The sequence below is a fragment of the Diadema setosum genome, chromosome 2 (assembly GCF_964275005.1).
Source record: "Diadema setosum chromosome 2, eeDiaSeto1, whole genome shotgun sequence".
NCBI classification, from domain to species: domain Eukaryota; kingdom Metazoa; phylum Echinodermata; class Echinoidea; order Diadematoida; family Diadematidae; genus Diadema; species Diadema setosum.
Window position 1 is genome coordinate 16,275,393 of NC_092686.1, and position 72,089 is coordinate 16,347,481.

Consider the following 72,089-nt stretch of genomic DNA (forward strand, 5'->3'; position numbering starts at 1 on the left):
ACTTTCACTTGATCTTTCACCTTTCGACCTTTGAGGCAAAAAAAGAAGAAAAAAAAAACTTTCAAGATAATTTCTATTAGGTTAATCATGTATGCATACACCAAGTGTAAAAAAAAAATAACCCTGCTGGCATTGCATGATAGGAGGGAAATTGTAAAATTTTGAAGTGTTGCACTTGACCTTTGACCCCTGACCTTTGACCCCCATGAACCCTACATTCTCTAGATAATCACTTCCAGTCAGTATATGTATATACTATGTTCCATGAAGATACCTTGAGCAATTTTCCAAGGTATGGAGAAAAAAAAAAGTTTTAATATTTTTACTTGACCTTTTGACCTTTGACCTTTGACTTCATGACCCAAACTTTCACCAGAGAATCTTAATTGGGTAATACATGTATACACTAAGTTTCAAGAAAATATCTTCAGGCATTCAATAGATATGGTGGAAATAGTGAAATTTTATGTATTTGACCCTGACCTTTTGACCTTTGACCTTTGACCTCATGACCCATACTTTCACCAGAGAGTCTTAATTGGGTAATACATGTATACACTAAGTTTCAAGAAAATATCTTCAGGCATTCAATAGATATGGTGGAAATAGTGAAATTTTATGTATTTGACCTTGACCTTTTGACCTTTGACCTTGAGCATGTGCACCCAAAAGTTGATAGGCACAACTTCACCCCCTAATACACATACATGCCAAGTTTCATTAGGATACCTCAACAGGTTTTGATAGTTACCTTGTCCACAAAATTCATTACGGACGGACGGAAGGACGGACGGACAGACGGACGGACGGACGGACGGACAACCCGAAAACATAATGCCTCCGGCACCACTTCGTGGCGGAGGCATAAAAACCTCTTTTTCCCCCAAATATCAGTCAATCATTTAACTTGCTAACTGAGCTAATGATGATAGCATTTGTTAATTTTTTTCTTTCATAAGCATTTGCCAAAGGTGCACTGGAAATTACTTGCTTTGTCATTATTACATATTCTCCTGGAATATAACTCAACATTTTTTCCTGAAGAATTTAAAATTTAATTGCATGTGGTCAATTTGAGTGCATGAATGTCAATGATGTCATGATCATGTCACTCAGATAACTATTACCATGTTCAGATGGAAATTGCTGTTAAACCCACCACTGGCATTCAAATATTTGCAACTTTCACAACTTGATTCTGGGTGCTGGCATAATACTGAGGACACACAGTGTGAGACCTTAACCTCCAGTCAGCAGCTGATGGGTGTATATGCTCCATTTCACAAAACTGGCATCGTATTATTCTACTGATAAATATCATTGTGAATGTATGGCTGATATTACATTTGACAAGTCTGTAAATATACTGCAACAAATCCTAGGGCAGCATATCTAGAGATTTAAATCTCTAACAGTACATCCATTATTTTATCTCTAAGTTGCAATGTATCTCAACTTCCCTGAGAGCTGGGAATAAATCCTAAACAAAACTTATTGTTTATCTATGTATTCATAACCTGCAGTAATTTGTGACTCTAAATGCAGGCACCTGAAAATTTAGGCATTTGTTTTCTTAATGGTGCATTTACATAATGTTAACTGATACAAATGTCTATAAAAGGGATTGCAGTTTTAACAGAAAACAATGTCTATATAATCTTCTAACTTACCTCCACATGAGTCTGCTCTGTTGTTATATGCATTGTGTGCCTGTAGAGAAAGATATTGATAAATTGTGATAATATTATGAAAACATAAGCACATAGCATGCAATGAGTTGTGCTTGATAAATATAAAAATAGATGCGAAAACACTTGACAAATGTGTGCACACCAATCAGAGACTAGTGAGGTGATGACATCATCGCAGGAGATGATTGCCATATATTTTTTCTATTTGATTTCAGTTGGTTTTTTTTTTTTTCAATTTCTACCATTTTGGTCATTTGATTAAACTTCTTGATGAACATGCAGTAGAATTGCACTTGAATAACCACTTTAATATGGCAGATAAAATCACTTTGAGCACAATGACATGATGCAATAACACTATGTATAAAATACAACACCCATTTTCACATCATCTATTATACTGCCTATATGCCAAATATTCTGTTGGTTTTTTTTTCTCCAAAATTTTGCTAGTCGGGTGCTATTCGCGAACTAAGAAATACGCAAACATATCAACTCTGATCCCAACATGAATGTGACACATACATGCATACATTTCTCCGTTCAGCACTACTCCACAATTGCAAATTTAACCACTTGCAAAATTGTCGGGAAGTCCCAATTCGAAAAAAAGAAAAGAAAAAAAGACTTACTATTATAGTGCATACAGTAGTCAGTACTTTGTATCACCAAAGTGATTACATTGAGTGTTATGAAGAATAGCATGAGACATACAGGTTGATTCCATATGCATGTTAGAAGGCCATCTACTCACAGCAGGCATCTGAACCAGGTTGAATGGCTCATCAATCTGGATCAAGGGAAGACAATCAAAGAATAAAACATGCTTTATGGGTAATGATTTCAGAGGCTGGCTCAAGTTTCTGTACATCAGTGATGTCCTAAATGCATGCTGCATAAGAGGTTACCACTAAGTATGCATATTGACAAAACACATTTAAGTACATGTATAGTATTTCAGCAGAGAAAGCATTAATTGCTCCTACACCCCTAAGCTTTGGAACTGAGACATATTTAACTTCCTTTATTCAGTTACAACTACCCTCCAACAAATCAATGGGTTCAGACTCTGAGCAAAAGTCCCAATTGTATTTGTAACTAACTCTTCATGACAGTGATGAAAAATAAGAGGAAGGATCATCTGACAATTACATGCTAAATAGCAATGTAAAAAGGTTTGAAAGTCATAAATGTCATTTACGTGAAAAAAAAAACACATATGAAATCTCATCTTTTCTTTCTATTCCATTCATTATTTGTTCTTTATGCCTCTGTGAATGAATTAAAATTTCTTTCATTATCAATTACAATGAAATCATTTAAAACATTTACACATAAATAGCATCCACACATTAATGCACATATAAAGGCAATGCTGACTGGAGTGTATACACTAGCTTCTTAAACATATTTGGCACAAATGCATACTTGCCAACTCTACCGCATTTGGCGGTAGACTACCGCTTTTGAAGATTTCATTAGCATTCAAGCTAACGCTGCTCGCATAGGCATCCTGGATTCTACCGCTTTTTCAAATGAAAATGTTGGCAAGTATGCAAATGATAAAAAAAAAATACAGTTGACTGTAGAATACACTGTACGTAGCTTAATCTGAATTCAGGCTTCTTTACCATTGATTCCTATGCCTCATAACTATGAGTACATTTCAGATGTATTTTCTGGAAGTAAAAAGATGGCAGTGTCTTAGCATTGCTAGATATCCATTGTGGGTCTTAAGGCCCGGTCCCACTGGCCGACGGACACAAAGCGTATGCAGAAAGGACACAGCGGACGAGCAAAATTTCGGGGATGGCTTCATCCGCTTTCATCCGCTCCAGAAATTGACAAAATTGGCGAAAATTGGCGGTAACAGAACGGAAATAGAACGGACGTGGGTAGTATGTAGCGGGGATGCTAGACGGATGTTCATCGGAAGCCTAGCGGATGAAAGCGGATGGAAGGGGATGACAGCTCCGAAGGGGTTACCGGAGATAATTGCGAAACGGAAAAAAAGCGGATGCAGAGTGGATGCAGAGCGGATGCAGAGCGGATGTAGAGGGGATGCTTTCGAAATGCTTTATATACGAGATGCATACGCTTACATCCTTTCTATTAACGTGCTATTAACGATGTAAAGACGTTCCACGTACCATATCTTTCCTCCCTCTTTCCGTTTTTAGCTGCAGCGGATGTGAGTTGCGAGGATGCCCAGAGGATGCAGAGAGGATGCAGCGGACGTTTAAGGGATGCCGCACGGACATACAACGTTTGTTGCTCGTATGTCGCGGATTTACATCGTACACAGCGGAAAGTTCATCCGTTCTAAAAGTTTTAAGCAGCTTAAAACTTTTTGCGCGGATGAAATCACAGTGGACGGATGCACGATGGATAGAGCGGATGAAACACGTATGCGATGGGTACACAGCGGATTCGTAGCGTTTTCCAACGGATGGCAAGATTTTTTGTACGCTTTACATCCTCTTTGCATCCGTAAGTGCAGTGGGACCGGGCCTTAAAGAATAGCAAGGCGCAATCATCATAGTTTACATCTAAAAAGCACCCATACATACACACATAAACACTATTATGTAAACTCAAGCACAAAAATACACACTTTCATATCCACACACACACACACACACACACACGCAACACAATGCAAATGCACACACTCACATGCCATCACATGCACACACAAGACACACTGGCCTAGAAATCTGCTTTTCTCACTTTACCTGCAGTACTTGTTGAGTCTCTAGTGCATAACTCAGCCATGGATCTACTGGTACATGACCTTTGACACATCGCCCATATGCCGAACACTTTATGTATGAAAAAACAAAAACAAGAAAAAAAAATGATTAATTTACACTGTCAAATTGAGAAAACCTCAAAAATACGCTGCTTGAACTTCCAAGTTCATTGACCGTACCTGTCAAAATATCAAAAATCCTTCATAAAATCCACAAAAATTGCTGGATCACTACCAAAATGTAATCATCTCTTCCTTGTGTCATTCTCAACCTTTCCTGCAAGTTTCATCCAAATCTGTTCACAACTTCTTGAGTTATTTTGCACATGGACAAACAAACCAACGGTTATGAAAACATAACCTCCCTTGGCGGAGGTAACTAAAAAAGCACTAAGAGAGCACAGACCTTCACCAAGCAGCTCATTTCCACAGGTCCATGTATGCTGAAAATTACCCAGTCTTTTGTTTTTGTCAATGGCTTCCAGCTGCGCATCACCTGCCCAAGCAAAGCATGCGCTTTTTAATTTAGTGCATGCATGCAAACCTCAAATATGCACTGCTTGAACTCTCTAATGTTCACTGACCTGTTCTGCCAAAAGATTAAAAAAAAAAAAAAAAAATCCTTCAAAAATTCATAAAAATTCCTGGATCACTACCAACAGTCCCAAATCATCCATTCATGTGTCCTCATCAACTTTTCCTGGAAGTTTCATCCCAATCCGTTTACAAATTGTTGAGTTATTTTGCACACAGATAAACCAATGCCTATGAAAATATAACTTTCTTCCTTGGCGGAGGTAACAACAAAAAATGGAAAAAAAGTGAATTGATAAGTTGTACATCATCCTATTTTGAACACCCTCCCAAGTCAAGGTAACTTCACCAACATCTATTAAATAACTGTCGAAAGTGAAAAAATTGACACAAGGGTTTACCTTTTGTGCGAGCACAGAACTCATTCACAGGTTTAAAAAACACCAAAGACATTATATCACCTCCAAAGTGTGCAGAGAATGATGCTAAATAGGCATTTACTCAACAGAAGCAGCACAAAGTGCACAGTCACTCTGCTGGTACACAGATCTCATCTTTCCCTCAGTTCTTGAGTGCACTTTTCAATACAATGATCATACAATTGTAGCTGATCAAAGCATGGGGTAGCTATCCTCAAGTTTGTTTATGAAGGTAAATACTCCGATATCTGATATTTTATTTCCAAACAGACTTGTTCAAGTCACTGATTGTATTCTTTCTATATTCCTTATGTAATGGTTTGAAGAAGAAGGACATAGGTTCACAAGCACCACTCCAGTCAGGTATCACGTATTATAAAATGGATTCAAGAATGTAGCCAATTGGAAGTGCTGAAATGAGTCACGTGTGCTTGTATTAATTTCTCACTAACATGCACGGCCGACGTCACAATGTTTGCACTAGCAGTGCGCACTCAATCAGTTGTTACAAGTGCGTCGCGCGCTACTATACGTGCTGTCAATCCTGTAAACAACTTCTAGTTCGGGCTGCCGGCCGGCCTTTCTTGTGTGCATAACATGTGTGGCGTACGTATACTCTTATACGTACAGTACCAAGCGCGCCGGAACACTTCTGGTTTTGGGGGGGCAAAATCTCAACGGGGGCACATTATGTGACGATGTGAGATCCTCGGCGCGGGAGCGAAGCGAGCGGGGGGGGGGGGGGGGGGGGGGGGGGTGGAAAGGGGGATACCTCCCCCCCCCCCCCCTTGTAGGGAGGTTTTGTAAAACAGGGTATAAAAGTCGCGTTTATAGACCATTTAAAAGCAAATTTCTAAGGAATTAAACATAGTGAAAAATAATCAGTGCGAAGGGCTATGATTATTACGTACGGGAGTACATAATAATGTGATGGTGTGAGATCCTCGGCGAGGGAGCGAAGCGACCGAGCGCGGGGAGTGTGTGGGAGGGGGGATACCCCCTCCCACGGTAGGGACTTTTTGTAAAAACAGAGCATAAAAGTCGCGTTTACAGAGAATTTAAAGCAAATTTCTAGGGAATTGACATATTGAAAAAATCAGTTGGAAGGACTACGATCATAACATACGGGAGTACATTAATACTGTGATGGTGCGAGATCCTCGTCGAGGGAGCGAAGCGACCGAGCGGCCCGGGGGGAGGGTGTGGGAGGGGGGACACCCCCTCCCACGGTAGGGACTTTTTGTAAAAACAGAGTATAAAAGTCGCGTTTATAGAACATTTAAAAGCAAATTTCTAGGGAATTAACATATTGAAAAAAAAAAACAGTTGGAAGGACTATGATCTTAAAATACGGGGGTATATTATGTGATGGTGTGAGATCCTCGTCGAGGGAGCGAAGCGACCGAGCGGGGGAGGGTGTGGGAGGGGGATACCCCCTCCCACGGTAGGGACTTTTTGTAAAAACAGAGTATAAAAGTCGCTTTTATACAGCATTTTAAATTAAATTTCTGAGGCATTAAACCCAGTAAAAGAAATCACTGCGAAGGACTATGATAATAACTTATGAAGACTTTTCATTTTACTATAAGTACGGGCAGAACGAGCGAGCTACTTTCACTTTGCAATTTATCTGAAATGTACTCATTAAAAGCTTAAACATGATCGCATCGTTCGAACAATAAAAAAATATTCTTATACTGCTAGAAAGCAAAGAAGAAAATTAAAAATGTACTAAAGGTATGTTTCAGCGGGCACACTCGAGGACACGAGGCTATACACTAAATTTACTTATAAGTTACTATTAGTGTATAGATACAATAATGTTTGTTGTTAGTGTATTATAATTTTCGCCCCGTTAGGGGCGAAAATTTTTACATTTTCAGTTACGAAATTACAACATTTAGACAAGAAATATGCCTTTATTGTTCATTTTGGTCTTTAAATCAGTGATTAATTATTTGTTACAGGGGGCACTTTGGGGGGGCAAAAACTCGTTTTGCCCCCCCAACATTTTGTTTGGGGGGGCAAGTGCCACCCCTGCCCCCCCGCTTCCGGCGCCCTTGTACAGTACTTATATGTGTGCGGGATTTCCGAGTGCGACGTTGTATACCAAAACATTATGGTGAACATCAAATGAACAATTTCACGGTTCACATTAACAGCATGCAGTATCAGTGACAGTAGGCATCAGTTAACAGGCCAATAATTCAACTGAAGCACTGATACAATTGTAACACTCGCTTTTCTACAGAAATTGGCCCCGTTCTCCTTTAAAGGGACTGTACAGTACAGGTTGAGGTGGGGATTCATGTTTTGAATACCGGTATTCCCAAATGAGATAAGAAACCTCTCATGAAATACGAAAGAGCATGTAATTTTAAGAAGAATTCACTGTTTATTTGATGAAAATTGGTTTTCAAGTGGCCGAGATACCAAAAAAAGTGATAATAATAAAAGGCGACAGGCCACGCCTTTTATTAGGATCTCTTTGTTTCACCTTGTTCTTGGCCATTTCAAAACCGAATTTCATCAAATAAACTTTTGATACTCCTTAGAATTGCATGCTCTTTGACATCTCATAGAGTGGTTTCTGAATATCTCGCAAAACGTTAAAAGCTAAATCCTCACCTCAACCAGATCTGTACACACCCTTTAAGGTACAATGGGAACAACCAAACTTTGATGACACAAATCAAGTTCTTATTTTGCAACTAACCATGAAGTGGAGCGGCAGCAGGAACAAACTCCAGAATCTCTCAGCTTCCCTAAAAGCTACCTCCTCTCTCAATGACTGCCTGCTGTCTTCTGCAACTCACAAGAAGCTTCCAGTAGCAAACTTACTTCACATCAAAACCAGATACTGTATCCCTACACTTCACCCTACTGTGGACACTGTGGTTTCACAAATATAATATACATACATACAGCTATGCATATGTATCCTAACATAATGCTTCCACTCAGGAACTAGATTTCCTTTCTGCTGACGTATATTTCAGTGCACAGGCATGACACCTGTCTACAGTGAACATGCCATATTCTTGGACGTATCAATTTGCATCCCTACCAGACAAGATGGTATGCAGAAATGTACACAACCAAGGAGGCAACTCTGGGCACATACCAAGAATGTCAAACCTGTCACTCCACATTTCAAAAAAAAAAAAAAAAAAGAAATCACACCGCAACACTTTAAGAATGTAGCACAAAAAGAACATTTACCTTGGTGCATTTCGCTTCTCTGCTCAGTTTGTCACAAGCCTGGTCATCATTCCCTTTAATTTCTGGGAAAAAAAGCAAGCGAAGCTAGAGCAAAGAATACACTGAACATACCCAATCTAACTCCCTTTAATATCAATTGTTACAAAACAATTCAAAAGGAGTGTATATCTTCACATTACATTCACTCTGGTTATACTGAATGCATCATCTTTAAAGGAAACTAAAAATAAAACCCAAATTTTAATGTGGATTGAATTAATATTTGGGTTTTGGTTTCCTTTAATTCATGCACAGATGAGATAAATGATAAAATAACCATTACAGAACACTTTAATAGTTTTACACAATTGATATAATTGCCTTATATTTGCTGCTAACTCATGGCACTTCTCCTTTTTCAGTAGTCAACCCTAGTATTAAAATATTAAACTAAATTAAGACCCATTTATGGGTGAACCTACATTGGGTCTAAGGCAATTACCCCCTGGACAATTACCCTGGACCCTTCCCCCTTCCCTCACCATAATCCTAATCCTGAACCTAATCCTAACCAAAACTCTAACCCTAAACCTAATCTGTACTCTACCATTATCACTAACCTGTACATTGTATTTCGCGGGGGCGGTAATTGCCCTGATTCGCCTACATCATGTTGACTTGTGTGAGATTCCTGTATGTCAATCTTTATTTCCAAACAATGAAATGGCACACCTTCAAAAATTAGTGTATCATGATTGAAACAGTTATGTTTACACCGAGAAGCTTTACTCCAACAACTGGTACCTACCTAGTTTATGCAAAGTGGATTGGACAGTTCGATTAGCTGCTAGGTTGAGGGTGGCTTCCATGTGGGCCATATGGGTGGCAGCACTGCCATCTTCAGTTGAGAGAAAAATGTTGTATCTGACCAGGTTTGTGTGTTTCACTGGTTTGATGTCTTTAATGCCCCTGAGTTGATAAGTAGTCTGCCGTGACAACATGCACAAAAGAAAAGGCACAATTAGAATCAACGGGAAAGATATACATGTGTACACAATACATATCTGGTTATCAAAGCACATCCCCCTTGTTGAAGCTCATTCACAATACAGCGCATCCAAGAAAAAACAAAACAAAAACAGAACCCTAAAACAATGGCTTATTGTGGAAAAGAAATTGAAAAAAAAAATGTTAAAAAATGAATTTTGAATGTTAAAAAAAAAATGATTCTGAGTACCACAAAATTCAATGTTCAAATCAATTGCCACATTTTTTGGCTTAAACACTCTGCACGCCAGAAAAATAGAGAGATAGACAGTTCTTAGTCCCAGAAAACCAAAACAAAACAACAGAACCCTACACTAAAGGCTTATAATTGGCTTTTGGTTTACACTCTGAACATACCAGAAAAAGAAAGGAATAGACACTTCTTGGTTTAGATTTCAGTATGTTGTAGCTTATTTAATGGTCTTTCAGAAGTCTACTTACAAAATTTTGATTGGATGACGGCATCACCTCGTAAAAAATGGATTGAAAGTAATCTTGTCAAATTTGACCAGCTTACGTGTTATCTCTATACTGGGAGTGCAGTTTTTCTGGAAATGAAAATTGACATAACTATCTTTTTCGAGCACTAGCTCACTTATGCTTTGGTGAATTTCTCCCAGATTTTAGTATGATGTAGCTGAGACTTTGGGCTATCGTAAGTGTGCCCTTTGTTTCTTCAAATGACGTCAGCATCACCTCAAAAAACTTGGTTGAAATTAAAGCTTATCTTCGATGTATTGGAATATTTCTTTCTTTCTGCAAATTTCTTTGCAATAACTCAAGAAAAACAGCCCCTATCACCCCAATATTTTGCACATGTTTAGTTCATGTCACGTACATTATTTCATTAAATAACAACTACTTGATCAGACACCATCTTGGGTATGTAAATTAGGGTCAAAGGTCATAATTGGTTCATCCTGTATCTTGGTGAATACATGTCCTATCTTTCCCATATTTTGCACACGCAAAGACCATTTGTACATGGATCATTTTATAAAATAATCACTTTTTGCTCAGACACCATCTTGGGTGTGCAAAGTTGGGTCAAAGGTCAAATATACTTCATTCTGTATCTTCTTTAGTGTATACAGAATTCGGTACCAAAGATGGCAGGTCTGACTCCCTTTTCTAAATGAGAATCCAAACATCACACAGCCAATGTCCCCTCAACACTATGATGAAACCTGTACGTTACCATTTGGATCAGGACTCAAATCATTGATTTACGAACAGATCGGATCACCTAATTTGTCAGTGTTGACAAATTCCAAGTCTAGTTACGTCTGTAACTTTTACACCACAGAGTAATAGCATTGTTAGAGTTCCACAAAGGATCGTGGGTATTAGGAGTGAGTGGCTACCATCTTGGCTACAACTCTTACTTTTCATACTTTATTGAGTTGCCTTTGGTCAATGGAGAGAGAGAGAAAGAACAGGAGGGAGCCAGGGAGAGAGAGGGAGGGAGAGAGAGGGAGAGACAGAGAGAGAAGTTTGCACCACAGTCTTATTGATGGTGGTATGTAGAAGTACTAGGAAAGAAAAAAGTAAGGTCCTGTAGAAATGGTCACAGGAGTTGAGTCATGTTATATGTCCAGTCACTAACAAGGGATTTGCCTTGCTCTGGCGAGTGGCCTTCAGTGAGCAAATGGGACGTAATTAGTCAACAAATTGTAGCTCGTTCACTTCACAGATAAAACGCTTTTACGAGCAGTTGAGATATTGTAGAACAAAGGGAAACAAAAACACTCTACATTACTGTAGTATGAAAGGAGCGTTTGCTGTCCAGTCTTCCATGTTTAGTGTAGCGGTTATAATATTGTATGTACAGTTTATATTGTTGACTCATATATTGCACTGGGATTTGTCTGGCATACTAATGTATGGAGGGTTTATGGGATGAAATGTCATTTGTCATGATGGTTCATTTCTACCCCAAATACATACTTTTATCCAAATGAGTAAATGAGTAGCATTTTGTAGCCAATGTACAATAAGGTCAAAAATCAAGGTCAAAGAAGTCAAAGGTCAAAATTCTGTGTAGAAGTTTTGAAGCCCTCACCTAGTGCCATCACATAAAGCAAACAGAATCGAAATTGGGTTAGAAATGGCGAAGGAGTAGCATTTTGTAGCAAAATGTACAATATAGGTCAAAAATCAAGGTCAAAGGTCAAAGAAGTCAAAGGTCAAAATTCTGTGTAGAAGTTTTGAAGCCGTCACCTAGTGCCATCACATAAAGCAAACCGAATCGAAATCGGGTTAGAAATGGCGAAGGAGTAGCATTTTGTAGCAAAATGTATAATATAGGTCAAAAATCAAGGTCAAAGGTCAAAGAAGTCAAAGGTCAAAATTCTGTGTAGAAGTTCTGAAGCCCTCACCTAGTGCCATCACATAAAGCAAACGGAATCAAAATTGGGTTAGAAATGGCGAAGGAGTAGCATTTTGTAGCCAATGTACAATATAGGTGAAAAATCAAGGTCAAAGGTCAAAGAAGTCATAGGTCAAAATTCTCTGTAAAAGTTTTGAAGCCCTCACCTAGTGCCATCACATAATGCAAACGGAGTCGAAATCGGGTTAGAAATGGCGAAGGAGTAGCATTTTGTAGCAAAATGTACAATACAGGTCAAAAATCAAGGTCAAAGGTCAAAGAAGTCAAAGGTCAAAATTCTGTGTAGAAGGTTTGAAACCCTCACCTAGTGCCATCACATAAAGCAAACGGAATCGAAATCGGGTTAGAAATGGCGAAGGAGTAGCACTTTGTAGCAAAATGTACAATATAGGTCAAAGGTCAAGGTCAAAGGTCACAACTGAAATTCTGTATAGAAGTTTCAAAGCTCCCATGTAGTGCTATCATATAAAGCAAACAGAATCAAAATTGGCTCATAAATGACAGAGAAGTAGCAAATTGAACATTTTGATCACACACGGACACACACACACACACACACACAGGGACACACACACGTACAGAGCCCGTTTCATAGTCCCCTGCTCGAACTCGTTCGGCTGGGACAATTAAAAGTATCCCTCAAGAAATTCAATTTCATGTTCATACTCAGACAAACTTTTAATCTTACCTTGCATTGATGATTGAAGTCCAGAATCAAAAGCTCTGCACCTTTTGCCATGAGGAAGAGTTCCCTATCTCCAAACTGTTGAAATGGATCAGGTTTTTTTCTGTAGTACAGCAGATATGCATCCATTTCATCTGCACTGTATGACATCTGGAAAGATCAAACAGACAAAGACTATCATCAGGGATGCCAAGTTCAAAAAATATTTATGAGTGAGATTTTCATAACTCGGCATCTCGGCATGCGAATGTGCGCGCGAGCGAGGGCGTGGGAGGGGTTTTTCCCCCTGTGGCCTCCCACGGTAGGGAGCTTTTTCAATTTTTAGCTCTTAATGGTGCGATCAGGTGCATACTTAAGTGACTATTTTTTACTTAATTTGAAAGACAAAAGGGAAATATACCTTCAAGTGTAACTATCACTTTAATATTTTGAGCTATGCTCATTATATAGGCCCAAGTTGCAGACTTCGCCCGATGCGTGAGAAAAATGGGTGTCATGCGTGAGATCGTGAGATGGCCCCTAAATGCTTGGAGACTTGGTAGCTCTGTATCATTGAAGTCCTGTTTGCTTGGTACTCTTTTTTTTTTTTTTTTCTAGATTATGATGTTGCAAACTACTTCAGCAGTAAACTAACTCTCAGGCCATGAGAGAGATCTATATTCCTGAAAACCTTTGCTATCAGATGCTAAGATTGAAGGTAAATTTAGCCCAGGATATTACAGGTATAAGTTAAAAAACCCAACACAACACATACATTTAAACACACACAGATTGGCAAACATTACAAAAAACGTTTGACAAAAAAAACAAAAAAAACCCAACACCCCCTCCCCCCCCAAAAAAAAAAAAAAAAAATTACACAAATCAGTCATTTATACTGGACTAAAATGGGAAGATAGGAAATTATGATCCTGACTGAGGACAGTATCTATGGATTTTTTTTTCTAGTCAAACAAGCTCATGATCATGCTCATGGAAGCCACCCTCAACCTAGCAACTAATCAAACTACTGTATACGCCGAATATTTCGCGAGGTTTTTATTTTCGCAAATTTCGCGAGTCAGGTGCTATTCGCGAAATTAAAGACACGCAAAAATATTAACTCTGATCCCAATATGAATGTGAGGTACACGTATACATTCCTCCATTTAGAACATGACTCCATGATCGCGCATTTAACCACTCGCGAAATCACTGGGAAGTCCCAATTCGCGAGAATTTTGACTCCCTAAAATATATGGCGTATAGTAGGTATACAGTATCCAATCCACTTTGCATAAACTAGATAGGTACCAGTTGTTGAAGTCAAGTTTCTCAAAATAAATATGATAAAAATGTTGCAATCATGATACACTTAAATTTCTGAAGGCGTGTCATTTTAATGTTTTGAAATAAAGATCGACATATAGATATCTCACACAGGTCAACATATGGTGTAGGTTCATCAACATGGGTCTTAATTTAGTTTAATAATTTTAATACTGGGTTGACTACTGAAACTTGTCAGAGATAATAAACAATGTACTTAGCCATGTTACCTGCATCTCACCATAATCTATAATATGCTTTTGTACAATATGAAGCAACAGGCTGGGCCTGTGATCCTCAAATCCCATTCATGTTCAGTTTCTATTCTATCAAGTTTTGCAGAGATGACAAAGGCTCTGTACTTTCTCCATGCATCATAGGGTACGTTTATCAACTCCTTTTCTCGGCAGAAACAGGTTATCCAAACAGCTTTCAAGGAATTTTTACGAGTTGATAAACGCAAAGCTGTTTTGATAGCCCTTTAGGAAAGCCTTTTACGAAAGGGTGCGTTTATCAACTCTCCTTTCTCGGCAGAAACAGGTTATCCAAACAGCTTTCAGACAATTTTCACGAGTTGATAAACACAAAGCTGTTTTGAAAGCCCTTTCGGAAAGCCTTTTCGAAAGCCCGAAATTTGTGACGATCCAAACAGGTTTCCTAAACAGGTTATCAGAAACCTGTTTGTAAAAGCCTTTTGGAAGTTGATAAACGCAAAGCTGTTTTGAAACGGCTTTGTAGTCTTGTACTTCAGTACTTGTACTTCTCCTCGGGTCGAATGGCGCAATGCAGCTGTGCAGTGACAGGCCAGTTTAAAAATCATGTTCGCGAAGAGAGTTGATAAAGGCAACTATTTTGAAAGCCGTTTCTAAAGGGCTTTGGAAAGGGCTATCGAAAGCCGTTTAAACAGGGGAAAGTTGATAAACGCAGCCAAAGTCTCATGCCGCCACTCAGAAATATTTGAAGTATGTGCTAAACTGGAGCTGCCTCACAGATAGGAAGACAATTGATTCATGTGACATTGCATCATGACTCGTCACTCTCAAAGGAAGATATGTCTTTATGATGGTAATTGCTTTTCGCCGTCCCTTTTTTAGAAAACAAGCGGCACATTAATAGTACAGGCAGTCAGGGCTTTGGAAAGGGCTCTCAAAAGGGCTATGGAAAGGGCTTTCGAAAGGGCTATCGAAAGGGCTATCGAAAGCCGTTTAAACAGGGGAAAGTTGATAAACGCAGCCATAGACACGTGTATGACAGCTGACTTGTTAATGATATCGAGTACAGTGAAACTCCACTTGAGCTGACTGCAATTACTCAAAGGGTAAAATCAAGCAGAGAACAGCACAAGTAGTCAGCAGTACATGTATCATAACACGATTTGTATGTCAGTACATTAGATACTGGGTACTGAATAAAAAGTAAGGAATTTTAGCTAAAGGGGGACCTCCGGATGATTTTCAGACTTTTACATTTGAACAACTATAAATAATTAGTCAAACTGAGTACAGAGTTTCAGAATTTATAGTGATTGGGATAAGGAAAGAGCATGTTTCCAAAATTTATAACAAATTACAATGAACAAGGATGATGACATGACAGCCTCACCATAAGAATGCACGAGTTGGGGCTCAAGGGAGGAGAACAAAAGAAGAACGCATGCATACATTTTTCACAGGTGAACTTGTTGAGCAAGTGGTATTGTAATGGAATTACACTGCTACATTTCTGACATGAGGCTCTGATGTCATCAACACTGTTTAGTGTAATTTGTTTAAGATTTTCAATTTATTGGTTTCTCTGCTCAAGGACCACAATAAATTCCATGAATCTATATATGGAGCTGTTGATTTATGTACTACATGATGTGAAATTATGAAAATCGTCCGGAATGCCCCTTTAAACTGAACTTGCTTTTGTGTGTGAGCAATCACACACAAAAACCCCCACAAATATCATGCTTTGGTCATTACTCTAGCAGCAACAAAACCTCCTCCATCATTACTCATTGCTGTGAAGTTCCCACAAATCTACACAAATTCATTGCAATGAACATAACCTATTCTTCCTACTTAGAGGACAAAACTATGCAAGTTATTGCTATGAATATTATATGTGACCGTGCATCACAAAACGAACAAAAAGTCGCACACACTGATTTTGTGTGAGGACTGAAAATAAGTGAAGTGGGTCAACCAGGACCCCGTTTACAGTAATATACTCTAATAACTTTTGAAAGGACAAGGTTACTGCTTTGAAAGTTGGCGTTAATTAGGGAAAGAACGTGTTAATAAGGCATGCTCAATTTCAGTTTAATCCAATAATCCCTTCATTGTTGTTACTCCAGTGGTTTACAACCTGTTTTTTGTCCCATTCATCGCACAGCCAGCACGGCTTGGTAAAGATTTAGCGCTTGAATAGACACTGTACTTCAGAGCCTCTTTTCTCAGTTCACACTTTTCCTGTGTGTGTACTTTCTTTCCAATATTTAGATAGGTTAGGAGAGTCCATTTGATTTGAGTTATACATCATTTTAAAGCTTAAAGTCTGCTCTTTCAGAATATGATCTTAACAAAAATTTCATGTCTGGCGACTTTCTGTTCGTTTTGTGATGCAGGGGCACATATATTTCTCCTAATTTGACAATAAAAAGTTCTATACAACCATGCAATGAAAGCAGCTTCCATAATTTGGCAGTGGATTTTTTTTTTTTTTGGGGGGGGGGGGAGGGGGAGAGATAATTGAATATCATTTAAAAAAAATCATTATAAAATGTGCACTTTCTAGATACTTTAGTGGAGCACAAATTTCCACTTTGGAAATTTCCACCTTGAGAAGAACTATGTTTACTGTACTTGGATTTTTTTTCTTTAATCAGTCATCTCATTCTCACCTCATGCATTGCTACAATCTCCACCACCATGGACAGAAGGAGACCGAAGAGACGGATGAAGCTGGATTTTCCAGAGAAACCGAGAAATTTGTCTCTTTGTTCCGCCATCTTGCCGAGAGTAGCAGTAGTGTCTTACTCTGGTTTGCAATGTACGAAGAAACTTACCTCCTGTAACAAAGCGAAACTAGAATTATCACTGAAGGTGATTAGTACCCCTGCCCCTAGTGTTGCTTTATAGTATGTGATGTCATGAGGACAATGACGTTAATACCATGTTTGTGCATTTGTCGAATTGGAAACAGAATAATTTTAGTTTACTGTACAATTACAGAGTTGACACTGAGTATAAAACTTACAGCAAATGGAAACATGCTTTCCCCCAGCATCACTACACTTAAAGACCATCATACACACCAAATTTGACCTTCATAGCTTGAATGGTTTATTTTGATACAAAAATGAGTGGTTACCATGGCATTACATTTTCCTTAAACTAACACATTGGTGTCTTGCAAAACTACACTTCTAGATCATGATACATACTAAATTTGACTTTAATTGCTTGAATGATGGAAAAGTTATTAGATCTGCAAGGTTTTGGTAAAATTGTGGTTACCATGGCAACAGTTTGTGTGACAAACACAAAAATTATGTGTTCCACATCTATACCTCAGGGCCATAATGCCTACCAAATTTGATTTCAATTGCATGAAAACTGTGGAAGAAGTTCACTCCACACAGGATTCAAAAAAAAAATGTGGTTACCATGGCAACGCATTGTCCAATACAAATACAAAGTACATTTTGCAAAACTACACTTAAAGAGCATCATACACACCAAATTTCACCTTCATAGATTAAATGGTTCAATTTGATACAAAAATGAGTGGTTACCATGGCAACAAATTTTTCTTATATTAACACATTGGTGTTTTGAATAACTACACCTCCCAATCATATTTGACCTTAATTGCTTGAATGATGTGGAAGTTATTCAATCCACAAGATTTCAAAGAAAACATACGGTTCCCATGGCAACGCTTTGTTAAGCACAAACACAAAGAGTGTCTTGCATAACTACACCTACAGATCATCATAGATACCAATTTTGAAATTGATTGCTTAAATACTATCAAAGTTATTCAATCCACACGGTTTTGGCAAAATTATGGTTACCATGGCAACGCATTGTCTGACAAACACAAAAAACAAGTTTTGCACAGCTATACCTCAATATCATCATTTACCCCAAGTTTTATTTAAATTCCTTCAAAATTGTAGGAGGAGTTCGCGACGCAAGATTTTGCAACAGACCGACCGACCAACCGCCTGCCCGACCAACATCGCGGTGACGTATACCCCCTTCACACTATGTGTGGCGGGGGTATAATTAGAGGTTCAAAATTAACCTTTTGAATAGATTTCATACATCACATACGACATAGCCTTCTAGATCTTATTTTTTTTTTTACACTGCACCTTTAAAGGACAAGTTCACCTTCATGAACATAAGGATTGAGAGAATGCAGCAATATTAGTAGAACACATCAGTGAAAGTTTGAGGAAAGTTGGACAATTGATGCAAAAGTTATGAATTTTTGAAACTTTTGTGTTGGAACCGCTGGATGAGGAGACTACTAAGGCTCGTGATGTCAAATGAGTACAACAGTATAAAGAAAATGTAAAGAAAATTCAACATATTTTCACTTTTTTTGCATAATAAAAGAGCACTTGACTTGCCTCTTTCTAAAGGCAATGGGAATAATATTACCCACAACATATGTCAGTAACGAGTCGAGGGAATGTGTACTTTTTTCAAAAGATGAAATTCTGTGAAATTTTCTTTATATTTTCCTTATATTGTTGCAGGCATGTGACATCATACACTGCAGTAGTCTTCTCATCCAGCGGTGACTGCACAAAAAGTTCAAAAATTCATAACTTTTGAACGGATTGTCCGATTTTCCTCAAACTTTCAATGATGTGTTCTACTACTATTGCTAAATTCTCTCAATCCTTATGGTAATGAAGGTGAACTTGTCCTTTAACTAGACTTGACTATTTATAGCTTTGAACCTTGACCTCTCAAACAGCAAGCTCACAACTTGAATGAAAAATCGGTCTGTATCTGGTCATTGGGGATATGTTCCATTGAGACTACGTCTGGCTTTGAAGGAGAGTGAAAACGTCAAAAAAAAAAAAAAAAATGATTAAAAACTGCTCCCGACAGACAGATTTTTCTGTCTAGCTCACAACATGCAACATGACTGGCTTAATATACTGGTAATCTGAACAATTGTCTTTGCCTGTGAAAGAGCCAGTATGCAGTAATAGAAATCAATTTTCTCTGTACCATAGGCATTTAGTATGTAGATTCTCTTGAATGAAAGCAGGGCTTAGTTTTAGATAATGTGCTGGGATATAGTCTCACAAAATTACAGTTTAAATTACAATTAAAAAAAGCATGTCCCTACAAACAAACATATGAATTATATGATAAGACCAAAATATTACCTATTGATAATCGCTGGAAGATAGGAAATCTGACTATGCTATTCAAAGTACTTCATAATATGGCCCCTTCTTATCTGTCATCGAGGATTAAACTGCGAAGTAATTCATACAATATAAGAGATAGTTTTTTTTTTTTAATTACAATTACCTAAGCCCAAAACAGAGTTTTTAAAGCTAAGTTTTTTTGTTTTGTTTTGTTTTTTTACAGCAGCATTAAGTTATTCAATTCTTTATCTCAAGAAATATGGAGCATAAATAATGCCAATCTTTTTACTCGCTCTCTCAGAAGCTTAACTCTTTAGATAAATTTATTCAGAAAGTTGAACAGAGTTCTGTGTTATTTGTTACTTCTTCTCAGGTTAAGGTAAGGAAACCCTACTAGCATTTACTTTGTTGAACTCAAAGGTGTTCTATTTATACTAACTTCTTATGATGTCTTTACCTCTGTGTACTTTTAATTTCACACTTGTTTCAGTCAAATTGTCTGCTTGTTTGTTATTGTTTGTACTTTGCATGTTTCATAAATCATGAAATATTGGTTAACTATGTTTATTTCCCATACTGTCATTGAAAATACTGTTCATTCATTTTGTGTTAATTTTAATTATGTTGTGTTAATTTTATCAACACTCTTGCAAATCCTCTTCATGGCTTATTTTATGTATTTTCTTGCCTTTAATGAATTTTGCCAACCATTTGATTTTACATATTACCATGCCGCGACTTTATATTGTTTATACTCCTTTTATATATTATGTAGCCAAATTTTGTTTTTAAAAATCGTACCCGTTTAGTCATGACTCATGATTTTAACTTGAAATATTCATCAAATTATGAACTCATTTTTATCATTCCTAACAACGAAGTTGGTTTTATCCTGAAGTATTATTTAATTCAAATTGCATGATTCAATATTATTTTATATAGTCCTTTTCATTTATCATTGTTTTATCCTCTGTTAAAACCATTCTTTTTTTTATTCTGTAGATATATTTGATATGTAATTTGCAAAGCATTTTATATTTAACTTCATATGTTATGAACATTATTCATATTTTACATTGTTCATTTAATTTGTTAATTAGATATTTTTAATTGATTTTTAATTCATTTTACCCTTAATAAATGATTTAATTTAATAAGATGATTCAGTATAGATCTTTAAATTTTTTTCAGTCGTTAATATTCTATTCGTTTTCGTATTTTTCTTAAATCTGCTAGATTGTTATAATTATATTCGATTAACAACTGGCAAACTATTGTATGATTCATTTCTCCATTTAAAGGGAAGGTAAACCCAAAAATCAATGTGGATTCAGTGAAAGCAGCAACATTAGTAGAACACATCAGTGAAAGTTTGAGGAAAATCGGACAATCGATGCAAAAGTTATGAATTTTTAAAGTTTTGGTGTTGAAACCGCTGGATGAGGAGACCACTAGAGGATATGACGTATGAGTGGACAACAATACAAAGAAAATATAACGGAAATTCAACAAAAATTCACTTTTCTAGAATTATGAAAGAGCAATGGACCAACCTCTTTCAGAAAGCAGGGGGAATAATTGCTACCCCTAACATATGTCAATATCAAGTTGATGGAATTTGTAATTTTCATGAAAAATGGATTTTTGTAGAATTTTCTTTATATTTTCTTGGTATTGTTGTCCACTCATATGTCATAACCTCTAGTAGTCTCCTCGTCCAGCGGTTCCAACACCAAAACTTTAAAAATTCATAACTTTTGCATCGATTGTCCGATTTTCTTCAAACTTTCACTGATGTGTTCTACTAATGTTGCTGCTTTCACTCAATCCACATTGCTCTTGGGGTTTATCTTCCCTTTAATGTTTCAGACTTTATTCTTACGTTTACTTTGTAGGCCTATGATCTATTTGTTCATTTCTTTTTTCCCATTTGACCACTGTACAAAATCTTATACATCTTTTCTTCCTTAGTTTGCTGTTATGTTATAGAGTTATTTACCTTTGTATTTGTTCATTGTTTTGTATATGCTGTATTTTTACCTGTATGTACCTGTGGACCCATTTGGAAATCAGCCTTGAGCTGAAAGGGCTATCCACCCTATGAATGGAAATTAATAAATGAAATAAAAAAAATGGCAAATGCTTTCCTTTTGATTTGATTTCGATGATTATGTCAGTAGGGTTGTGTATAAATACACAGTAAATTTACTGTAGAACATATGTTTCTTGATATGTAGTATCGTGTGAAATTCCCTACACGACCATGTTTAATTGAAAGTCTCTTTCATGCACAAACTGATAGAACAAATGAAACTTGAAGGCTTGAACCTGGAAGTTGAAGTAAACCTTGGACGTAACTACTAGACATTTCCAAGCTAATTAAGTAAATTTAATCACTTTCACCAGCTCCTTGGACCTTGGTTCTCAAACTACTGCTGGCAAGGTTTTGCTACTACATGTACCTACTAGTTAAGTTCTGGCTACACCAACACACACACACACTGCACAAACAACACACCAAGGAGCTTGAACACACGCAGGTAGGTGAACACAAGGAGCTTTCCACAGCTTGAACAGTTTTCTCAGCTCAGCCATCTCCTCAGCACTGCTCACCTTCTTGTGCCTATCATGGACTTGCCATGTGCCGACCCAACCAGGCAGCCGACACGCAAAACCTCGTCCGCTGGAGGAAATATACTGAACGTTCCAGATGGAGCTTGCCGCCTTGTAACCCCCGGCGCGGGGCGCTGTGTAACCAGTAACAGCCCGACTCGGTATAATGGGTTGGGGTCGCTGAGCTACGTCCGAGGCGAAAAGACTAGGCTACCCTAACTTATATTACGTCGTTAGATCTTGAAACTAAAGATCTAAACCTACGTCGAATGAAGACTGTGATGCGATAGTAGGAAGCTAGATCAAAAGGGCAATTGGAAAAGCGGTTCATTATTATACTTTCATGATCCTTGTTATCGAGATGACGCTAAATGACCCGTTTTTATACTCAGCCCAGGGAGGTAGAGGAGGGACCATCTTTACGATACACGTGTATACCCAGGCCATAAGGGCAGCAAGGAAGTGCAGTGGCCAAAGGTGGACGATCTTCGCGCATTATACATCCGTACCGTACCGGAACGTAGCTAGCTAGCTAGCAGGCTAGCGTAGCGCCAGCCGAACTTTGTGTGTGTGTATGTGGGTGGCTTGTCAGTCTCACCCATAGAGCTGTATTTACAAAATACAGCTCTCTGGTCTCACCAAAGATCCTAACCTCTCACCACCAGGGCAGCTGGGGCCTGTCTTATAAAACTTGTGATAGAAATCAATCAATCACAAATCTCTTGAAAGCTGCAATCGATCGCAACCTGTGATTGATTGATTGCAGTCCTCCGTCTTAGATTTTAATCATAACTTTTTACCTCCGCAAAGGGAGGAGGTTATGTTTTCATTACCGTTTGTTTGTTTGTTTGTTTGTTTGTCCGTGTGCAAAATAACTCAAAAAGTAGTCAACGGATTTGGATGAAGCTTGCAGGAAAGGTTTAGAATGATACAGGTAATAGATGATTAAATTTTGGTAGTGATCCGAGAATTTTGGGGGAATTTATGAAGGATTTTGGATACTCGTTTGGCAGGTAGGGTCAATGACAATGACAATGACAATGTTTTTTTTTTCTTATGTCACCCAAAGTCAGCGGATTGAAGAAAATTCGAACAAACATCGTAACAGATAAAATCAGTTAATTAATACATTGTAAACTATATATATATATATAAACATATATATATATATATATATATATATATATAATTGCATGATATTTACAAAATATACAGAATGGTGCAGGATCCAGAAGAGAGAAAGAGAGTGAGAGAGAGAGGGAAAGAGAGAAGCAAGACAAACAAAACAGTCAAAAAAAAAAAGCAGGGCAACAATAACGCAGATAAAAGCAATTTCAATAGTATAATGCAAAACATTGTATAAACAGCTATATTAACATGGAAAAAAATACAGATAATTATTTCCTATGGAGCTTCATTATTTCCTTACAAAATTTAGCTAAATTAATCAACTCACCACGATTTCTGGAATTAAATAACTGGGACATCTTTAAAGTGTTCGGTCTTATTCCATAATAAGACTTTGAATTTATTTCTGGCATTAATATTCAATGTATGGCACTCAAACAAATAGTGAAATTCATCCCCGAGTCTATTAGAATGAACTTGAGAGTTCCGGGGGGCATTTCATGTAGGAACTTGCCGGACAAAAGGTTCGACAACTTGTCGGATATTATTGACTTGTCAGATATTTTATCCGACAAGTTCCTTCATGAAATGCCCCCCAGGCTGCGCGTATAGGTTTGCAAGCGCGCACTAAAATGCGTGCTCTAGTTTCTGCCACTGGATAAGCGTCTTTGGTTTCTGCTAGGGCGAGGCGCGCCGTGCAGCTGAGGGTTTATGACGTAACAATCTCTTCAGCACCATGGGTGGAAATCAGTGGAAATCATTAATGATATCTCCACGGAAGAACAAGATCAGTGGTGGAAATGAGCTGCATGCTGCGCTCTCAGAGTGCTTCTCAAGTTTATAAGATGGAGTTGATTTGAATCACTCCCAAGTCTTTATAAGACGGGGCCCAGGTAGGTGAGAGGAAAACACTAGCGACAGTAGTCTGATTCACAGCCTCTTTTGAGTTTTACACGAGTACTAGTATACAGTCATTGTGTACTGCGAAAGTAAAATGCACCCCAACAGAAACGCACATTTTGTTTTTTTTTTTTTGTTTTTTTTTTTAGTCATCTTTCAATTCATTTACCGAATAGCTGAACTTGACATAAAAAACATATCAAAGATTACAACAAACAAATCTAAACTTGTAGGCAAAGAGAATTAAAAAAAAACACAACAACAATTGGAAAACTAACAAAAGCTTGCGTTTCCATCCCGTGTCTTCGGACAAGTCAGCTCCTCACATCCGAAATAATTCTCGCGTGCTTTCACCTAATGATAGGCCTAATAGCAGACTTGCCAAATTAAACAATCCCAGGGGAAACAACATACATATGCACCACTTGATGAACAGCAGTGTGATTATATGTGCCGAAGCCATAATTGCCACGTGTGCATTTTTTCCATTGGTTCCTGTTGCATAAAAAGATACAAGCAAACATATATTAGTCAGGTATCTTGTCAGCCAATCAGAACTGAGTATCCAATCACTGTTATGTTTGATTTTCTGCCTAATTATGCTTTATCCCCGACTTTTATGCAAAAAGACCCTGGGTCAAGAGGGACATGAGTGAGCAAATCTTAAAGGCTTCTATCTTAGAAGGTCCTATAGGCCTAAGCATGGGCAAGGTTGAACTCGGGTAGATCAGGGAGGTGAGATACAGCACCTGGGTAGACTCAAAGCCTTGAGGTCCAAACTGAACGTCAGACTTTGGTGAAACTTTCACTGTCATTTTTTTTCTTTTTAATCTAACTATTTTCATCAGAACCAACTTAAACACGAGGGAGATTGTGATCACTGCTCATCATGCTCATGCTGCATATCAAGGTATAAAAGGAATAAACGATGATTTCTATTGTCATCGTAGATTTACTCGTACGTTTTGAAAAAGCTGAGTTAATCTGAAAAGAAACTTAGTAATTTTCAGCTAAACGTGAAAATTTGATCAAAATCAGATTAAAAGGAGGAAGTTATGAAATATTTCTGAAGATTCGCTATTTTTTGATTTTTAATTATTATTATTATTATTATTATTTGCAAAACAGTTCTCAAACAGATGATATTCATTGCATGATGTGCAAATGATTGAGCTTGCATGCTGGTAATGTCATCATCTCATGATCTTCCATTGTGCACAATGATGAAAATGCAAATTTTCCTCCTACACAAACTGTAAAACATAATGTTATTTCAGCTTGAATAACTTCAGAGTAATGATTATCAGTCACCTCCAATGCAAAGATCAAAACTAAATTGTGGCCAAATATCTATAGATTTTGTTCAGTTCGACACTATGATAAAGATAATGTTGAAGAAGGAAACCTAATTTTTTGGAATTTTATGAGGTTAATGATGTTGAAGAATTCGGTTTACAAAGATGAATTTGCACCTTTGTGGTGAGAATGCTCCATGTATCTGTTCGCCATTAGAGACTAGAAATTAAAACCTTCTCCATCATTCATCATGGATCAATGATAGGCCAAGAGAATGGGGCTTTCTGAGAAGAAGTAATTTATAAAATATTGCTGCGTGTCTTGACTGGCGAGGGCAAATTTTATGCAAACGAGAACTTATACGTGAACACTAAAGGTAAATATTAGTATATCCTTGTATTTTGCTTGTTTTGTTTGTTTATCAGTCGGCATCACTTGTCATATATTGTCTTGGAAATGCCGAATATAATGATAATAATAATGATAATAATAATAATAATAATGATAATGATATTAATAATGATGATAATGATATGATAATAATGATACTACTACTACTACTAATAATAATAGCATTATCCCAGCTATAATTGGCAGTCAGACAGGTCGAGAATTCAATATCAATATACTTATGCATATATACACCTTTAATTTCATAATTAGAAATAAATCATATATAACATCATCAAAGGGATCTTGATTAACCAGAGGTATCATACCTTCTCTGTACTTAACCACCCCTCCATATCAAGATACCAAGAACTGATATCATAGATCTTTTTATGTTCGCGTCAAAGCTTTGGAATCAATTGCCATTCAAGTAAATGCCCAGGTTCTGCAAAATTTTGAAGTGTATGAAGAAAAAATGGAAATTAATGTGGCTAAACATTCCTTGATAGGCATATCTATCAAAATGTTTGGCTCTCCCCATATTTTGAGTTTCCCTTTAACTCAACTTATTTATTGGCTTTTAACCTGTGATAGTTTATGCATAATGTGTGCTTTATAGTTCCGGTGTTGATATTTGATCTACACTTACAGTCAATGAAACTTCTCTCACTTTTAATCAATATTGTATTTTTTTTTTCATCCTGATATATTCTCTTCCTTTTGATTCGTGCATTTTCGTAAGCTATTCTTTTGTGTTTTATCTTTGTAATGTTAAATATTCGGTTGTTGTTTTATGTGGGTCCCATTCGATAGAACTGTTGGCAACTGGGCTTCACTGCTTAAAGAAGACTGAATAAATAAACAAATAAGCAAGCAAGTAAATATATATATATATATATATATATATATATATATATATATATATATATATATATTTTTTTTTTTTATTTTTTTTTTTTTTTTTTATTCAAGTTCCATATTCCACATTCCATATTCAGGCTTCATATTCCATTTGATTTCAGAGTAAAATATGTATAACGCAACATTCAATTGTAGACATAATTTCACAAATGTATAAGGACATGTAATAAAATGATGTGTAAATATGAGGAACCTACTAAAAAGCAATGCTTGTAGGATGTAGGTTCCAAAGAAACAATATAAGCGTTTAGTACAACATGCTAAATTACGAAAGATGACGAAACACAAGCGAAAATCGGTATGTCGAGATGATAATAAACTCTACACAATGTACAAAATAGTTTATGATGGTCAAGGTAAAACTCAGGGATTCAATGCTCCATAAAATTGCACTATTGGTCAAAGAAATATAGTCAAATGAAGTCAAATGAAGACACCCGAGCGAGGCATCATTGAGAATAAGAACAGATATATCAAAATGGTCACAGCAAGTAACTATACATAAGATTGTAAAAAATTGGCTTTTAGATTTTGCTTAAAGGAACTTAGAGAACTTGATTGCAGCCGAACAGAATCTAACTCATTCCAGAAAGAAGGACCGGTAGAAGTAATTGTCTTAAGGGCTAGAACTGTACGAACGGGAGAAAAGTGATATGATCCACTTTGTCTTGTAGGGTAATTATGAATTTCACTGTTTTTAACAAACATTGAGGAAAATAAACTAGGAAGATCGCCAATGCTCAACTTATACATAAAAATTCCAACGTGATACAAATACAAATCAGAAACTTTTAGTAATTTACTGGAAACAAACAATTCATCTGTATGATCCAAAAAATGTGCACGATTTATAATCCGCAAGGCCTTTTTCTGAATAAAAAATAACGAATCTATTTTAGTCTTAGAGCAATTACCCCAAGCCAATATTCCGTAATTTAAGTAAGGTAATAATAGAGTTGAATAGAGGGAATGCAATATTGGCTTGGGGAAGAGGTACTTCAATTTGTGAACAACTCCAACGTTTTTACACAACAACTTACATAAATAATCAACATGAACCTTCCAAGAAAGATTACTATCAATATAAATACCTAAAAATTTTGTTGAATCTATTTGATTTAACTGCAAACCATTCACTAATACTGAACCTGGAAGAAACTTTATTGTATTACTAAAAACCATATAATTAGTCTTGTTTATATTGAGCGATAATTTATTCGCCTGTATCCATTCAAATACCAGTTGCAGTTCGTTATTCACAGAATCAAGCAACACATAAGGATCTGAGTGAGAATAAAAAAGACTTGTGTCATCCGCAAACAGAAGAAAAGACAGCAGAGAGGATGAGTTGCGGAAGTCATTAATATAAAGAATAAATAAAAGAGGACCTAAGAGGGAGCCCTGTGGAACGCCACAGCAAATCGAACCTATTTCTGAGTCGTGGTTATTCACAGTAACAAACTGAGTTCTTTCGGTAAGATAACTTCTGAACCACTCCAAGGCCTTTCCACGAATGCCGTAATGATTTAATTTGTACAAAAGTATTTCGTGGTCTATTGTGTCAAAGGCCTTGGAGTAGTCCAGAAACAAGCCGACTGTATATTGATAGATAGATAAATAAATAAATAAATAGGCCCTATATAAATGCATAAATGGATAAATAAATAAATTGTGTTTAAACAAAAACAAACAAACAAAGCAATGGGAGATTTCTTAAATATGGAAAAGATCTTACATACAAACTCAGTTGTGAGGTGATAACATCATCATCTCACTATTTACATAGGCCTATAATTCATGCTGACAGGTCGAGCTGTTTTAGGTATAGACTTCATAATTTCTTACTTCCCTAATTTTTATCTCTGATCAAAATTTTCCCTGTTATGCTTGTAAAATGTTATACTCTTTCTTTTCAGCCTATTAAACTTTTGAATGGTCCGGAATTCCCCTTCGGTGAATAAATGTATAATTCATGCCCTCCCCTGCCTATAGTAATACACGTTATTATTTCAGATACAGCCCAATATACCACTGTGATAGTCTGTTCAAATCACTAGTATAGTAGTACATGTACAACCGATCAACATCAAGGGTCTGACTATCACATCTAAGTGCTGAAAGGCCGCACGCCGCGCCGCCTGCGCATCTTCAGAGAATCCAAACACTGTCACATGACTTTCCAAATGATCACCTGATTGTTTCGTTTTCGGGTACAGTCATACAACATGTATTGAACTAGACAAGTACTAGAGTAGTAGTATACACACAATTTGAGGTTGAATAGAAAACGTCATCCTGACCGTCATTAATCGCCGTAGCGTAAAGGAAAAACAAATACAAGGCTTGCTTGTTGAAATAAAGATCGCTCTGCACACATGTCATCGTCCTGGTCGAGTAAATCAAGGCGCTAGTACAGTATAGTATTAGTAATCAGGTTAATCGTCTCGTGCTCGTACTTCCCATCTTCCACGCCACGATCACGATCACTACGCGACGCGATCCGCCGGTAGTTACAGACGGTAAGCACAACCTCCAGCCACCTCTTAGTCTTGTATAACGTAGTCAATGTAGATAATGTTTACCATAATATTGGAAGAGCAGTGATTTAAACAATGTTGGAGATACACATGTAGGCCCTAGCACATTTGCAGATATTTGATGCATATGTGTAGGTCAGTTGTAATTTATAGTATCACAAAACATCCTACCATATAAACAATTCGAATCAAAGCCAAAGGCAAAAGCCCAAAATGTAAGGATCGAGATAATTTTCTCATTAAACCATACTGATCTATATATCTTATTCTTAGATGGTTTAGTCTAGAATATAGAATTGAAACAGTTTTTTATTGTAATTAGTCTAGTATTGTTTACGATACGTCTAATTCAAAATTTCACTTGTCATTGCCTTGGTTGTTTCTATCCCTGACTCACATTTTAGAACTAGATTTTGAAGCACTAGACCTAAAGGAAAGCTGGATTTTTGTTTCATCTGCAAATTGTAAGTAATCTTAAATGCCTTTGAGGGTGAGGCCGTACCTTGTACATTACATGCGCCTTAATTCTCATCACATACTTTCACTACCTATTCAGCAGTAGTACAAGTACACATGTCATGACGTAGTAGTTAGTACCACAGTAGTTTCAGCTCAGTACTTCAAGATTACATTTCTAAATGGATCGTTTAACTAACTATCTTTTCACTTTCAGGATATAATTTTGATAAGTAAATATTTGTGTTTTTGCATTCTTCTTTCCCATCACTTGCATTCTCCACTTTTATCGCTTTAAAAAAAATCACATCTCTGAAGAACCTAAAAAGAAAAATGAATCTTGGATTAAAAGATTTCATTTATTTATTCATTTATTTATTATTTTATCTATCCATTTATTCAACAGGTTTGAAATAACTGAGGATCATCTGGAAGAACATGAGCTACCTGTTACCCAAGCTTTCCACAAAGAAGGCAGTAGATGACATCATCAGACAAACAGAAGACAAAGTTTTGGTGCTCCGCTTTGGACGTGATGATGATGTTGTGTGCATGCAGCTTGATGAAATAGTAAGATTGAAATATAAGATTATTTGCAGTTATTTGTCTTCATGAAAGTAGGATCAGGTAGTGTGTCTTGACATGCCTAATTTTTTTTTTTTTTTTTGTCTGTACATGGAAAGCTCTTCAAGCTCCACATCCTTTTAACCCTTTCTGTGCCAATAGTCAAATGTGCACAAATTTCACACACATACTTAGACAGGAGATAAACATGGTGCATGGAGGGTTATGGACATGAAATGCGTAGTGGAATATATATATTAAATGTAAAGGACCCTAAAAAAGTGAAAAGATGCCCATTTGCAGGGGCAGATCCAGGAATTCTGTAAAATGGGGGGGGGGGGGGGGGGGGCGCAACTAATATTTCTGGTGCCACTTTCAGCTTGCGCTGGCTGCCCCCCCCCCCCCCCCCCCCAATCTGCCACTGATTTGTGTTCAACAGTTGTTTTTTTCTTCTCCAGATTTGAGTGCTGTAAAGTCTGCTACAATGTCGTCACATATGTTCATTCAGAAATGTTACACAGCAAAATTACTATGCAAATTTTGAATGTTACAACATATTTTACTGTTTTGCATATATTACACAATTTGACTTGTCTTGCTGCAGACTAACTTGCTTGTCCAAAAACAATATAGCTTTCCAATGCAAGCATCACATTCTCAAAATTCAGCCAGTTCTTACAAATCAAATGTAGATATGGATGAAATACTTGCAGTTGAAGAAAACAGAAAATGAATTTTATATCCCATAAATTTCTTTGACAGATAAAATGAGCTTCCAAACACTCACTACTAAAAGTATCAAATTTCCAGCTTGTTAATCAATTAATGTAAAACAGAGACATTTCACTATTTCAAAGAATGATGGTTTAAGAGATGAATTTAAGCAGACAATTTTTTTTCTTTAAAAGTCAAATAAATAGATCTGTCATTGTGTTTTTATATGCACTTTAAATTGTTTCTTCATCCAGTTATCCAAGACTCACCAGGACCTGGCAAAGATGGCTGCCATTTACATTATTGATGCAGACAGCGCTCTTACCTACACTCAGTATTTTGATATCACCCTCATCCCTGCAACGGTCTTCTTCTTCAATGGACAGCACATGAAAGTAGACTATGGGTAAGAATAAATGCTAATAAAAGCTGGAAGGAAGAAAGAAGAAAATGGAGCATACACCATGCAAGCTAACTTTACATGTGATGATAAAGAAAAGAAAAGGTGGTCACTGCAGTAGCTATATGGAAGGCATATAGGTGTTTTAAACAATGATCTAATAAAATTAAGATTTGTCAAATTTGATCTTTGGTAGGTTTTGAAGATGAGTGTGTCTCTACTTTAGTCTTTTGTTAAAAAGAAATGTCAATTAACTGACCTTCAATGCTTCAAACCTGATGACATTAATGATAAGAAAACAGAAGAAAAGACGATAAAAAAGAAAGAAAAAAGAAAACCTGTAATTACTGGTAAGAGTTAGCAAGGATAGAATTTGTTAATGAAATATTTCACTGTGTACATTGTCCATTTTATGAATGTTTGTTGCAGTTTAAACTCTTGAGCCTCTAGAACTCTTTCTGAACCATTGCTCCTGATGTCATATCTTGCAGAACACCGGATCACACAAAGTTTATCGGAAGCTTCAAGTCAAAGCAGGATTTCATTGATCTGGTGGAGGTCATTTACCGTGGTGCCATGCGGGGTAAACTAATGATAACAAGCCCGATAGATCCCAGGAATGTGCCCAAGTATGAACTCCTTTACCAGGATATATGAAGGACATGGCACCACCATGACCAAGAGCTGTCGGGAAGTCACCCAAGAAGTCACTAGTAGTCTTGCCATGTGTGGTGTAAAGGCTTACTCCCATGTCCAGAAGGCATTGCCTGGAAGAATGATGAATCCAAAGGCATCATTGAGAATGTTGAGATGTTTAACCTTGCATCCCAGAAATGAGACATCTCAGATATCCTGGTAGCAACTTTTGCTTGTGGCGCCAGTGGTGGACACAGCAGTACCCAAGTCCATTTGATATCAGACATCTGCACTCGAGGCCAGCAGAGTTGTTGTTGGCTTGAGTTTTCTCTCTCATGTCTCCCGAAGAACAGCCTGCCATCTTGTTTGCTCTGGAGGGAAATATTTCCATTTTGCTACTTGAATCGCTTGAATAATCATTACATCACAGATGCTTATCTCAGTAAATTTAAAAATGAACATGCTCTGCTGGTACAGATGACCTTTTTCTGCCCGTGCTTAAAGTGGAACCCCGAACTGACTTATTAATCTTTAATTTACTGCCCTTCACTTAATAAGATGATGAAGGCAATTCTTCTTTTTCTTTCTTGTCATGTTGTTAGTAGTGAGGAATGTTGCACAAAGTTGGCATACGGTGTACCTGGTAGTTCACTCCTTGCCCTCATCTCAATCTTTATGTTCACAGGCACCACCAAACTTGGTATTTTCCAGTATAGTAAACCCATCATTAAATTTGACTGGAATATCTTTTTCTTTTTTTTTTTCTTCCGATAATGAGAAATCCTGTGTGGATTATATCACCAAAAAGATGATAACGTGGTCATGAGGAGTCAAATATGCAATGATGAAGAGTCAAATGAACCCATCCCACATTTTGATGCAATGTGTATGTGCAGCAGAGGATACCTCACTCTATTGTTTGAACTATGCGTCTTACAGTCAAGATTTTGTGTAGCATGCATATTTTGACAAAACCCTCGTTTTTTGTGTCCTAAAATTATTCTTCAGAGAATATTTCTTTGATTGTTGTCTTTTGTTACACTGTGACAAAGTTTATGTGTTGTGGTTGTTGAATTGTTACGCCAATGGGAATAAGTTGTACAAGTACAAATTATATAAGATGTGATGTACATGTGATTCCAGGAAACACTGTAAATTGCCTTCTTAATTTCTTCACTTTTGCAAGAAGACATACACTTTTGTAAAGAAATAGTGTGAGAATACATACTCTTTATTCTGTTTCAAAAGTCAAGTTTCATAAGTCTTCCTCTCAGAAGTCCAATGCACATCACACCACCAATGAGGATAAGCAAAAAACATATTTGGGTTTTTGAAATGTAGACCGTCTTTGATGATGCTACCAGCAATTAGAATGGAGATGTAAACTAGAAATGTGCTGATGGAGATGATAATGATGTGACACTAATTATCCTACAAATAATGTATTTTTGTAAGGATTCTCTTTGATAAAGCCACTTTTAGCTTAAAAAAAAAAAATGAAAGGATCATCATGACCATACTTATTCTATAAGAATATCAGTATGTGCTTTTAAATGAGGATAAGGTGACTCGGTGCTGTCCATACTGTCTCTCTCTCTCTCTCTCTCTTTCTAAGTGCCATATATGGTGATGTACGTGACCGTGGTGTGCAGCGATATCTTTTTCAAGACCCCTTTTTCTAATCACCTGCCATGAAGAATCTCATTTGTCTAGTAACCTGTACTGTACTATGTTCTGTTTTTACCAATTGGCACACACTTGGGAGAGCTTTCTTTGCCGATTGCCACATGTGCTGGTAAAGTGATATTTCGGATGAAAAGAGATTAACAAATTGTCCTACTCCCAGTTTTGAAATAAGGTTTGTCAGTCCAAGATACGGATAGTATAACAAAGTGAACTAATGTTTGTTATTCTGAAGGTTTGATATTCCAAAAGTGTAATATGGTTTTAGTTAATGTGAAAATGAAATAGGGTTCATTATTCCGAAAAGTTTATTTATCCTAATACAGTATAAAATAAGGGTCATTGTTCAAAGGTTCGTTATTCTGAAGGTTCATTATTCTGAAGGTTCAATAATCTGAAAATGAAATACGGTTTGTTATTCCAAAGGTTCTTTAATCCAAAAGTGTAATAAGGTCTTCATTATTCTTTGGAAGGAATGTATTCCAGTTTTTTCTTTGGAGGAAAAAATATGTTACTTTTTTTTTTTTTTTTCATCAATTACACAATTACAATAGTATCCAATTGTATTCCAGTTATGTACACTGTAGATCATTTGTGTTGATTTGTGTTTGTTTATATACAGGTCTGTGTGTGTGTGTATATACGTGTGTGTGTGTGTGTGTGTGTGTATTAAATTATGATATACAGGTGAAGACTTTTGGTAAAATATTAGAATTTCAAAATATTAAGTCATAAATATTGTATGAGTATTTTGTTACAGTTTTACAAGAACTGTATACCCTGGAAATAAGATATGGTGAAGTGAAGTATGATTTCACTGATAAGGAAATTAGAAATTTATTTATTAGACCTAGAAGTACGACTTTACTTATAGTAAACATAGGGCATTTCAGTTTAAGTTGTTACACGGGGTGATATATACAAGGGAACATTTGTTTAAGTTCGGTTTTGTGAATGATAATCTTTGTTCTTTTTGTCAATTGGAAAGGGAAACTTATTCACATATATTTTTTGATAGTGTGAAAGTAAAGCCAATATGGCAGTTTCTTATTGAGTATTATGATTTAGTTGAGTTAGAAGAATTAGAATGGAGAGATGTCTTCTTGGGTTTACGAGGTAGTTCAAATCGAATCAAATGCGTGAATGCCTTGATAATTTTGATGAAAATTGTAATATTTCGGTCAAGAGAACAAAATAAGTTACCCAAGAGGGAAAAGATAAAGAAATTTGTTTTGGATTTCATAGAGGAGGAAAAGAACGTTGCGGTGAAAGCAGGTAAGCTTGGCTTTCATTTGCAAAAATGGGAGCAGTTGAAACTTTCATAGAGAGTGTTTTTGTCCCCACCGAACAAGTTCGAGCAGGGGACTATGAAACGGGCTCCGTACGTGTGTGTGTCCGTCCGTGCGTCCGTCCGTGCGTCCGTCCGTGCGTCCGTCCGTGTGTGCGTCCGTGTGTGATCAAAATGTTCAATTTGCTACTTCTCTGTCATTTATGAGCCAATTTTGATTCTGTTTGCTTTATATGATAGCACTACATGGGAGCTTTAAAACTTGTACACAGAATTTCAGTTGTGACCTTTGACCTTGACCTTTGACCTATATTGTACATTTTGCTACAAAATGCTACTCCTTCGCCATTTCTAACCCGATTTCGATTCCGTTTGCTTTATGTGATGGCACTAGATGAGGGCTTCAAAACTTCTACACAGAATTTTAACCTTTGACTTCTTTGACCTTTGACCTTGATTTTTGACCTATATTGTACATTTTGCTACAAAATTCTACTCCTTCGCCATTTCTAACCCGATTTCGATTCCGTTTGCTTTATATGATGGCACTAGTTGAGGGCTTCAAAACTTCTACACAGAATTTTGACCTTTGACTTCTCTGACCTTTGACCTTGATTTTTTACCTATATTGTACATTGGCTACAAAATGCTACTCCTTCGCCATTTCTAACCCAATTTCGATTCCATTTGCTTTATGTGATGGCACTAGGTGAGGGCTTCAAAACTTCTACACAGAATTTTGACCTTTGACTTCTTTGACCTTTGACCTTGATTTTTTACCTATATTGCACATTTTGTTACAAAATGCTACTTCCGGCGGGGACATATATTACGCACTGCGTAATTTCTACTTTTCCTTGTTTTTTTTTCACATTGATAGTATGAATTATATATTATTTCTTTTTTTTTATCTTTCTTCCCCCACATCAGATGTATGGTCAGTTTAGGTTTTAGCCGTATTAATGTTTAGGAATCGGTATGTATCAGCATTATGGTGGTCACTTTTATTTCTTTCCCATGTAAAACGTTTAGTTAGCTTCGGTTTTTGGTGTGTGTCTAACTGTCAAAGAAACAGGTAACCAAGATACCACACGTATGTAGTGTGATTTGGCGTGCAAATGTATTGTGAGTGCGCACTTGTGGGTATGTCTGTTGTTGTTGTTGTTGTTGGTTTTTGGTTGATGTCTAGTGTATATATGGGTGTGTACGTAGTTTGTTGAGGGAAGGTTACCGGGGGGGGGGGGGGGGGGGGGGGGTATGTTAGTGGGGAAATAGGTGGGGATGGTTAGGGTTAGGTAGATGTAGTTAGGTGATAGAGTAATGGTTAAGGGGCTAGGCAGGAATATTAAGGAATATTAAGAGTTATACTTTACCTGATATATTTATGTATTAGCGTGTGCTCTGCAAAAAAAAAAAAAAAAAAAAAAAAAAAAGTTAAGTTAAAAAAGTGATTTAGTAGCACAAATTTCTTATTGGGTGTGTGAGTGATAAGGCACATTCGGATTGGCTTGATTAGGCTGATCAGAATAGCTTTTTCTGAGAATAATGCAGAATTTCGTGTCATTTTTCTTATAAAAACAGGGTATGATTTGGTAAAAAGACCCAGATATATTGTAATGTATGCTTGAAAAATGATTTAGCAGCACAAGAAAGAAGAATACAGCTGCTTTTTTTGTTGGTGGTAATATGGATTTGATATTGAATGAAACTCAAATAAAGAATATTATTAAAAAAAAAGTGTGTGTGTGTGTGTGTGTGTGTGTGTGTGTTTGTAGGGGGGTGTTGTCATTATTTTCAATGCTTACATCCTACCATTACAATTTTGTTTTTGTTTTTACTACACCACCATATTTTGTCAAATTAAGTTTTCATTTTCAGAACTACCATGAATGCATACTGCATAAGTGATTGTTTGGACGTTGTTGTTGAACAACAACAACTTTAGTGACAACACTGTATCCCTCAAAAGGATGGAAACAGCAGCACCCCCAAAGTATGTGGAACAACCCCCGAACTCCAAAACTCTGTTCAGTAGCCTAATTTGCATAGAGCACCTTCACCCCTAGACAGTGAACACTCACTTACAAGCAGAGCAAACAGAGTGTGTCAGTTTGTATCTGGTGGCTTTGAGGACATGCAGTGTCAATGAGAGGTATCTAAATACATAACAGCTAGTTGGTGAGTTGAATTCATTTGATGATATCTTTCTTTGAAATTGATGGAAAGTGAATCTCTTAATTGTTTTATGTTCCCTGTTGATGTATCAACACATTCAAGCCATGGCAGGCTAACTGGACAAAACTTTAACCAACGCAAGTGCTAGGAATTACTGGTATTATGATTGAGACATGTGGGAAAATGATAGCACATCTAAGTGTTCCTATTCAGGTATGGAAAGGCTAACTTTCGGCAATTGAGCACTTTACAGTCCAAACCCGCGGTGCCTGATAGGTACTCAAATTCGCATGCACTGCTCGATTAGGGTGAAATCTCGCACTAATAATATAGGGCCGTAAAGTGCACAATTGCCTAACTTTCAATGGAAAATAAAACAGACTAACAATTGGTATGGTAATTGGAGTGTGGATAATCCAAGTATGGTGCATGGCACATTTGTTCACTGTATATAGTGTAGATAAACGCCTGTTTATGCTACAGGACACAGAACAGTGTAGCTGGAGAGATGAAGAGGGAGAGAGTGTGGTGGGTGTGTGTAGCCCCAATAAGTGAGATAGCTGCCATTATAGGCCCGTTCACACACAAGGTAAAAAGTGCGATTTAAAAATTGATTTTCTTATCGCGATTAAAATTTCGAAATTTTTTCCAGTGTGGACAGAAAAATCTCACTAATTACCGCGATCCTTATCGCGATCTAACTCGCACTATTAGTGCGATTTTTCAGAATAATCGCGATTATTTTGCCAAGCGTCGTGTGTGTGAGCGCGATCGAGATTCGGAAATCGGTATTTTTAGTCCCATCGTTCGTAGCGCGTGCGAAACTCTATTGGGACTGCGGGGTCAGTCTTCGGTCATGCAAGATTCGCGCATGCGCAGTTTGGCCACTGATCGTTCTTTCCTTGCTGCGAAGTGCGATTTTTCCCTGTGTATGAACGGTCGAAAAGAAAAAATCGAAATTTGGATCGCGATTGAAATTTCGATTTTCGTTGTTTGTGAACGGGCCTTATGGAGACCACTTCAGAACAGTGAATGGTCTAGAATGTGTGTAGCTTGCTGTGCAGACTTGCACAGGATAGTTTGGCTTCCAGACCGTCTGCTCATACTGTTTTCTTTCCCACAATATCAATGATCTCTTAGGACAGAAGTGACATAGCAGGTTAAGCTGGGTGGTCCTGCCTTCAGCCAGGGAGGTGAGACAAAATGACCTCCCTGCTTCAGCAAAGGCAGCCACTTTGTCGCCGCAGAGGATGCATTTTTATAAGGAGTACAGGTGGGAAAGGGTCTGGAAATCAGACTACCCTGATATAAACCAGAACCTCCCAAAACTAGTCTGGCTTCCAAAACATGATTACAGAGACTCCAACCCAAAGCACCTTCTGATCTGGAGATTCTCCCGCCTGAAACCCCTAGTAAACGGGAGACTCCAAGTTGATGTGTGCGAAGCGCCAAGTTCCTAGGGTTCTAGATGCTCTCTGGTGCTATCTAAGGCTATTTTTTTTCAACATACAATAGCAATATGTAAGAAATCCTTTCCAACGGGAGACAAAGAGCCAGGGCGGGAGAAATTAAATCTCAAACGGGAGAACGGGAGATTTTGCAAAAATGGGTTTTCGGCGGGAGATCTCCCGTCGAAAACGGGAGAGTTGGAGTCTCTGTGATTATACTCATACTAATTTCTTTCCCAGCATATTTACACCCTTTCACGACAAAAACGTAGCAGGTTCAGCAGGATGGTCCCACCCTTTGTTGCCACGGAGGGTGCATTTTGTATAAACCATCAGTTGGCAAAGGATCTGTAAACCAGACTGCTCAAAACACTTCCCAGTGGGGCTTATGCTCATCAGTTCTTGTTTCACTGGCAGTGATAAGATAGAAATAACATACAATAGCAATAAGATTAAAAAAAAAGATCCCCATAACACACACACACACACAGTCGATCTACCAAATCTCGCACCAGTTTCCACCTCCCTGTGTGCTCACACCCTAAAAACCAATTTCACACTCGCCCACCCAGCAATCATTTCTTCACACCTCCCAGGAAATTGGCTAGAGGATACCTTCATAGCTGGATGGTATAGTATTGGTGGAGATGTCGACTGGGCTTTTAACTTTTTGCAAGATACCAAGAAACCACTTATGAAATAGTACAGAGCATACCTTTCTAAGCGGAATTCAAAGTTTATTTGATGAAAATCAGTTTTGGAATGGCTGAGACATCCAAAAACAAAGTAAAACAAAGGGATCGTAATAAAAGGTGGGTCCCACCTTTTACCCCTGTATTAGGATTGCTCTGTTTTGGATATCTCAGCCATTTCAAAACCAATTTTCATTAAATAACTGTTGAATTCCTCTTGGAACTAAATAGTTTTTCACATTTCATAGAGATTTCTCATTATCTTACCAAGAAATGTTAGAAACTTGAAGTTAGGTGTCAACCAAAACTATGCAATCCCTTTAATACAGCTATTTCCTATTCTAAATAAATGATTTAGATGTATATATAAAAACTGTCATCTTTTAAGTCATGTCAATTATACATTCTACAAATCAAGTCACATTCTCCCTTGAAGAAATTTTGGGGAAAATGCTCAAAATTATATCTTTCAGAACCATTCACATGTAACAAACAGATGAGAATTATGCCAGTAAAACTGCATTATGGGTATACACCAAATTGCATAATCAGCCTACTAATCCCAAAATGGAAAAAAAAAAATCTCATCTTGGCAGAGGGATACCTCCTACAACCCATCGCCCCACCCCCTGCGGTTGAATGATGTCTTACAGTTACTCACTCCTAGCCAGTTGAGAAACTTGGCATCTCTGCCTATACACAGACACACACGCACGCACACACACACACACACACACACACACACACAAAGCATGGATTTCTAACCACCAAGAGTCACATTTCAAGACAATATATATTTTTGTCAGAATATGCCAAAATGTTACTATTTAAATTGTATGTAACAGATAGCATGATTTACAGTCTAAAAATGCTAAGGAGGGGACAATCCCTCCTTGTTCGGATGGTGCTGATGTGCTTCTGACATGCCATAAAATCTCACACCTAGCTGCTCTCTGGTCTTCACACAAGTTCATAAGAGTGCATTCATTTGTCTTATATTTCTGATTGATGCAAGTGACAAGCTTTTATACAATTGCCACAAATAAGTTACACATGTATGAAAGTTGAGATTAATGAAAGATAAACATTCAAAATTCAGATTGCGTTATACAACGTAAATGCATATTATTGTATCCAAGTAATTGACAGGTTTGCGATATACATTACTGTCACTGCAGCAGTATGCAGTGAGAATTTGGTATAATTCGGTTCTACAAAATGGGTCTAAGATTGAAAACTAGTATAGTGGTAAACAGGTTTAAATTTGCAGACTATCTGTATTCAATGAAAGATAAGACCCCTTCCCTGGGTGGCTAGAGATAACACTGAACAATTCTCCCCTTGTTTTAGAGAAAGTATCAAGAATTCACAATTCACTTCATACAGCAATAGGATTCTGTGCATTGTACATAATGCAGTATTATGTGGGAACGTGGCAAGCTATTAGTGACAGTATTCACAGTTCCAGCGAAAGCTTAAAGCAAAGTTGCAGCAGTCTCAGAAGTTTGTTCAAGTATTATTGTGGGAAAACAACAGGTCTGAATTTAATTGTTATCTGAAGGTCTGTAATGAACTGAAGGTCGGTAATGAAGTGAAGGCCAGTAACTGGGAGTCCGTAACTGAAGAGTTGACTGGAATTTCGCGTTGGAAACATCACTGTGTTAGCCTAATAAACAAGTATTTGTCAGGTAACAGGATGTCACCTTGCTTCATATTTGAACTTGCGAATAACAACTAGGGAGTGTTGTTTGGATGAACAGCGGAAACTCCTCACTGCTGGAAATGAAGATTGGAGATGAGAAAAATTTAACTTCAGGGAGGAGTGTATCCAGCAAAGGAAAATCAGTCAAGAGAGAAAGGCTAATGAAAGCATTTCAAGCAGAACTAGATGTAATGGACCAAGAGGATCAGAATGAGATTCAGGGAACATGAACATGCCATTAAGGTGCAAAAGGCCAAGATGGAATTGAAATGATTGAAGATGAAGAAACAGCTTAAGCAGAAATCGTCTGAGTTAGTAGAGTCAGATGAGGATGATAACCTTACAGAAACAGAGTCTAGATCTAGCAACATCTTGCTACCACGGGAGAGCAGAGAAGAATCTGTTCAGAGCCAGTAGATGATGTGGAAGTTAAGGACTCAGATCCCCTAGTTCCAGAAGTTAGTCAGGCAAATCCTGTGACACAGGATAAAGTCATCTCATCTGGGATTGAAAAGGTTGCAGAATCCCTTACTCATGTGGCAAGCATGATCATGCAACAAAATGCCACAGGTCAACAAATGGCTGCAGCAAGTCAGCTTCCCAAGAAAGACGTTCCTGTGTTTGATGGTGACCCACTACGATACCCACTGTGGAAGAATGCCTTTTCAAGCTTTGTAGATTCAAAACCTCTAGACGCAGCTACAATGTTACTGGAAAGCCGAAGACAGTGGTACAGCACTTTCTCCTACTGGGCACCAATGAGGCATATTTGAAGGCAAGGAGGCATACTTGAAGGCAAGGGAGTCTCTCGCCAACAGATATGGTAATACCAGCATCGTGTCTTCAACATTCATGAAGAAGCTCAATTCATGGCCAAAGATATCGGACAGGAACCAAGGTGGATTGCGATCATTTGCAGACTTCCTGCAACAACTCACTCTTGCAAAAATGACAGTTGACTCACTTGGTATTCTTGACTATCCACAGGAGAATGTCAAGTGGTGATGAAGCTGCCTTTCTACCTTGAACGCAAGCGGAGAGATGAAGTCAATGAATGGCAATGGTGTGGGTATTGCACTTATACAACATTTGTGAGATTAACAGATTTTGTGAGACGCGCTGCAGAGAAAGTGGATATCCCGGAGTTGGAACATTCTAGACTTGATGAGCACAAGCAGAAGTCAGCCCCTTCCAAGTCCAAGACCTTTCAAGGGCGGTCATTTTCTACATCTGTTCAAGCAAACATGCGGGGAGAGTACTCATTCTGTCCATGTTGCAACAAGACCATCACCTGGATGACTGCCCAGTATTTCAGAAGAAGTCTTACCATGCCAAGAAAGCATTCTTTTTCCAGAAATATTTGTGCATGTGAAGCGGCAAGAGTAGTTCTCACCTTGGGAAAGAATGTCCCAAGAAACACAAGTGCAGAAGTGCAGCGAAGCACACTTGACGTGTCCACACCGGGAAAATGCAGAACAGTCGTCAGGAAGTTCCAAGAGTACAAGCATCTGCTCATCTACCAGCCCAAGATGGCAAGGACCATTGCATGATTGTATCAGTGTAGTTCTGACATGCTGATAATCGATCAAGAGAGTATCTTGAGTATGCCATACTTGATGATCAGTTCAATGTTGGATTTGTTTCTAAGAATCTGTGTGACACAATGGAAGTACAAGGACAGGAAACCGATATCATGCTGACAACAATGAACCAGAGCACTCACGTGAGATGTCAAAAGATCAGTGGTCTAGAGGTTCTAGACACGCTTCCAAAAGAAACAGGTCATCCAGCTTCCCTCATGCTTCACAAGAGAAGAAGTACCAGCGAAGCGTTTTCAAATACCCAAGGCTGATGTCCTGAGGAGGTGGTCACATCTAGCCCTAATTGCAGATCAGCTGATGCCACATAACCCAGCTATCAAAGTTTCTTTGTTGATAGGAAACAACTGCCCAAGAGCCATTAGACCAAGAGAAGAAATTGCTGGTAGAGAAGATGACCCTTACGGCATGAGAACATCGCTCATCTGGGGTGTAGTGGGCAGAGTGTGTCAGACTCTTTCCAAATCTGAAGATGGTGCTGTGTGCCACAAGATCCAGACGAATCAAGAATATCCCCACTTTGTACATTCCACTAAAGTGAAGGAAGTGTTCTCACCTGAGACAGTCCTCAAGATCCTGGAACAAGACTTCCAAATGACAAGTCCAAAAGGAACACCATTATCCATTCAAGAGGCTAGATTTATGTCCATCTTGGAAGATAGCATTAGGCAGAGAAGTGATGGCCATTATGAAATGCCCCTGTCCATTACGTAAGTGAGATGGGGCCAACTTTCAAGAACAAGATTCTAGCCCTGAAGAGATGGAGACAACTGTCTGCCAGATTCCGCAAGAACCTGAAGTTTCTGGCAAAAGTTTCTAGCTGAGAGGGATCAGAGTGAGGTTAAAGAGTACCTACTACAGAATGGATATGACTGGATTCCATTTCAAATGAACGTGCCACATGCATCTCATATGGGTGGTGCATGGGAGCGACAGATCCTGGCAGTTCACCGTGTCCTAGAGCCACTGATGAAGTCTGCAGGCAGCCAGTTAGACAATGAGGCCTTCCGTACCTTCATGACAGAAGCAGAGGCCATCATCAATTCCAGACCCCTAACCATGTGGGACATAAGTGACCATGAAACAAGGGAACCACTGACACTGCTCCATCTCCTAACTATGAAGCCGAAGGTCGCCCTACCACCTCCAAGACAATTCCAGCGGGAGGATATGAATGCGAGGAAGTGTTGGGTCCAGTATTTGACCAATCACTTCTGGCTACAGTGGAGGAGAGAGTATAATACTGTATAAAGAAAATACAACTTCATGGAATTTCACAGAAATTAATTTTTCATGAAAATTACACATTACATCAACTTAATACTGACATATGTTAAGGGTAGTAATTATTCCCCCTGCCTTCTGAAAGCGGTTAGTCAAATGCTCTTTCATTATGGTAGAAAAGTGAAAACATGTTGAATTTTCTTTATATTTTCTTTATGTTGTTGTCCACACATGACATCATAACCTCTGGTAGTCTCCTCATCCAGCGGTTCCAACACCAAACTTTAAAAATTCATAACTTTTGACCGTCCGATTTTCCTCAAACTTTCACTGAAGTGTTCTACTAATGTTGCTGCTTTCACTCAGTCCACATTTTCATTTGGGTTTTGGTTTCCTTTAAAAGTATATACAAAAAAACTACATTCCATGCCATTCCACTACAGCCACGGTCACGCTATCCTGTTGATTTTTCAGTGGAATTGATCCTCTTTCCTCTGATTGCTATCACACTTGGACTGTCTCCCTAATAAACACCTTCAAATGGTCATCTCCCTTCTTCTTACAACCACCCTTCTAGTCTCATGTAAGTTATGTAAACCATGTCTTCTTCTCCTCATTTACTCTGTGAAATAAAAGCACTTGCCCTTTTGACATGAAGGGAGTCAATCACCATCGTCCTCTCAACCCAACGTAGAACAGACATTCTGTTAAAGATGTACAAATTTGAGCTCTATTCTCTACGGCTCAGGTAATATCGAAGTCTTAGAAATGGACATCTTTGCCCATATTGAGAGATGACTGATACTTAAGTCAGGGCTGCACACGAACCCGTCCGACCTTTCTGTCGGACCAGTAGGTACCCAGTTTTTTCATTTTTTACTGATCCATTCCTTAAAAAGTTACTGGTCCGACAGTGATCTTTGCTGATCAGGGACCATCGGACCAATGCCAGTGTGCAGTGTTGCTTAAGTTGCAGGACCCTCCATCCATGATGGTAGACTTCAATCACCCCTGATGTATTTCAGCAAGTATTAAACATTACTGTTTCTACAGAGATCTGGTGTCCACAAACCCCATGGGCCCTATAAAGGAAGAAATGCCATCATTCACAAGGGGTCTCTGGCCTGAAACCTCAGAAGGGGCCCTGAGCTTGATGTCAATACGCTCAAAGAGCCTTTCAGTCACTCAGCTCATCTTCATCACTGAAGTACGCACTCTTCTTCACTTTGGGTCTCTTGGACATCGGAGCAGAGCTAGATGATGCAAGTTCGTAGCTTCCAGAGGCTACTATTTGTCTGTACTCCTCTTCTTCATGCTTTTCCCTCTGTTAGCAAGATGGGGGAGAGACGGAAATGATGTAGTCACTCATTAATGCCAACTAATTATCTCAACTGTATGGGATATCTAGAAATAATAGAACAAAGATTCCAAGGTGTAACTTCATTAAACTAGATAATTTTGACAAGGTTAGGCAACTTTTTTTCTCAACTAGTATGGGTAGTTTTCATAGTGTACAATCATCACTAAGTTGGATCAAGGAAAATCAAGGATTTAATGTATTTGTTCATAAAAGCAAAGGGCTGTCTCCATCATTTTAAAGGAAAATCCACACTAATGATAATTCTATTTTGACTTTTGAATATGAAACCACATTTCCTGGCAATTTTTGATAATTTTTGCCGTTGGGATGAGGCACTTTTTAGAAGGAATTCTTCTTTCAAAAACAAATACAAGAACAAAGAGGGATCTTTTGAGAAGAAATACAATTTGCAGACATTTTTTCACAAGCTGTAAATAAGATACACCATAGAAGAAATTGCCAGATATACAGAAAAAAAAAATCAAACAACAGCAGAGTAATAAGAGCAATGTTAATGCAGAAAACACCGGTTAAAACTTGGCTAAATTCAATTGACACATCCACTAGCTATTAATCATTAATATCAAAACTGCCATCTTTTTTTTTTTTCTTTCTTTTTTTTTTTTTTGCATAGAAATTTGGTTCATTCTTTCCATGCTTACTTCAGCAGGGTTTGCCAGAAATTTGAAATGAATGACATTGACAATGATTTTCACTCATGAACAAACCTCAGAGCTGATGGCTGCATGAAGGCTCTCCAGGGCGGGGTCTTCACCCTCAAAGTCTGACTCTTCCTCACTGCAAGGTATTGTGAGTCACAAGAAAACAGACATATTACCTCAAAAAAAATCTTTCATTACCAAACAATGCAGGAGATGAAAAAAAAAAAAGAGAGAAAGAGGTTATTCTTGTGGACTCTATCAAGATTCTACATCATCTGCATGACAAAGGCTCATGAATTTCTTATTGTCAACCCTGTGATCGGATGTATTTCATCACCACATCACTTCCATCACTTGAATTCAATTTCACAGCACAACTAAGCACAGAATCTTGAGTTCTATAATCAGGGCTCTTTTTTTCATATATGTACATGTTAAGTAGTTAAGATTTAAGTGCCAGGTTACAACTAGAACTCAAAATATGAAGGGGAAGGGACCTTGTGAGAACCTTCCAAGCAGGGGAAATAGGACAAAAAACGAACAAATATTTGGCAGTGTCTCAGTTGCCCTAAGAGCAGTAAAGGGGGAGGACTATAATAAATTGTAGCAGAGACAGTAAATAAGTGATGGTATTTCCAACCATGGACCCTTTCTTAACCTTATCCATTCTCCTGAAACACTGCCAACATGTGTTTTTGACTTTTCATTTGTTAGACAGTGGATTGGAAAAGTGAAGAGACATAGGAAACAGATGACCTCAGTTGTTTCGTCATTCACAAGTCTGATTCTAGTAGCAAACATAAAGCCCATCTGACTCCAATATCTGACATCTGAATTTTACAAGTATATAATACCCCTCTGACACAATATATGACATCTGGCTCTCAAATATGAAATCCATCTGATTTGACAAACTTCACAACCATATCTTTTCTACATTTCACATGAATATACAAAAAGGGGGGGGGGGGCCTAGATTGGTTGCATCTTACATGTATGAGCTGGATACAACATTAAAGGTACTAGCCCACATTTGCAAACCCACGAAAATCAAAACTGCATAAAACAGGTCCAATATGACTTCAAGTACAAGTTATAACAGTAACATACCTCACCTGTTGCTCTTTGTCTATACCATTCGATAAAAGAGAGAAAATCATAGTTTTAAAATAAATTTTCAAACCGGGTCAACCCGACCCAAAATCGAATTACGAGCGCGGGCTAGCTAGGTACATTAACTTACACATGTATCGCATGCATGTAGTACGTGCGTGGACCAGAGCTAGCGAGCGTTTTTATACGCATGCATACGGTGCATTTTCATTTATTTTTATGAAAGTAATGGACTAATTGGAACGAAATTTTGCATAGGTGTTACTGCAATCATACCCAAACTCCATGCTAACTATGAGACCAATTGCTGCAGGTTTGCAAATGTGGGCTAATACCTTTAATGAAATAAAGTTGATTTTGGAATGAGAGACTCACTCATTGTCCTCATCTTCTTCATCGTCATAGTATTTTCTCTTGGTGGCTTGTGAGGTGACATCCTTCTGTTTTTTTTTCTTCTCCTTCTTGGGCGGTGGATCGCGATCTCCTAGTGAGTTCTTGGGACAACAGTAGCTGAGGTGACCAAAGTCCTGTCAAAGACAGATAATATATCACAAATCACAAATTATTGTTTCACAGAATTCTAAAGTGCTGTAATGATTTCACATGACTGCACGACTATGAAGAGAGAATTCCTTCAATCCATCGACTATGGCAACCAGGAAAGTTATGTGAAAACTCTATGGGGATTGTTATCATCTCAATGGGAAATGGGTAAAAGGGAAGTCAATGTGATATGTTATTTTGATTGATATCATTGACAGAAGGTTGGTAAAATCACGAGCAACATCGATCAAAGACCAGGTAGCGTAGGGATACCATGGAATGGGAAGGATATATTCAAGTACCCATAACAACTTGTGGATAGCTTTATCACTGAATTCTGTGTAAGTACACACACAGCCAAAGAATCTTGACTGGAGTTGACTGTTTTGGATTAGATGCTTTGATGCACATTTTCACTGAACAGTGCTATTCATGGTTTTCAAATATACCCTGCAGTGGGTAGCAAATGAATCATGCCAACCACAACACTTCCAAATCTTTAATCTAGAGGATTGGGGTGTGTACCGGTATATTTACTTCTTATTAACTCGATACACTTGTTGTATATACAGTCAAACCTGCCTTAGCGGCCACCTGTCTATAGCGGCCACTGAAAAATCCCCCCGAGAGAAAATCCCTGTTAAAGACCCTGTGTATAGCGGCCACCTGTCTAACGCGGCCAGCGGCCACAAATTTTGTTTCCCGCGGTAGATTTTGACCTGTCTATAGCAGCCAAAAACCAAACGGAGCCGTAGCTGAGCCGATAATTCAGCGTGTTTTTCTGCTTGGTAGCCGTGCGGGCAACGTTCAGTGATCGCCACCGCTGCATTCATCCATCATTCAGTCATAATAATGCACTAGTGTTAAGCTTTCTTCACGACAATACACATACTACTGTGCAACAATTTCATAAACACCGACATGAAACACACGTTGTGTGCATAGGGTACACACATACATGTACACACAAGGATGCAACGATGATACATGTACATGTAAGCAACGCACACAAAGTTGGATTACCCGTCTATAGCGGCCACCTGTCTATAACGGCCACCTTTTCCATTTCCCTTGGGTGGCCGCTATAGACAGGTTTGACTGTATCTTTATCTAAACTTTCCAGGTATGAACAAATAAACCATGCAAATAACAAACAATCAAGCAGTAATCCATACCCCGCACTCATAGCATCTTGATTTGTCGGGATAGTTTCTCCTACGGATGAACTCTGCAGCTCTGCCATTATCATCTGCTACAGACACCTTCCATTTCCTGCCAAACAGCTAAATAAAAGGAAGTAAAATATACATTAACTGGTGCACTGACTAAATGATCAGAAAAAAAAAGTCATAACATCTATAGATTGTATGTTTTCTTACTTACAATACTAGAGAGAAGAGTTGTGAGACCCATTCTTGCTAAAAACCCTCCATGCTTATGTTAACCCATTGAGGAAGGACTGATTTTGCTACAACACGCATTTTCCATAGACACTTGCCTGAGTGTATTCAGGACTTGTACATATTATGAAATATGAAGAGAGATGGATGTTCACACCTTGTAAAAAGTGTGTATGTATGTATGTGTGTGTGCATGTGTGTGTGTGTGTGTGTGTTGTGTGTGTTTAAAAAAATACCTACAGGGGCCAAGGAGTGTGTGTGTTTTTTTTTTTTGGGGGGGGGGGGGGGGGCTGTGGAAGCATGGAGCGAGGGATCAAGGTTGATACCCCAGCTTAGAAGGGACGAATCGAAGGACGAAACCCCTTGAAGTTCATGGGTGTTGTGATTTTTTTTTTCTTCCAATTTTTTATTTTTGACAAGCCAAAAAACATTCTGCGGCCCCTGAGCTAGAGGGGATGGCTTTGTAGAACATTGACCACCAGGAGAGAATTCCTTTCTTTTTTTATTCCTACGCACACTGCAATGGTAGAGAGAAGTAGATCTGACTGGTACCACCAAACCTTTTCAGCACTCACCTCTCTCCCATTCAAAGACTTGATGGACTTGTAGACTGAGTCTCTGTGTTTGAAGAGGACAAATGCCACCCCTTTGCTTTTCCTGGTCTCCTTGTCCTTTACCACTGTTACCCTTCAAAATCAATGTCCAAAAAGAAAGTTGATGATTGCAAGCACTGAACCTGTATATTTCAAAAATCTATATTCAAGAGTAAACAATCACATATTTTCATAGCTCAAATAATGTATAAAATAGTACTCATCTATAAATGTTTTGAACAGCGAGACAATATTTCAATTTAGGATATAGAAATTGTTCTTCTCAGCTTTGTATAGTTGGTAAGATTTTCAACATTTATGTGCATTTTTATGCTAAGTACCAGTAGTTTTATTTAAACCCTGGTGACTGAACTTGTACCTTGCACTACATCCATTTATCATCAATTTATTTGTAAACTATTGTCATTATGTGTGCATGCATGTTTTCTTTTTGTGTGTGCTAATTGTGACTCACCTTGCAACTTCGCCAAACTTTCCAAATATCTGTAAACAAAAATGATAATAAAACATCATTAATTTTTTTTATTTTCCTTTAATAGTAAAGGTGTCAATACTAACATTCAGCATGTGATAATACTATTACGCCTAGTATGCTTTGAGCTGCAAAGAACTCACTGTAACTAGACTCGGAATTTGTCAACACTGACAAATTAGGTGATCCGATCTATTGGGAAATCAATGATTTGAGTCCTGATCCCAATAGGCATGACCATACAGGTTTCATCTGTGTTGAGGGGACATTGGCCATGTGATGTTTGGAGTCTCATTTAGAAAAGGGAGTCAGACCTGCCATATTTGGTACCGAATTCCGTATGAACTAACGAAGATACATAGTGAAGTATATTTGACCTTTGACCCCATTTTGCACACCAAATGTGGCATCTGAGCAAAAAGTGGTTATTTTGTGAAATGATTCTTGTAACATGGTCTTTGCGTGTGCAAAATATGGGAAAGATAGGACAAGTATTCACCAAGATACAGGATGAAACATTTATGACCTTTGACCCTAATTTACATACCCAAGATGGTGTCCGATCAAGTAGTTGTTATTTTATGAAATAATGTACGTGACATGAACTAAACATGTGCAAAATATGGGGGTGATAGAGGCTGTTTTTCTTGAGTTATTGCAAAGAAAGTTGCAAAAAGAAAGAAATATCTCAATACATCGAAGATAAGCTTTAATTTCAACTAAGTTTTTTAGCATGATCCCGACATCGTATGAAAAAACAAGACGCCCATTGGCAATAGCACAAAGTCTCAGCTACAACATATTAAAATCTGGGAGAAATTCACCAAAGGGTAAGTGAGCTAGTGCTCGATAAAGACAATCATGTCAACTTTCACATCTAGAAAAATTCCCTCCCATAGAGATAACACGTCATAACGAAGGTACAGAAAAAAGTACATATGACCTTTGACCCCACTTTGCACAGACAAGATGGCATCTGAGCAAAAAGTGGTTATTTTGTGAAATGATTCTTGTAACATGGTCCTTACGTGTGCAAAATATGGGAAAGATAGGACATGTATTTACTAAGATACAGGATGAAATATCTATGACCTTTGACCCTAATTTACATACCAAAGATGGTGTCCGATCAAGTAGTTGTTATTTTATGAAATAATGTACGTAACATGAACTAAACATGTGAAAAATATGGGGGTGATAGGGGCTGTCTTTCTTGAGTTATTGCAAAGAAAGTTGCAGAAAGGAAGAAATATCTCAATATATCGAAGATAAGCTTTAATATCAACCAAATTTTTTGACGTGTGCCGACGTCGTATGAAAAAATGAAGGGCACACCTACGATAGCCCAAAGTCTCAGCTACAACATATTAAAATTTGGGAGAAATTCACCGAGGCATAAGTGAGATAGTGCTCGAGAAATATAGTCATGTCAATTTTCGTTTCCAGAAAAACTGCACTCCCATAGAGATAACACGTAAACTGGTCAAATTTGACAAGATTACTTTGAATCCATTTTTACGAGGTGATGCCGTCATCTAATCAAAACGCTGTTATTATATTAATGAAAGAGCATTTAATAAGCTACAACATACTAAAATTTGTGTGAAAATCGGCAAAGGATAAGTGAAATATGCTCGAGTGAACTTGAATTTTGATGATGTCATTTTGAAAATTTACTTTTTTTACTTTATAAGAAATTTGATATCTTTTAATCATTTTTTCAGCATCGCCAACCCATGAAATGACATGTACAACTCATCAGCTTTCAGAATATGTAAAGAAAATGGGGCGTCACTGTCCATCCTGACGAGTAAAATCGGATTTAAAATTGGCAGTTTTTTGGCATAGTTGTACTGTATATCGCCATTGACGCGCGCACGAAATTTCAACTTTGACGGGCCCGTATGACGTCATATTGAGTCAGATTTACTTGAAACTTGGTAGAAATATTCCTTGACTCTTCAGGCATCCGATCAAAGTGAAAAAACGGGAAATTTCTATTGCATATGAGCTGTGCGTGCGTATATGCGCGCGCACGTACGCGTTCGTCCAATTTTTTCAATTTTTCAAAAAATGCTGCAAATGGTCTGAAACGTGTGCAAAAAAAAAATTGAGCTCGATTGGAGCATACAAATATTTCAACGCGCGCGTACGCGCGCTTTTTTAATAATAAATATGAATTTTTATAATATGAGTAGAATGCGCTTGACTTGAATATATGTGACGTAAATTTCATTGAAAAATTCCTTTTCATTAATGAGATATGAATGAAAATGTGTTTTCACATAATGACGTCATAGTGACATCACGGTTGACCAATCACAATGATACATTAGATTTATCGTCTTTGGGACATGATACATATATGCCATAAGTTTGAAATTGATACTCTGAGAACTTTCTGAGTTAATAGATGCACAAATTTTGTCCAGAAATAAAGAAGAAGAAGAAGAAGAAGAACAAAGAATCAGTACAGATACAGAAGGTGATCCGAGAGGATACTCGGATCACCTAATAATCTCAGTATACATACATCCCTAAACAGTCTCGGTCTAAAATACAGAAAAACCTTAAACCCCTTCCCCGCAAAATGTTGCTTAGACGTTGTCACCACGGTAACTTTTTCCAAAGTCTACCCCAGCCAGATAGGGTAAATACCTAACGTTACACCACTACCTCAACAACCCTTCTGTCAAAATGATCTTGTGGTAACATTCCTTTGATAGTAATGATACACACAACATCCACACGCATGCGCAATAGTCAAAACAGAATGGAACACCGCTCGATAATCACCAGCATGGATTGTAACCACACCCCTTTTGCACATAAAGGGGTAGGTTGTTATGTAGTTGCACACAGAAAATCTGTCTGTCTGTAGGAGTTTCTAGTTTGTTTGTTTGGTTTTTTTTTTTACTTTTAACACAAGGTCATGCTCTGGAGACAGACGGAAGCCTGTCAATAAGTCATATAAATTTCTACAGTGCATTATTTGCGGTTATATGTAGGAAGATGCTCAACAACTGTCCCATTGGCATTAGTATTGTGCTTAACCGCTGTCTCTCTTGCATCCATAATTTTGTAGTCCTAGATTGGCAAATTTAACTTTTTTTAAGCTTAAAATAGTGAAATTAACATCTCATGATTGGATGCCTTCAGTCTTCACCAGTCATCAGCAGAAAAGTTTGAAATGTACTAAAGATCACGAAGATGTTGGTGGAATTTTCATGGAAAAAGACAGCTTGATCCTGCTTCTTGCTATGCTAACTTGAAACACGCACGCTAATACAAGTCACTCACAAGAGTCAAGACACTAGAAACAAACACGTACCTTGAAGGCTGCATAGCCAGTGCCGAGTATAGGCCTAAGACTAAGTATAACATAAACACGCCTGTAAATTTTCACTACACAATTTATAACGCATGGGACTGAGGAATTCAATTTGAGGGTTATTGCTTCGAAACATCACGTGCACTGGTGCTTTATCTTTCTGTCAGTTTGATAAGAATAATTAAAGAAAGTCTTACCTTGTACAAATCATTGTTAGTGAGAGTAAAGGGTAGATTTGAGACATATGCCGTGCTCTTACTTGGAGCAAGTCCCCCACTCATCTTCGCTGGCAATCACAGCACTACTGTTACCGGCCGCCGCCGGCGGCGCGCGGCGGCGCGGCCGCGGATCGGGAAGTTGAAAGGCGGGTACTAGTAGTATTTGATGAAGAAGAGGCACTGAATTGAACTCTACAGAGCGTTCAGTTGAGAAGAGGGGAATGCCCGTTTGTACGTTTCGAGAGTAGACGCGCACGCAGCAGGGAAGGGGCTGGGCAAGGTTGTGCAGTGCTTTTCCATTATGGGGTTGGTTGTGCGTACGTGCGACGCGACGGTCGCGTCGGTTACTGTCCCAGATTCGAATAACACGGCTGGCTAGACTGGTGGTGGTGTGGGTATGCGGTAAGATGAGCGAGCTGGCAGCAATATTTTTCTCCAAGCTCTGTGCTGCCTAACTGCGACCAGCCCCAACGTGCAGCGTTGGGGCTGCGCCGTTTTCGCATTCAGATCTCAATGTTGTACAAAACGGGTGCCGTTGCGGCGCTATATTTCCTTAATTTTTCAACAAAAACTACTAGGAATACTTACATGGGTCGATTAAACCTAAATGATTCAAATCGGCGACTTTTTGATGCATTTCGTTGCTTATGATGCAGAAAATGTTGTCTTATAAGGCGAATTGTCTTCAGCTCGCCGATGCTCACTAACGTTGCATGCTAGCCTTTGGCAAGGCCCTCTCGCTGTAACGGACGAGCGAACGGACGAGCGAAGCGAGTCGCGCTACCTTACTCGGCTGGGCTCTCTATACCACGCAGCGAGAGGGCCTTGACAAAAGGCTACGTATTACTCGCTACATATGCGCAGATGCTTACTAATGGATATACACGTTCAAAATGGTAGCACGGCTCTCCCACTAGGGCAGGCCGCTTACTCCTAAAAAATGTGGAAAATTTTGCAGTTTCCAGATAAATTCGTGAAAAGAACCAAGGCAATGGGGTAATGTGTATTTCATTTTTTATTGTCACTGTGTTTATGATAGAAATTTACCCATGATTTACTCGTGAAGTCGCCGTATGTGGCAATAGGGAGTTGTTCGTGGTTCTCACTTTAGCGAAACTGCGAGGTAGCCGCCAGGACCCCGCCGCATAGCGGCGCGGTCTCCGGGGCTATGTGCTGCCTAACTTAGTAATGCCAATCTAGCCTACTCAGCCACTGATTTGAGCGTAGAATCAGTGCAGGCGTTGCCACCAGTAAAAAGGTTTACCGTACTTAGTTTTGTCATGAAGATCTTGCTTGAGTTTTATGCCGAAGGTACCGGTACCCAGACTCCCAATTTTTTGTCGGTGAGTGAGCAACATTTTATTTCTAGAATCTAAATTACACAGGCAGGTCAACCCCTTCACACAGCATGAACTGTGCAATGTGTGACTGTGTGTGAAGGAGCCCCCGGGCCGGGTTTTAGGGTTCATACAGTAGACAGAAAACTTACACTTCAATTTACAATACTAGTAGTACTTTTGCCCTCGACCAATGAAATTGAGAATATGCAAGGATTTCAGTAGCTTGTAACAGTAACAGTTTGTCAGAAAAACATCAGACCAAAATGCTTCATGAAATGCCCCCGACCAGGGCTGGCTGCTGACTGTATTTACCCCGATACAATACGCATGCAGGGTGTTGCTTGCCTTTAAACTCCAGGGCGTTCCTCTGTCTACACTGTTTAATACTTCTTACCATGCTTTATTCAACAGCAGTAAAATGTAACAATAACGCTAAAAAGTAGTCTATATATTTTTACATTGTACTGTGCTGTTTGCGTGGCATGATGGTGGTGCCAGGATTTCTGGATGGTTCATTTTTAAAGATGCAAGACCACTGGCATCATTCTTACTTGAAAGAACTGACAAGTCTACTGAATGCCAAATCATACACTACAGTGATACTCAATTTGGAAATGTGTCAGACCCAAAGATTCTGTGTTGATGTTGATAGTATTGCATTTCTACCTCTGTTCTGTAGGATCGCCTTGCCAGGATACCTGCATGCATCAATTGAAGACACGTTCCAAGATCCCTACATCAAATGATCGATGCTAATGAAGCTGTACGTGTACAGAGTTCAGAGTATTCATCACTACATCCAGGGTTCTTGCGGGACATGCTGAATACATATTAGGAGAATATGGATATGGGCGACCACTCTCGTCCCACCCAGGATGGATGTGGGCAAGGAGCACAGAATCTGGAGTTGACATCACAGCATGAGTCACAGCCTGTCAAAAAGAGACGCATTCAAATGAATGATGCTCAGTGCCTCAGCCACGCAATGACATCAGATGGGGCAAAGCCTCTCACACACCCAAGCACGCAGACACTGACCAAGAAGCCAAAATGGGATGTCAACAGGGGACTTTACCCTAGACAGAGGAGTTGGCCCAGTGCATCACCAAAATGCCCTCCCCATATTCCTGGTGTTCAGTCAGTTGGTAAGACACAGAACTTTACAGATTCAAGCCTCAGTTCCAAGTATTATCCTAGTGGGACTTCTGCTTCACCAAGGAAACAAACTCCCAGCAGTTCACAGAAGATTCCTAGTGCCAAAAGTGCCACTGCTACATCATCAAATGCTTCACCTATGAAGCAAACTAGTCTCCACAACTTTTTCTCAGTATCACCAAAAAAGAGTGCTGCATCTTCAAGGAACTTAATGACCAAAGATCAGCCCAGTTGCTCTTCTAGTGTGATCGAAGACTTTGAAAATGACAATTCTCTCACTACTGATGATTTTGATGTCATAATGAATAAAGCTGAGAGTCCCAAGAAAAAAACTCAGTCCCTCAAGCAAGAGAAACTTGGAGCCCCACACCATTCCACATCGTGTGCAAATGAGCAGAAACGGTCAAACGGTCTTGAGGAATTTGAACAAGATGATTCCATCACGGCTGATGACTTTGATGCGGTCTTGTTTCTGTCACAAAGTCCTGCCAAGGAGACAAATGCTTCTCGGCAGACACATGACTCGGATGAAGTTGTGTTTGTGTCAGAAAGTCCTGCCAAGTCGGCTACTGGATTTCAGCAGAAAACTTCCAACCCATCTCTGGATGGACCAGGTCCATCCCAGGGGCCTTGTACCTTTGGTCTGCTTGGAGAGGGCTTCCAGACACCTGACATGGACTCTGCAGAGGATGGAAGTTCCAGGGAGTACTTTGGAATCCTCCCTGATGAGGTGGTTGAGAATATCCTTGGCCAGCTACCAATCCTGGACATATATCTGACTGCATCCAATGTCTGTAAGAGATGGAATGCCATCATATCAAGACCACACGTAAGGCTGCTATCACCAAATTTATTACCCTTCTCCCCACCCCACCCCCTTTTGCTGATAAAAAGATTACTAAGTTAAGGCTCTGATGGAGTTACAGTTTGGGTTATGGAAACATTTACTGGAGGAAGTAGAACTATGAATATTTAGTCAAAAATGTTATGTCTTGCAGGGCAGATATAATTGCTGATCTGTGCTTATTTTTTGCATTAATATTATTGTATCAGTGTACCCAGATATGGCAGAAATGGTGGCTTGATTGCTACAGGTATGACAGGGTATGAACTTGAAGGGAACCTTGCTTTTGTAGCGGCAAAAAACCCCAACAACAACAAAACATGAAAAAAATTCAATAAATTTCAAATCAAACATGCAAATGACATTTATGATACAAATTTTTGATATCTAAATGCATATCACACAAGGCATTAGTAAGTATTGTTCACTTGGTAGTTTGAAACTCGTGAACAGTTGGAAACGCATGAGGCAAATCTGAGTGTGTTTTGGCTCTACACTATGCAACTATAATAATTGCAACCAGACTGCAAATTTACTTTTCAATGGTAAACTGTAAGTGACAGAATGTAAGCTGCATGATGAAACATTAATAGTTACTTGCTCCTGTTTCAGTTTGTTCAGTGGAAGAAGCAATACTATCAGCTGAAATTGCTGCAAGGTAGGGATCAAATGAATGCTGTGCAGAAGCCTTTAGAAGAGTCTGGAGAGCTTACGAAGCGGAACTGCCTTGTGCAACTCATCAAGTGAGTACCCGAGTCAAGTTGCAGCAAATGTGAACAATATGTCAAATTTCCACATCAATATTTGTGCATCTGTGTCTTATTATTTGACTGTGTTGGTCTTGTTGTAAATGTTTCCTCATGTTTACTGATGAAGCATTGGATTTTTCTGAGGCATAAAACTAAAGACTTGTGTGTCAATGTATTGTACCCTCCTGTTGAGATTTCTCTTACCTGTTCCAGTATACAGTCAACCTTGCTTAAGTCGACCTCACATAAGTTGAATAATCACCAAAGTCAAAGGTCTTTTCAAGTCCTCTGTATATTTTATTGATTTTAATCCCTCATAAGTTGAATTTTCTCTGAGTCGAAGCTATTTCTTCAGTCCAAATAGATTTGACTTAGGCAAGGTTGACTGTACATGCATTTTACATCCACTAACTTCTATGTAAGTTTTAGAAATCACATGCTACTGAAGTACAAATGAATTGAGACCTGAGTTAATGCATATTATTTACGGAAGTATATTATCTACCAATGTGGATAATTTTTTTTTTCTTTCTAATTTCCTTGTATGAATTTGCTCAACAGATACATGGGAACTGTCAGAGTCCATTCTGTGGGAGCCACTGAGTGTCTCAAATATCACCGAAGGTTCCGTGCAGCTTGTCAGGTGTTGAAGGCAAGGGCTCCAGAAGTCTTCTCCAATCAGGTATATATTCCTAGGATTCTATCCAATATTACAGTTGGAAAAAAAAAGAGAGAAAATCTTTCACTGTGGTGTTGTATAACTCTTCAGACTGTCATAGTACTTGTTTTGGGTATCTTAATGCTCTGAGGATCATCATCTTGAAATGACATTATTATTACCATACACAAGTCGCCAATGGTAACTGAAAGAGTTAAACCCGTGCAACACACTGTGGTGCACAATTTTCTGATGTGCAGTACTCCTCTCAGAAAGTAGTGTAAATGTGGAATATTTTGTTGTTAGAAAACCGTTAACGGTGTTTAAACCACTGATGGGGCTACCCTGGGTAAAGAAAACTGAATAAATAAATAAATAAATAAATAAAACCCTCGCCATGAAATAATAGCAGGGCATAAACAGGTACAGTTTTACATTGGTATGTGCTGAATGACATTATATGTGGACATTTGCACGCATGTTATTTGCTACATCTCGACACCTTTGTTCAGACAATTTGAATTTTAAACCTGCAAAATTGGTCTTGGCTAGGCACAAAACCTTTCAATTTTCAGTTTTCAAATTTAAAAAAAAATCATGACACTACACAAATTATATTCTTCTGTTTGTTTAGTGTGCATCAGCGAAATTCTGAGAGCGCTTTTGAAAAATAGGGAATTACAACAGAACAAATGCGATAATGCCAGTTGGTAAATGCTTCATGTAACTTAATCTTTTTTAGCTGGCTAAGTAAGATGAGTAAGTAGTACACTGTGAAAGTGAAAAAAAAAAGGCTTATCTCTAGTTTGGTGTACCATACATTTGTGTAATGGTGTACTATAGACAATTTTGGTTTGACAAGAGCCCCTGTAAATGGAAGTCAATAATGTTGATGCTCTGTTTGTTATTCCAGGAGCCCCACTCATGGTCGCTGGTGGCAGCTATGGTTGTCCTGTCTGAGACGGCTCAGGAAGTCTGCCAGATTCTCCGCAACCTTCTCCTCACAAAGGAGCCAGTTCAGCGACTTGACCTATCTGAGTGCTTGTACTGCATCGCAGCAGCACTGTTTCTTTTCCAGCAGAAATTCAACATCAACAGAGGGTGAGAGATTAAATGTGTACCAATTGTCATTTTTGAAATCCTTTGTGTCTATCAACTCACTTCTGGTGCAGAATTACGGGTTCCAAACAACTTTCAGGAAGTTTTAGGCAGTTGGTTAACACAAAATTGTTTTGATTAGGGGATTAGAAATGCAAAAAAAAAAAAGTGCTATTGCAAACTCATCTGAGCCAAAAACGCGTTTCTGTAGAGTTGATAAACACAAAGTCGTTTTGAAACACATAGCTCAGACCTTCCCACGCCAACCACTGCCAACTCCACATCTCTGCTTCTTGGGTCAAACTGCGCAGTGGAGCTGCGCAGTGACAAGTCCTCCCAATTGACTCATGACAGAGTTGATAAACACAGCAACTCAAGAAAGGCTATCCAAAATCCATTTGCAAAATGCAATTTGATAGTGGGTATTGAAATGCAGTTTATTACAACATGGGAAAGTTGATAAATAACCAAACTAGAGCTATCCTAACATTGGGACAGACCTAGCCCTGAAGGGGAATTTTATGCCTCTCTAGTCAGTCAGTGAAACATTACCCAAGTTGAAAAGACTTCATCTCCGTCAGTATCAGGATAAATGTATTGCTTGATGTATGGACTTATCTTGGCTGCTATCTGTTCAGCAGACCTGCACTCTTCAGGAATACATGTACTGTAAAAGTGGACACTTTTGCTGTGTGGAAATTTATGCACACTTTGCACAACCAGAAACTAGTGCAAAAATAGAACTACGATATTTCTGCTTGTTATATGTCCACACTATGTAATGCTTAGATTCCGGGAAATTAAAACGTGGAATTCGTCTTACTTCGCTGAGCGAAGAAAAAAATCAAACGATCCTCTTTTACATTACTGCATTTGGGCTTGTGATATGTCCACACTATACCCAAAACATCAAACAATATTTCTAAAACCTGAGAAACTATCAGTGCATGATATTCCACAGACAATTGATTTACAGTTCTGTGGTAATGACTTTCATTCAATACAAATTTGTATGTATTGAATGTTTGTAAGTTCATACAGTGCACTCCCGTTACAACGAACACGGTTATAACGAAATTTCGTTATAACGAAGTCAATCGTCTGGTCCCAAAATTATCACCATTAAAGTCTATGCTACAAAATTCGCCTATAACGAACACGGTTATAGCGAAATTTCCGTTATAACGAAGTCTTTTCCGAGCGCCACAGACAAAGAAAAACAAAAGAAATGTGCTCCGTTATAACGAAATGCGAATTGTTTTCGAAAATATGTAGCGGAACAAGCATTTATAGCGTCTCTGTATGGGTGAACGCTTCACACCACTGTGTGTTCGCTCCTTGTGTCACGCACAGTTTCTGAGGGGAACTTGCGTTTATTATTGTAATACAGTTATCCCATCACATTTCACATAGCTTTCCAGTGTATGATGAGTATTCAGCAAACAGAATATGTTATAGGACGTGGTTTCCTTGTTTTCGTTATATTGTATTTGTTCGGTTATAACGAAATTTCGTTATAACGAAAGAAAACTACCGGTCCCGAGCATTTCGTTATAACGGGAGTGCACTGTATAAGTTTGTACATAATTGTACCGAATGTGTGTCCTTATGTATGAATGTGTATGCATGTATACTGTATATGTGTTTATAGAATAAACACCCATGTAAACATACATGATTATGTAGATATATTCGTAACCAATGAAGTTTTGTGTCCCATGGTCACTCACATTGGTCAGTCACCATGTCACTCTGATCTCCTCAGCCCACACTACCGGGTCTTCTACGCACTGCACAAACTAGAGAGCAGTGGTCCTGGTGACAATGATGAGCTCTCGGACACTGCCAAACAGAGCTCTTCTGGTCAGCAGTCTTTGCTAAGATACGGGTAAGGATCGCAAAATGGTCACCTCTTTTTAGGTGATGATGTAGTAGCCTTTCTAGTCTCCCATTGGCCTGTACATAGCAAAAATACTAGTAATCATGCAAATCATTCTGCCAATGATAACCCAAATTTGCAAATGGCTTCCCTTTAATGGTCTCTCATGTTTTGTCATTACAGTTCATAAATTATTTGATGTCAAGCATATTTCATCCAAATCACAAGATGTAATTCAGTGGAAATGCATTTGCACAATATTAGGAGAGTGTTCTGAGGCATTTATTTTTTGTTTGTGTAATTGTGACTACTATTAAAGTTTTATAGATATTTTGTGTACATACAATTTGTTTCTTCTCCTTTCTTTATTGAGAAGACAGTATTTCATTGATGATGGATATGGCAGTTATTGGTCAGTTTTGATGCAAAAGAGTTGACATAGTGGTTTGGCTTTCATCTCCTTGTTTATTCAGGCAGCGGAAAGGAATCGATCTCACCCCAGAGCAGATGCGTATCATCAACCACAACCTCCAGCCCACAGACTGCATCAAGATCATAGCCTTTGCCGGTAAGAGATGCCACACGTTTGAGAGTTTGTATTGATGTTGGACTCTCAGTCAGAGGGATTATAGGTAGATATGCCACATCATCTTTCAGTGAGGTAAATTATCCACACTGGTGCTCTGTACAAGTAGAATCATTAAACATGTCCACAATTTTGAGAGATATATATGACAGAAGGGATACTTTGGCAAGATGTGCTTCTTTTTTTTTTCCATGACTCTTTTGAAAGAAGTCTGGGATGCCCATTATTCCATCAAAAAAAAAAAAAGAAGAAAAAAAGCCAGATTAAAAATCCAGTGATGCTGTAGTCATGACTTCCTATTAGGAGTCTTGTGTCATCATCCTCTACTAACAAGAATAGCAGGATTATGCAGTCTTTATTTTTCCGACCATAAATCAGGTAGAGGAAAGACCAAGGTAGAGAAATGCATGCTGTGTCAAACCCATTTAGCTTCCAGATGGATAGTGAAAAGGGATTTTGTCTCATCTTCTGAAAGGAACATCAGGGGGATTTTGATGTTTATTTCCCTGTCTTCCATCTCTTCCATCTAGGAACAGGAAAGACGACCACGTTGATTCGCTTTGCTCAGCTCAGGCCCCATCTCAACTTTCTCTACATTGCTTTTAACAAGTAAGGCTGGAAACTTCGATGACTTTCATATTTTGAAAGAAATTATGATTATTTGAATCATTATTATGTAAATGTGTTGATAAGTTCCAAGTGTTCATGCACATAAACAATATGATAAAAATCACTTGATTAAGAAAACATGATTTAAAAGATGTTTCAGTGGAAATGAGATTTCATCCATTCATTTATTTTTCCATTTCCAGCAGAAACATTTTTTTTTTTTTTTTCAAACCAAAGTTGAATGCATAAATTACTTAACAATTATCAATAAGAGAAGTTTATAATTTTGCAAAATGTCAGATCTTTGTCAATGTATCACATTCTGATCATGTATTCTGCAGCTGTATTAAGGAATATTTCCTCCAGGATCATCAGTAGAAATTGATCACTTTTAGTCTTACATGGCCATTTAATGGGGTCGTGAGAATGTAGGCACTCATCTTCGAGTCTTATCTTGTAATGAAGTGCCCATGAACCAATAAAGCGTGACAGAAAAATGATGCAAGTACAGAAACAATCTGAGACCACTATAACTATGATATCTCTCACTTTATCAGAAAGCTTTCCATATACTCATAGGAATGAAGTCATACCAACCTACAAATCAAAATTTAAAAGCACCAGTATTCTTCTCAGAAGTGCAACTAGAATCTGGTTCATTACCCAAAGGGATGTCTGACATACATTCCACATTCTGACATGAATGCTAAATTGATGATATCACTGTGATGCTGTATGCAAAACTTGCCTTACATACAAGAAGTGGGTGTAGCTTGAAACTGTTAGTGAGCTTGCTTGAATACAGGAATGCCAGGTCAGCAGTTAAGCAGTTATACCCATGTGCACAAAACTAAAAGAAGTGCTAAGAGAAAGGAACAATTTTAGTTTGTGCCCTTTGTGCTTTTATTCTCAAGTACTTAAAGATGTTCCTGAATGGAATCAGATCATGAAGGCTAAACAGAGTGATTTGCCAGATGAAGTCAAGATACATAATTATTATTTTTTTTTTGGTATCTTTTGATATGTGAAGGTCTGTGCAGGAAGAAGCACGTAAGAAATTTCCACGTAATGTTGAGAGTCGAACGCTCCACTCGTTGGCCTACAAAGCAGTCGGGTTCAAGTAAGTATGAATGTACAGAGTGAGTCAGAAAAAGTGTCCCATCCAAATTTGAAGATGTCTTGTTTGAAGTATGAAAATTTAATCATGGATTTCATGATATGTCTTGGTAGAGTTTTCCTCCCAGCATTTCTTGCACCCTTTTCAATTAGATCTTTGCTGCATGGATGACTGAATAACAGTTTTGCTGTATAATCTCTGTATATCTGTGTAATTCGACTTTTAGTTGCCGACTCAGATTTTATTTGAATAAAGACCTTTTAATCAATCAATCAATCAATCAGACAATCTTTAGAAGACTGCAAAATCTCACTTGTGCCAAGTGGCTGGATGAAGATTACAACAAATTTTGAAAGAATATATTATTCATGTTCACACAGTTCTAATTGATGTTTTGATACCTTTGCTATTCGTATGCACTCAGATAATAGCATGCAATCTCAAATCAAGAAAGTATTCAGTGTTGAATGTTCCATTATTTAAACATTCAAACCTGCTCTAGTGACCCCCTTCCTATAATGATCACCTGCCCACAGTGACCACATGGAAGTCCTAAGCTGAGAATATGCGTAGTTTAGATCTGTTTACAGTGACCACCTTCCTAACTTGACCAGTGAACAGAGTTGATATTCACTGGACAACTGACAACTGCACAATGACCTTCCAGCAGTGCACAGCTTGCTATAGCTATATTAGCTGCTGCATCAAACAAATGCCATTGAAACTTCTCTGTGGTTTGGCAAGTAATGATCATTAGAAGGGGAAGGGTGATTACTGTAAATGCAGAAATTGTCACATTTTTGTTCATTTTCGTGTATTTCTCACTACTTTTGGCTGGCACGAATTTTAAAACTCGTGAAAATATTTTCAGCAGTTTCTCTGCACGTTTTGAATGGGTTGACAATTATGAAGTGTGAATTCAAGAACCTGTGAATGTGTTTTGAGATGCTCATTGTGAAAAATTACTTTTGTTAAAATATGGACGTTTACAGTAGCTAACAAAAATGATGTTATGTATTAGTATAAGTGTATATGTTGTGGATTTAAATAAAATATAGTGTCTTGGTGTACATGTATAATTCATTTTGGACATTGAAAATATCTATTACGATGGCTGCTACATTGAACCTATCTACAACTACCATCTTTATGTAATGACCATGTTTCTTGTTTACCCTGATTGGTCATTGTAGCCTGGTTTGAGTGTATATAATAGAATATAAGAGGACAGCCATGTTGGAAATGGAAACAAATAGTGTTCATCATTAATGTTGTGTGTAAGGTACAGTGGACTCCCGATATAACAAACTCCTGGGGACCAGCAATTTTCTTTTGTTATGTAGAAATTTCATTATAACCGAAAAAAATAAACAATAAAAAAGAACATAGAACGGATAATGTTGCAGCCTGAATATTTACTTCATCGTAACCAAAATTTCATTATAACCTTGTTCGTTATCGCAGGAGTGCACTGTATAGAAAAGTACCAAAGTTTGCTATAGGAGAATTGAGAAGAATGACAAGCATATTAAGCAATTGCCTTATATGTTACAGGATAACCCTAGATGTATGAATTCTTGCTTTGATTATCAGATATCGCGCCAAGATGGGCAGTGCTCTGAAGCCATACTTCATAATGTCTGTGCTTCCGAAAACGGATGAGAAAAAAATCCACCACATGACGCTGGCAAAGCATGTCTGCACGACCATCAACAACTTTCTTGCATCAGCGGATGGCTTTATCTCCACAGCCCACGTCCCACAGATAGATAACACCTCTCGCAAGGCAATTGAGCATGACGTCAGAATGGTAGGAAACAGCTGTTGGTAACTAGAATGGTTGCAGCAGGAGTGTTGATTGTGTTAGTAATTGTGGTGGTATAGGTAATAGTAGTAGTAGTAGTAGTAGTAGTAGTAGTAGTAGTAGTAGTAGTAGTAGTAGTGGTGGTGGTGGTGTTAGTTAGTAGTAGTGGTGGTGGTGGTGTTAGTAGTAGTGGTGGTGGTGGTGTTAGTAGTAGTGGTGGTGGTGGTGTTAGTAGTAGTAGACGTAGTAGTAGCAGCAGAAGTAATAGTAGTAAAGCAGTAGTAATGATTGTTCTAGTAGTTTTAGTATTTGTTGATCTTTTGTTATTATTGTTGTTGCTGCTGCTACTGTTGTTGATGTTATTCATTGGTCACTGTAGAGCAGCAACATATTTGCAACACCTCTGTGGATGGCATACCACTCAGTTGGCAAAGTCTCTCTTTCTCTCTCTTCGGTCCATCAGATCATTGCCAGTGCAGCAGAGAAAGTGTTCGACGCCCTCTGTGACCTGCGGAATATCGAAACCAGGATCACCCATGACAGTGAGTCACCGACTTCCTTGAAATTTTGAGTACCTTTAGTTTCCCTGAAATCAGAACGATTGATGTATCCTGTCACTTGTAAGAATTTATAGTTGCAGCCATTTAAAGGAAGCTTATGTTTGGTAACTGCTCCATGTAGTCTGTGAACAAGACTACCAGCTATCACCTCACACTCATCGCCAGAGAAATGGCATCTTAGATGTACTGTACATATCCAGCGCGCAACATTAGTGGTGATCTGCTGGCCTTGGGCCACTAAAGATTGATGTCAGACCTCCAAATTTCCCAAACAGGCTGTCTTTTGGTGGCCCAATTGGGCACATAAGAACAGATGGATTGTTATATGTATCTTTTCATATACTACATTTCTTTCTTGGGCCACCAAAACTTCAGATATAAAGATTTTAGTGGCACAAAGAGGCCACCAAAGAAAAGAAGTAACTGTTTAGATGTAACATATTCATACTGTTTTCTCCAATCCCACACAAAATTTGCATGAAAAAAACAAAACAAAACACAAAACATACCCACCTGCCTCCCATGAAATTTTTTTTAACTTGTTTGACTGTCTTTATGCTGCTTTTTCACAATTTAGATGGAAATACATGAGATATACATTACTTTTGCTCTGATAATATTCAGAAAGAGAAAATGTGAGCTGCTTTCATCTTCTAATGAATATAGTTTGTCTATAAAAAGGCTAATTTAAAAATAACAACAACAACAACAACAACAACTCTGTAGTTAGTATCTCTTCCGCATAATCTGTAAACCATGTATCGATTTGCTTGCAGTTTACCTGAAGCTATATGAGATGCAGCATCCAGTCTTGGATGGCTATGACTGTCTTCTCATCGATGAGGCCCAAGATCTTACTCCAGGTGAGAAGTTCACTTCCACTTTGGGACAGTGTTCTGGTCTATCCAATTCAGTTTATAGATCATCCTGACGCTGGGTTAATGTGATTCTTATTCACATATCTTGGTTTATGTCTCATGCAGTGGTGTTGTGTTCTTTTTAGGGTTTATGATGTTATGTTGGTCATTATTTTGGAGTGTACAGGCACTGATAAACAATGTTTCCAGCAAGATAAGTCTGAGCTGCATCCTTCTGCCTGTTATCAGTTTCTCTGATATTGAATGAAAAAGATGATAATGAAAAAAAAGAAAGATTGTTAGAAAATAAAATGTAAATGGTTTAAATAAAGTGCATCCATGCCATCCATTCCAACACAGACTTAGAGGCCAATAGGCAACATCAGACAATTTCTTAAATTGAGCCCCTGCAATGTCCTCTGAAACATGTACATGTGTTAGAACCACCCATACTGTTAATCCTTTAACCCGTTGAGGACGAGTCCCGAGTATACTCGGGCAGGTGTCTATGGGAAATGCGTGTTGTAGCAAAATCAAACCGTCCTCAACGGCTTAAGTAAAAGAATTACACAATATCTGACTTGCCTTTCAGTGGGATACTGACTGAAGCTTACGTTGTTGATAGATTTGTTGACTCCTTTGATGAGTTCATTTTGTACTGTGGTGCAATACCTGTGTGTTGCAGCACCAGTAGTGTAGGTTGGATCCCTACCTGTCTGGTTGTTTCCTTCCACAGCTCAGCAGAGTATTCTCCTCCGCCAGAACTGCGCCAAGATCCTGGTGGGAGACCCGCACCAGCAGATCTACAGCTTCCGCGGTGCCACCAACGCCATGGCACAGGTGACGGCTACCAGAATCTACCGACTCACAGAGGTGACTGTCACTGCCAACGTTGTCATGCCACCAAGCAGAAGTGGAATAGTCTCTCTTCAAAGACACCAATCTTGCTTTTGTTAAATTGTCTTCCTTTAAAGATGGTGACTTAACACTAATAGTTAAACCAGAAACATTTGCACATGAAACTTTTGCAAATTGGAGCTGACAGCCTTTTTTTCTTTTTTTTTTCAGCAGGAAACTTTCCTTAATTGCCACTCACCCTGGCATTTAATGCATTGTGTAGACAAAACCTTTTGCATTAATTTTTCTTGCACGAATCTTGGCCCTTCGCGAAATTGGTGAAAGTTTCAAGCGTGCAAAAATTGCTGGTTTCACAGTATTGCTGTGGTGATCTGGTCTTCTGCCAATAACAATAACGGTAGATAATATATAGTTGTCTTCAAATTTTCACAACATGAGTTATGATAATAGTAATGATATGAATTCATACTGCACCAAATCCACTTTGTAAGAGTGCTCAAAGTGCATGCATTACTATCATTACCCCAGTCTGTGGATACACTAGTTCCCACCAGGACCGACAGTGCTCACTCTCCACTCCCTTGAGAGCATTCCAGCCAGTCGCCATTTTACAGGCATGCACATGCTGATCAACCAACATAAACATTCTCATAATACTGGGTACCCATTTATACTTCTGGGTGGAGAGCAGCAATGTGGACAATGTGCCTTGCTGAAGGGCAAATGTGGCCTTCGTGGGGCTCAAACCCACAAACCCAAACCACGCTTATGTGATTCAGAAACGTGTGCTCTTATCCACATGGCCACAACACCTCCACCTCCATTTCAGCCAGATGCCAAATCAGTTAGGAGCAGTACAAGTCTATCATAGTGACATCCAAGTACATTCATTATAAGGTCCCAAGTTACGTATCTGACCTCTTTCCATGTCCCCTTTATTTATTTATTTTTTATTTTTTATTTTTTGGATAGCCGTTGCTTCTCATGACCTCTTCTTCAATTCCCAATGATGCAGAAGTCTGTTGGTGATTATAGAATTTAAAATGTGCATGAAGAGGTTATGACGTTGATTATCCACATCATGATGTTGAAAATGAATTTGGAGCAAGAATACTTCTTAATAGTGCTGAGGATGGAAAAAAAAGTTTCAGTTTCTTCCTCGTGGAGAATGTATCTTTGTACAACAATGATGCAAGGAGAGTGGAGAGCTTATACATGAACTTCAACACGTATAAAAGAGAAAACATAGCACAGTCTTGTAATGGATAAAATTTGTTTTTCTTCCCCTCCCCCCCCCCCCCCCCCCCCCAGTCATTCCGGTTTGGTCCAGAGATTGCTTATGTTGCCAACTGCCTACTGGAGTCTCTGAAAAATGAGACAAAGAGGACAATAATTGGAACAGGGCCACCAGGTAATCAATTAGCAATCATCAGTAACAACAGTGTCATTTTTTTTTTCTGTGGATCATTGTTGGATCTGCATCAGGTACAGCTTTCTTAAAGTGCCAAAGTAAAGACTTGTTTTAGGAATGAAATGGGAAAGCACGCATTCATTGTAGTGGAGAAGTATTCATATGCGCAAATAAAAGATGATGATAAAAGTGTTCAATATACACTTTTATTGCAATATTATTAGAGGCAGACTAATATTCAGAGGAAGTGCAAAGAGTTGTATGATAATCTTACCAGTCTGTTTTGTTGCAAATTTCAATTCCTTAGTTTTAAAAACTGGAAGAAACACTACATGCATGTTAACAACTGATTTATAGTGCGCACAGCTGAAGTATGCATTGTGATGTCAGAGAGCTTGCAGTTACGCTTTTTCGATATTGTCCCATAGGATAACATGCCGTGTTGTGCTTTTTCGTTGCTTACTTTTTGCAGGGCTCTGCATGTTAGTAAGATAATAAAAGAGTGCATGTATGACTCATTTCAGTGCTTCTGATTAGCTACATTCTTGAACCCATTTTATAGTGCTTTGGTAGTGTAGGCATCCAAATAGATTTAACATGGGCATCTTGTTCATATGCCTGGAAGAGTTTTGGTAGGTAGCCAGCTTGTTCCGAGCACCAAATTGCCAATGATTTTGTATAGTTATATCCTGTTTGCAATGTAGGTTGTGCTGTAATTTCATTTTCTGTCACACAGAAGGTGAAAAATGACAGAGTAGATCAGGAGTAAATTGCCCTTTACAACAATATTTTCTGTCAATGATTTGTAATGGTTTCAGGTCATGTTCTTGGAAAGTCCATTGGCCAAGTGGCAACCATTTGTCGCAGCAATGCCACACTCTTCACCCAGGCGGCTAAAATTGTAACCCAGAATGAGAATGCCAAGATTGAGTTTGCAGGAGTGAGTAACACAGCCATCAACTCATCTCCCTTCCTTTTTTTTTTCTATGGTCACAAATTTCAGGCATCTTATGTTAAAAAAGATTGAATCTAGACTCCTTGTTTTTCTCTAGAAAGACTAGCAAATGATTTCTGTCATGTTTCCACTTTGACGGAAAGTATGTCCGGGTTGAACCCTCAAGATTTTGTTGTCATCTTTTTATTATATTTTATGCCTCCACCACAAATGGTCACTGGAGGCATTGTTTTCGGGTTGTCTGTCCATCCTTCCATCCACCTGTTATTGATCTTGTGGACAAAGTAAATTCTGAACCATTTGAGGCATCCAATTGAAACTTGGCATATATATGTTTGAGTGGATGAAGATTCACATATCAATTTATGGGTGGACTCTCGCAAGTTCAAAGGTCATTCGTCAAAGTCAAATTCTTAAATATCACTGATTCTACCATATCTCTGCAAAGGCTGATGATATTTTCATGAAATTTAGAGTATACGTGCACGTATTGTCAGATAAAATTTGTTTTGTTTTGTTTTTGTTTTTTGTTTTTTGTTTTTTTGGGGGGGAGTTTGGGTCATGCACAGAGGCATACCAGTCGCCATAACAACATTTCTACATTTCCGTTATCATAAATTTTGGGCATTTCATGTTAGAATAAATTGATCCTGGACTCTGTATTTTTTTTTTTGTTTTTATTTATTTATTTATTTTTTTAGAAAGGCTCTTTAGATAGTTTCTGTCATGTTTCTCTGTAGTGCAGTATCAATTCAGTCTGCTCTTTTATGTGATTTTTATTGAGTTTTTTTGTGCAGTGTTTGCTGGATTTTACTCCACTTATGGACAGTCTACTTGAACTTAGAATGAAGCTTTACTGTAACTTTATTTCGGTTGTAGGGTGTCCAGGGGTACCGCTTTGACAGGATTCTTGATATCTACTATCTGTCACTACCACCACATCAAAGAAGTGAGTAAATCTTTCCCCCTCAGATGATGCTTGCTTTCAAAAGCACCTCAAAATGTTTTTGTTTTGTTTTGTTTGTTTTTTTACAATTCATGTTAACCATATATATGTTTTTGATAAGATTCTGTGTAATTTATGTACTTCATGAAACATGCAGTTTAATTCGCCTAAAACGGAGTTGGGAATATTACTCTACATAGGAGTGTGAATATGACGTAAATATTGTGATTTTTTTTTTTTTTTTTTTAAATTAAAAGGCAAGGTCTAACAGGGAAAAAAATCTTCAATGTCAATTGATGAATTTGATGAAGCGCTCTGCATTTCCAAGTTCAGTTGATGAATTGATGAAGCACTCTGAAGTATGTAGCAAATTTCACACAAATTTAGAAATGCTGGACTGAAATAATGATAAATAAGGTGTATATGTATTGGAGAGCCGTTACATACATATATTCTACTGCACTACAATAGGAGACTCCTGTCTGCTTTATTTTTTTTTCTTTTAGATTTTATATATATACCCTAACAAATTAAGATTTAAAGAAAAAAAAATCACTGAAATTTATACATTGATTAAATAAAAAGCAAATATATTTGAGTTGGAAGATCGAGGATGCTTAGCAGAATGTTCCAATCTTAATGATTTTTTTTTTTTTGGGGGGGGGGGGTTGATGAAAATTGCCAGTGGAAATATTCACTGTGTAACTGAGTATAATTTAATGCAGATAGTCATAATCATGCCATACTGTATGTAGTCAACACTGATTATGAAGAGACTTTGTTAGGCTCCTATGAGTATGCAATGCAGAATCAGCATGAGGGTTTCTTCAATTTTATGATCAGAGAACTACAAGATGAAGGACAAATTTGTGAGTCGTTTCAAGTCGCTGGCAGCCCTGGATAACTACGCCAAGAGCACGGAGGATGCTGATCTTCAATCGGCCATCAAGATTGTCCTCCTCTACAACAACCGCATCCCAAATCTTGTGGAGAAGATCAAGAAAAGTGTGGTCCGCTCGAATGGAGGTAAACCAATTGAAAGCCGTGACAGGGGATGTCAAATTTCTGTCATTTTAAAGCTAACAAATGTTTATTTTATCGTTGATTATGAATGATGTAATTTCTTTTGGTCTGATGGAAGGATTGATTAACTAATTGATCGAATGACTGATT

General features: G+C 38.2%; 4 protein-coding genes and 1 pseudogene across 5 annotated transcripts in view; 3 read left to right on the top strand and 2 right to left on the bottom strand.

Annotated features, from left to right (window-relative positions):
* The window catches only part of LOC140240277 (uncharacterized protein MT2135-like), a 23,677-nt gene extending 10,831 nt beyond the window's left edge, over nt 1-12,846 (bottom strand). Inside the window, exons 1-6 of the mRNA XM_072320064.1 lie at nt 12,722-12,846; nt 9,406-9,583; nt 8,619-8,680; nt 4,427-4,513; nt 2,446-2,481; nt 1,671-1,710 (exon numbers count right to left, since the gene is read on the bottom strand). Of these exons, the coding sequence (XP_072176165.1) occupies nt 1,671-1,710; nt 2,446-2,481; nt 4,427-4,513; nt 8,619-8,680; nt 9,406-9,583; nt 12,722-12,772 (454 nt within the window). The 5' untranslated portion in view covers nt 12,773-12,846. The remainder of the gene's footprint in view (nt 1-1,670; nt 1,711-2,445; nt 2,482-4,426; nt 4,514-8,618; nt 8,681-9,405; nt 9,584-12,721) is intronic.
* A 16,084-nt stretch (nt 12,847-28,930) lies between these two features.
* Nucleotides 28,931-34,203, top strand: LOC140240288 (thioredoxin-like protein 4B). Of its 2 annotated transcripts, none has more exons than XM_072320075.1 (4): nt 28,931-29,179; nt 30,060-30,223; nt 31,186-31,337; nt 31,823-34,203. In XM_072320075.1, exons 2-4 carry the CDS (start codon nt 30,092-30,094, stop codon nt 31,986-31,988), a joined length of 450 nt encoding a protein of 149 aa, XP_072176176.1. In that variant the 5' UTR covers nt 28,931-29,179; nt 30,060-30,091; the 3' UTR covers nt 31,989-34,203. The 2 variants fall into 2 exon arrangements, with proteins under 2 accessions (XP_072176176.1, XP_072176182.1); XM_072320081.1 differs by lacking the exon at nt 28,931-29,179 and adding an exon at nt 29,189-29,211.
* LOC140242872 (uncharacterized) lies at nt 32,005-43,377 on the top strand (annotated as a pseudogene).
* Nucleotides 43,378-44,302: 925 nt separating this feature from the next.
* Nucleotides 44,303-53,554, bottom strand: LOC140240305 (zinc finger CCHC-type and RNA-binding motif-containing protein 1-like). Its single transcript, XM_072320092.1, has 7 exons — nt 53,470-53,554; nt 49,924-49,952; nt 49,431-49,542; nt 48,631-48,738; nt 47,288-47,439; nt 45,866-45,935; nt 44,303-45,101 (listed from the first exon to the last, which is right to left on the bottom strand). Exons 1-7 carry the CDS (start codon nt 53,551-53,553, stop codon nt 44,955-44,957), a joined length of 702 nt encoding a protein of 233 aa, XP_072176193.1. The 5' UTR covers nt 53,554; the 3' UTR covers nt 44,303-44,954.
* Nucleotides 53,555-55,671: 2,117 nt separating this feature from the next.
* Nucleotides 55,672-72,089, top strand: part of LOC140242883 (F-box DNA helicase 1-like) — a 17,103-nt gene continuing 685 nt past the window's right edge. The window contains exons 1-14 of the mRNA XM_072322634.1: nt 55,672-56,814; nt 59,150-59,337; nt 61,100-61,222; nt 61,687-61,781; nt 62,330-62,408; nt 63,439-63,528; nt 65,119-65,335; nt 65,793-65,871; nt 66,666-66,752; nt 67,483-67,619; nt 68,916-69,015; nt 69,834-69,955; nt 70,850-70,919; nt 71,760-71,942. Coding sequence (XP_072178735.1) covers nt 55,672-56,814; nt 59,150-59,337; nt 61,100-61,222; nt 61,687-61,781; nt 62,330-62,408; nt 63,439-63,528; nt 65,119-65,335; nt 65,793-65,871; nt 66,666-66,752; nt 67,483-67,619; nt 68,916-69,015; nt 69,834-69,955; nt 70,850-70,919; nt 71,760-71,942 — 2,713 coding nt within the window. The remainder of the gene's footprint in view (nt 56,815-59,149; nt 59,338-61,099; nt 61,223-61,686; nt 61,782-62,329; nt 62,409-63,438; nt 63,529-65,118; nt 65,336-65,792; nt 65,872-66,665; nt 66,753-67,482; nt 67,620-68,915; nt 69,016-69,833; nt 69,956-70,849; nt 70,920-71,759; nt 71,943-72,089) is intronic.

Excerpts from the sequence above, each read along its gene's own strand:
- LOC140240288 (XM_072320075.1), top strand. The coding sequence starts at position 30,092 with ATGAGCTACCTGTTACCCAAGCTTTCCACAAAGAAGGCAGTAGATGAC. Across the intron at positions 30,224-31,185 it reads GCATGCAGCTTGATGAAATA|TTATCCAAGACTCACCAGGA; the intron begins GTAAGATTGAAA and ends TTCTTCATCCAG. Across the intron at positions 31,338-31,822 it reads CACATGAAAGTAGACTATGG|AACACCGGATCACACAAAGT; the intron begins GTAAGAATAAAT and ends CATATCTTGCAG.
- LOC140240305 (XM_072320092.1), bottom strand. The coding sequence starts at position 53,553 with ATGAGTGGGGGACTTGCTCCAAGTAAGAGCACGGCATATGTCTCAAAT. Across the intron at positions 47,440-48,630 it reads CAAGATGCTATGAGTGCGGG|GACTTTGGTCACCTCAGCTA; the intron begins GTATGGATTACT and ends TGTCTTTGACAG. Across the intron at positions 45,102-45,865 it reads ATGCAGCCATCAGCTCTGAG|AGGGAAAAGCATGAAGAAGA; the intron begins GTTTGTTCATGA and ends TCTTGCTAACAG.